At 47.2% G+C, this 66,972-nt stretch overlaps 2 protein-coding genes and 1 long non-coding RNA gene across 3 annotated transcripts; 1 reads left to right on the top strand and 2 right to left on the bottom strand.

The window, feature by feature from the left end:
• Positions 1-13,793: 13,793 nt before the first annotated feature.
• LOC109024094 (putative killer cell immunoglobulin-like receptor-like protein KIR3DX1) lies at positions 13,794-24,726 on the bottom strand. Its single transcript, XM_031003968.2, has 9 exons — positions 24,693-24,726; positions 24,445-24,480; positions 23,518-23,796; positions 21,676-21,981; positions 20,402-20,701; positions 19,548-19,598; positions 14,881-15,003; positions 14,094-14,146; positions 13,794-13,985 (listed from the first exon to the last, which is right to left on the bottom strand). The coding sequence occupies exons 1-9, from the start codon at positions 24,724-24,726 to the stop codon at positions 13,794-13,796; spliced, it is 1,374 nt and encodes a 457-aa protein (XP_030859828.2).
• A 5,718-nt stretch (positions 24,727-30,444) lies between these two features.
• On the top strand, positions 30,445-34,870 carry LOC129528695 (uncharacterized). Its single transcript, XR_008673972.2, has 3 exons — positions 30,445-30,620; positions 30,770-30,974; positions 34,459-34,870. It is a non-coding gene; the product is annotated as an uncharacterized lncRNA (long non-coding RNA).
• Positions 34,871-47,133: 12,263 nt separating this feature from the next.
• LAIR2 (leukocyte associated immunoglobulin like receptor 2) lies at positions 47,134-54,982 on the bottom strand. The gene is made up of 5 exons (XM_004061423.5): positions 54,861-54,982; positions 54,104-54,139; positions 49,638-49,931; positions 48,736-48,786; positions 47,134-47,295 (listed from the first exon to the last, which is right to left on the bottom strand). Exons 1-5 carry the CDS (start codon positions 54,892-54,894, stop codon positions 47,252-47,254), a joined length of 459 nt encoding a protein of 152 aa, XP_004061471.3. The 5' UTR covers positions 54,895-54,982; the 3' UTR covers positions 47,134-47,251.
• Positions 54,983-66,972: the final 11,990 nt, after the last annotated feature.

Genomic DNA, 66,972 nt, shown 5'->3' with positions numbered 1-66,972 from the left:
TTTATATCTGCACCACACACTTCAGTTCACCTTTCAAGTGTCTTCATAAAATCAATTAACTAAAATTAATCCACTAAATATAAGTTAGAACAAAACACACTTAAGCTTTTAATTAAGACAACCAAATGTATTCAACTTCATTGGAAACAAAAAGAATATGAAGCGCCAGTTAAAAGCACTGTGTTGTATTCAATGTAGGATTCTTGATTGTGATTCATTTGAAAGACTATTCCCAGATTCATTTGTACTAAATCATGCTATTTGTTTAATGTGTTGTGTAGCCTTTTTCTGAGTGGTATTCTGTTTACAATATACAAAGTTACTCTACCAAATTAATTTATAAGTGCATTAATATCACATATTATTTGTAGCATAATAAATTCAAAATATTTTTGCACCCACGTCTTTTTGCCAGCAGCAAGATAACTTGAGTTATAGCACAAAATAGTTGAATATTTCTATGTCAAAATAAGTTTCTTGGGAGGTATGTAAAACCTTGTCGCATAGGATGAAATGTGTGGATGGAAGAATCTGAGAATCAGAAATGCCCAAATAGTTCTGACCTTTCCAGGACAAAAGAAGCAACTAGTCCACTTGTACTTGCTAAAGTCAAGCAAATTTCTTGCAAAGTGTTCTTCTGCAGCTGCACCAAAAAGTTACCTACACCATTGGAATTCGACAGGATTAGTAAAGACCAATATATGAAAATTCTGGCTATAAAAATAGTTTACAAAATTATCTTATAGATCAAAAAAGAATCTCTCTATATACATCTGTTTTCAACAATAGACTACTTCTTAGCTTATATATAAATTACTAGAGTATAATTAAATTTAAAATACCAAGAAGCAATAGGCCAAGGAATAATTAGGAGGCGGTTTTTTTAATACATACTTTAAGTTTTAGGGTACATGTGCACAACGTGCAGGTTTGTTACATATGTATACATGTGCCATGTTGGTGTGCTGCACCCAGTAACTCGTCATTTATCATTAGGTATATCTCCTAATGCCATGTTCTTTTGTCAAACTAATACATAAATATTGTTACCATCATGATCCTCTTTGCAGAACAAAAAGGAAATGTGTCCTCCACCTAATGTTAGTAGGCTGAATATTTGCAATTCCCTTACTTCTCCTGACAAATAAAACCAGTTAACTAGAAACTTCGGCATTTCTAGAAGAGAATAGGGCATGCAAATACCAGCTGGTGGTGTTTTATCTGAAACTGCACTTTAGCTATGACTCAAAACTCAGTTCCTTCTGTCTCTCAAACAAACAAAAAAAAATTCATGGCACATGTGTATATGGAAACACACATACACTACATAAGTATGAATTCAGAGAGAGAGGGGATGGGGGTTGGGGGAAATGAGCAATTAGTTTTCCAGGCTGTCATAACAAATTATTATTGGGTGGCTTAAGACAACATAAATTTATTCTCTCAGAGTTGCGAAGCTAAAAATCAAGGTGATGGCAGGGCCAGGGCCAGCACTCTCTCTGGAGGCTCTTGGGGAGAACCCTCCCTTGCCCTTTCCAGCTCTGGGTGGCTGTTGGCATTCCCTGTGGCTCCTTCAGATAGAGAGATTAACTGATGAACAGATCCATAGGAATACAGGTAAATAGGTAGGCAGATAGATAAGTCAATGGGTCAATTCACAAACTCTGCCATATTTGACATTGTCAGATTCCATGATTTTTCCTGTTTTCCAGCTAAGTTCCATGAGACCTGTAGATGGATTTATTGGTACAATTTAGTTGAGCTAAATTATCTGCCAGGAGGGGATGGATGGATCTACAATATAATTATGTATTTGACTAAGCGACTCTTTAACTTGTGATTAAACCTTTTCAAAAATTAAAAAAAAAAAATGCATGTTAGACATTAAAGTGACCACTCTGATTCCTAAGCTGAGTTACAAGGTTATTGAAAGAGAAGTGGATACAGGAGTCCCAGGACATCATAAGGAGAGGCTGCTGGAAAGACACCCCCCAGAGAAACACAGGACCAAGGACCTGCCGGAAATGAAGAAGGTTATAGTGCCTAAACACGTGAAGAGCGTGTAATTGCAGATTTTGCTTACGTGTCTGGAAAGATGTTTGTGGGTGTGTTTGCTTGTTTGTTTTTGCCAGAAAAATTGGGTCATGGTGTTTATATATTTAGAGAATTTTTTTTTAACTGTGTGAAGTAGAAACTTCCAGAACGACAGAGTTGGGGCATGGGGCAAACCATTCCCCAGGAACAAGGGAGAAGCTGGATGAAATGCTCCAAAACAACCACCTCAGGAAGCCCAGGGCTCACACAAGCTGAGAAGCGTCTGCCCACGAACACGACTGGACTTCAGCAATGAGAGTGCATCCATGGTGCTGCTGTTGGTGAACTCCGATGGAGCGACAGTGCCTCTGCCCCGATAGGGGTTCTGCCCTGGCTGTAGGTGCTCTTCACCTGGAGTGCTGTCTATAAACATGGCCAGGGCAGGGGAATGTTGCAGCTGTGGCCGTGCAGGCTTTGGAGCCAGGTGCATGGCAGCGCTGGAATCGTAACCACAACCCTTCACAGAACGCTGAGTCTGGGAGTCCAACCTCGGTGGGTGGAGGCTCAATGATCTCAACTTTAAAAGCTGGGTTGCTCCCCACCTCTAAGGTGTGCCGTGAGGATCCGCTAAGAAGATTCGGGATAATGGGTGCGCATAACGTTTTGGGTTTTTTTGTTTTGTTTTGTTTTTTGTTTTGTTTTGTTTTGTTTTTTATCTGAGACAGACTCTTGTTCTGCTACCCAGGCTGGAGTGCATTGGCACAATCTCGGCTCACTGTAACCCCCGCCTCTCAGGTTCAAGCGATTCTCCTGCCTCAGCCTCCCGAGTAGCTGGGATTACAGGTGCCTGCCAACAGGCCAGCTAATTTTTGTATTTTTAGTAGGGACAGGGTTTCACTATGTTGGCCAGGCTGGTCTTGAACTCCTGACCTCAGGTGATCCGCCCGCCTCACCTCCCGAAGTGCTAGGATTACAGGCATGAGCCACCGCACCTAACTAATTTTTGTATTTTTAGTAGGGATGGGGTTTTGCCATGTTGGCCAGGCTGGTCTTGAACTCCTGATCTCAGGTGATCCACCCGCCTTGACCTCCCAAAGTGCTGAGATTACAGGCGTGAGCCACTGCATCTGGCCAAACATTTTGTAAAGGAAAAATAGAACAAAACCTCAGGACTCCCAAATTCCTAATGTAAAAGGGGAGGTCAGCCTGGAGGCTGAGTCAGCAGCACCCTCTTCCAGTTGGACAGCGGTTGCTGGCATTTGGCATCAGCCAGATCCCCCACGGGAAGAGGCTCCGGGCATCCACCGAGGCCCTCACACATCATTCATAAGGAAATTCCTTGCTGGCCTCCAGGTCTGCAATCTAAGTCTAGCTAAAACTCAGGTCTGTTTTATTCCACACTGATAATGTCCGTTACAAGCTTATCTTCCCAGGCACAGAGCAAAGACAAGATGAGATCAGCCATTCTTCCACCTACCCAGAGACGTCTGCGTAATTGATTTTTCCTTTACTCCCCTTTTCTCTTCAAACATGCACCTTATCTTAGGTAAAAGGTAGATTTACTGGGCAGTAACTGGAACCATTCACCTCACCACCTACCTGCCCCTCGGCCTCTGTGCCTGTCTTTCTTTAAGGAAATGAGTAAAGAATAAATCTTCGGAAAGCCTCTTTGGAAAAAGGAGACACAGATGTGTCTGTGGCTTGCGTTTTTCCCGGCTGTGCCTTAAAGCTGGCTTAATAAAGCCTCCATTGAGGCCGGGCGCGGTGGCTCACGTCTGTAATCCCAGCACTTTGGGAGGCCGAGGCAGGCGGATCACGTGAGGTTGGGAGTTCCAGACCAGCCTGATCAACATGGAGAAACCCCGTTTCTACTAAAATACAAAATTAGCCGGGCGTGGTGGTGCATGCCTGTAATCCCAGCTACCCGGGAGGCTGAGGCAGGAGAATCGCTTGAACCCGGGAGGCGGAGGTTGCAGTGAGCCGAGATCGCGCCGTTGCACTCCAGCCTGGGCAACAACAGCAAAACTCCGTCTCTAATAATAATAATAACAACAATAACAATAATAATCCTCCATTGATTGAGACTTTTGCCTCGGTCACTCATTCTGGTCGTCAGTTTGATGATGCTCCTGACTCTGCTGTGTCCAGGTCCGCAGCTCAGGCTCTACTGAGAGATGCCCGCCCACCCACGTCCTGACTCTGAGGGACAAGGTGCGGGTCTGAGGTGAGGGGACAGCAGAGGGTCCGTGGTCCTGCGTAGGGCCGTCCCGTCCTCCACAGGACCAGAATGTCCTTTAAAAGGCTAAAGCTGCAGGGCGCTGCGTCGCTAGCACCCAGGATGAGGCGGAGTCAGCCTTGTCTGTCTCTTCCCGCCAGTGGACATCATTTTTCCAGGCAGTCTGGGGGTGTATCCAAGAGTCTTGGCCCTGCCACAGCCCAGGCTGCCTGGCCCTGTGCAGAGAGCGGGTGGGCAGGGTTTTACAGAATCTCAGATGCTGCTCCTGGCTGTCGGAGAGCCCTCAACTCAGCGTTTCCCCAACAACACGGTGACATGGCGGAAGAACCAGGCACCTCTTGTGACCATCTGTGCTATGCCATCTACACACATGCACACGCGTGTGCACACACACACACGCACACTCATACAATCTCACACACACTCACATACACACACATACACATGCACATACAACATGCACACACACTCATACAATCTCACACACTCATACACACATGCGCACTCACACAAATCTCACACACACGCACACACAACATGCAAACACATACAATCTCACATGCACACACACACACGCACACTCATACAATCACACACACTCACATACACACACATGCACATACAACATGCACACACACTCATACAATCTCACACACTCATACACACATGTGCACTCACACACACTCACACACGCACACACAACATGCAAACACATACAATCTCACATGCACACACACGCACACACAATCTCAGACACGCACACACAACATGCACACACACTCATACAATCTCACACACTCACATACACACACGCACACACAACACTCACACACACACATATACTCACACACACTCATACACATACAAATAAACCCACAGAGAAACACACTCAAACTCACACTCACACACACCTACACACACACACCTCCCCACATACACACAGATGCATGCAAATGCAACTACAGAGAGAGAAACAAAAACACACACACAAACACGTACAGACAAAAACACACAAATATACACAGACACAAAAATACAAACATGCATACATATACACACCCAAACACATACAAACACACACACACAAGCACACACAGAAACACCCCTACAAACGCACACGCAGCTCTGCACAGAATTTGGGAACTTGTCTGAACCCACTGGGCTCGAACCTGCGATCAGGATGTCCAGGGGGTCCCTGGGGGCCGAGCACTCGGAGGACAGGTTGTGTGCACCATATGTAGCATCTGTATTGGCCCCCTTGGGAGCGGCTCACAGGGCCCAGGGGGAAGTTGGCCTGGGAGAGCCCAGCCTCGGGCTGCTGGCCAGGGCGCTGGAGGACGTCACGTGCCCCCTCCTAGTACACAGCGAATCTGTGGTAGCCGACATCAGAGCCACACTGGAGGGTCAGTCCACGCAGGGTCCTTGGGGGTCAGGAGGGAGGGCTTCCTAGACACACATGGAGGGAACAATGACCCGAAACTGGAGGAGGCGGCTCCTCACAGACACCTCAGACTCTCCTCCGGACCTCCCATCTCATTACCTCTCACGGCTTATGGGAAAATGAGCTATTTTTGAGACCCTTTATGGTATAATGTAGGTTTGCTGAGGATCTCCCCAACAGCTCTGAAAGAATGTATTATATCTTTTTTAGGTCTTCAGAGTCTAAGGTGCTTTTGGGAACATTTCTTGAAAATATTTTTGCTGACGATGTTAAGAACCTGTTGAAAGGTTATTCTTAGGAGAGATACTGGAGAAGTGGGTCTCCATATTCAAATGACCTGGAGAAACCCCAAGAGGATGATTATTCATTAGAGCAGCAAGTATTTAGCATAATGCCGTTGAACCTGACTGTATCTAGAAGACACACACACACACACACGCGTGCACACAAACCCAACCCTATGCACAACTAGTAAATAGCAAGCTCAGCTTTCATGTGGTTTTACACTTTCATGCAGATACGGAGGTGTTTGTGGAGGGGTCTCTGTGGGTTTCCTGTGAGTGCAGAGAAGGAACAGCTGTGTGTGTGTAATGGGCACTGTAATTTCTAAAAATATAACTCACTGTAAGCAAGGTATTTGAGGACACACTGCCATTACAAAATGTTCCCAAATCTGGTGGCTCACGCCTGTGATCCCAGCACTTTGAGAGGCCGAGGCGGGCGGATCATGAGGTCAGGAGATCGAGACCATCCTGGCTAACACGGTGAAACCCCATCTCTACTAAAAAAATACAAAAAATTAGCCGGGCATGGTGGCGGGCGCCTGTAGTCCCAGCTACTCGGGAGGCTGAGGCGGGAGAATGGTGTGAACCCGGGAGGCGGAGCTTGCAGTAAGCCCAGATCGCGCCACTGCACTCCAGCCTGGGCAACAGAGCGAGACTCCGTCTCAAAAAACAAACAAACAAATAAAAAGTTCCCAAATTTGCCTCTGATGATTAAACATTACTGAAGTCCTAGATCTGTGCACACTTCCCTGAAACTTAGCATCACTCAGAGTTGCCAAGAGGCACATCATGTAACCTGGGATGATTTCACAGTGCATGGTGGGCCTGAGACTAAGCTCAGGTATCTGAGCGGACTCAAATTAGGAACTTCGTCATTCTTGCACCGGAAATTATGGTTTGGATGCTCAAATATTCTAAGTCAGAGAATGGGAAAGGAAAAAAATGGAAAAATTGTGATTATATATATATATATATATATATATATATATATATATATACACACACATTTTTTTTTTTTTTTGAGACGGAGTCTTGCTCTGTCGCCCAGGCTGGAGTGCAGTGGCGCGATCTTGGCTCACTGCAAGCTCTGCCTTCCAGCTTCACGCCATTCTTCTGCCTTGGCCTCCTGGGTTGCTGGGGCTACAGGTGCCCGCCACCATGCCCGGCTAATTTTTTTGTATTTTTAGTAGAGATGGGGTTTCACTGTGTTAGCCAGGATGGTCTCGATCTCCTAATCTCATGATCTGCCCACCTTGGCCTCCCAAAGTGCTGAGATTACAGGCGTGAGCCACCACTCCCGGCCATCATCATGATATTTTTAAAAGTTAAAAATATCAACTCGTTTTCTTTTTTTTAAAAAATAGTGCAAGCTAGTAAACTACAAAAAGTTCAACATAAAATAAAAGCAACCATCGTGACTTATATTTACTGAGTTGGTGGATAAGCAAGAATTAGGACCTGGCTCTGGGTAGCTGGGAATGGAGGTGCTGTTCTCAGCATGCAAATCTACATTGACTGTTTTCAGGAGCTTTCATTGTAGAGACCTAGGGAACAGCTCCTCGTAACAGCCGCAGGGATGGTCATTCTGCCTTCCCGTTCCACTGCACATCTGTCCTGTGCAGCTGAGAGGCGAGGTTGTGGCTCATCCCATTCCCCTGCACGTCTGTCCTGTGCAGCTGAGAGGCGAGGCTGTGGCTCACTGCAGCATTATTGCACACGAGTGCTGTTCTGCCCCATAGAAGGCTCCAGACTACTCTCCACATTTAGGTCTTTTTCCTTCTATCTACCCTTTTCCAGTCAAAATGTTCATTTTGTGTTTAAGCTGTGGTGGACAGTGAACCCCCTACACACATTCCAGGGACTGGAAGCCTGCACACTGGTCATGTATCCCCTCACTTCGGGGCCTAGGTGCTGGCCGGGGATGTTAATGTTTCTGCCTGTCCAGGTAGCAGTGAGGGAGCCAAGGAGCAGTGCTGCGGGAATTCGCCAAAGCTCAGAATGTAATCATTTCCCAGGAAGCAGAGAGTCTAGCGGGAGTGAATCTTCCTGGGGCCCTGAGCGAAGACAGAGGCATCAAAGGGACCCACATCCATGATGACAGAACGCAGAACAGAAAGATTCCGTCAACAGCCACCCCGTGGGCAAGGCCCTCTTCCCTGGTGTGTTACCGGCTTCTGCTCAGTGAGACAAGTCCTGGGGGTGATAGGAGCTCGGCTGCATCACAGTCCTCCACCTGCGACCTGACGGTCTTGAGTGGCCGCTCCTCAGGGTGGGAAATGCTCTGCATGTCCCTGTGGCAGGGAAGTGCTCGGATGCACCTTGCCTATGGTCACCTCCGTGGTGCTCTGAATCCCTGACACTCCAGACTGGACCCAGCAGAAGAGAGGCTGACAGAGACTCCCTGGATCACAGAGCAGCGTGGTGACCAGAAGCAGAACAGGAGACTCATCTGTCCTCAGAAGTGACTCACCTGCAGCATGCGCCCTAGCCCACGTCCACAGTCCAGAAACAGAACCAGAGACTCCTCTGCCAGGTGAATGTCCAAGGGGCTGCTCGGGGAAAGGCGCTGAGGCTGTTCCGGGAAACACGTGAGATGCGTGTGCACCCAGATCTCCACGTGTGGCTCTTACGTGATGGGATGGAAGCTGATTGGTGCTGCTGCCCCAAGGTTGTCAGTGCCCTCGACTGGAGGACAAACACTAACCCCACCATCCCTGGATGGACAGACAGGTATAAAGACGCCGGCTATGCAAGGGTTCTGCAGGGAGCACCTGCAGTTCACCTGGTTCAACAACCCCAGTTGCCCCACAGTTGAGACCAGCCTGGTTGGTATCATGCAGGTGACTAAGCCTTAAAAAATGTTAAGACTGGGCCAGGCGCGGTGGCTCACGCCTGGAATCCCAGCACTTTGGGAGGCCGAGGTGGGTGGATCATAAGGTCAGGTGTTCAAGACCAGCCTGGCCAACATGGTGAAACCCCATCTCTACTAAAAAAAAATACAGAAATTAGCCAGGTGTGGTGGCAGGTGCCTGTAACCCCAGCTACTCAGGAGGCTGACACAGGAGAATTGCCTGAACCCAGGAGGCGGAGGTTGCAGTGAGCTGAGACTGGGCCACTGCACTCCAGCCTGGCAACAGAGTAAGACTCTGTCTCAAAAAAAAAAAAAAAAAAAAAAAAGTTAAAATTGAAGCTGGAAGCCATCATTCTCAGCAAACTAACACAGGGACAGAAAACCAAACACCACATGTTCTCACTCATCAGTGGGAGCTGAACAATGAGAACACATGGACACAGGGAAGGGAACAACACACACCAGGGCCTGTCTGGGGGTAGGAGAAGGGGAGGGAGAACATTAGGACAAATACCTAATGTGGGGCTTACACCTAGATAACAGGTTGATAGGTGCAGCAAACCACCATGGCACATGTATACCTATGTAACAAACCTGCACGTTCTGCACATATATCCCAGAACTTAAAGTAAAATAAATAAATAAGAGTACAATGTGAGAGTTTTGGGAGAACTATTAACTTTTTGGTTATCTCAAATTTAAACCTGTCAAATGATTGTCAAGTATATGAAGTATTCAAAAACTAAAAGTAAATACAGTAAAAATAAAATCAAAAGAAAGTATGAAGGAACATGGAAAAATGGACAAACCAGGAGAGTAAGTGCAAACAGGCCGGGCGCGGTGGCTCACGCCTGTAATCCCAGCACTTTGGGAGGCCGAGGCGGGCAAATCACGAGGTCAGGAGTTCGAGACCAGCCTGGCCAACAGTGTGAAACCCCATATCTACTAAAAATACAAAAATTAGCTGGGCATAGTGATACGCACCTGTAATCCCATAGACTCAGGAGACTGAGGCAGGAGAATCACTTGAACCCAGGAGGTGGAGGTTGCAGTGAGCTGAGATCGCACCGTTGCACTCCAGCCTGGGTGACAAGAGCGAAACTCCATCCCCCCGCCCCACAAAAAAAGTGCAAACAATTTTCGTCCCAAATAATTATGAAATTTGTAATTTCTCAGGGCACGTAATGTTTCTTGATAGAAAGGAAAATGAAGAGTAAAACACTCATGTGTGGAAAGTTGGTTGATTCATTTTTCCACCAGATAAATGTTGAAGCTACACTTAACTATGAAGTGTAGGAACATGGAATACTTGAATTATCTTATCAGGTCACAAGTATCATTGGTTGTAAATCACTTTTAAAAATGCTCTCTTTTGGCCAGGTGCAGTGGCTCATGCCTGTAATCTCAGCACTTTGGGAGGCCGAGGCAGGCAGATCACAAGGTCAGGAGTTTGAGACCAGCCTGACCAACATGGTGAAACCCCATCTCTACTAAAAATACAAAAAGTAGCCAGGTGTGCTGGTGGGTGCCTGTAATCTCAGTTACTCCAGAGGCTGAGGCAGGAGAATCGCTTGAACCTGGGAGGTGGAGGCTGCAGTGAGCTGAGATCGTGTCACTGTACTCCAGCCTGGGTGACAGAGAGAGACTCCAGGAAAAAAAAAAAAGCGCTCATTTTCTGTTATTTTTGAGAGGATGGTGTGGAAGCAAAATTAAAATCATTTCTGGCTTGCATAGTTTCCCTTTAGCATCAGTTGACTCTGTGTCGTAACCATCCTGTGTGCAGAGGCTCAGAGAGAAGACACGTTTTGGTCTTTCACTTTTACCCTGCTTATCAAAACGAGATTGCTGCAGGACCAACCTAGCTGTAGAATATGCAATAGTAAGGGTAGGGCCGTCATGCAAATAGCCAGGCTGGGAGTGTGCCTGCCATTCACCCTCACATCCACTAACCAGCATTTGTCTCTTAGCCCACATATCCCAGACAGTGGAGGAAGCATGATCCTCCCTTTGGCCCAGGGAGACAGAAAAACTATTTCTGGGTAACATCAGAGGATCTCTGATGTTTGCTCCACGCTCTGCTCCCTGGAAGGGTTGGGTGTCCTCATCACTTACCAGACCTGAGTTGCTGATACCTCCTCCTATGGACAGGATCCTTGGAGGGTTGCATTGAGTTCCAGAGGTTAATCAGACTCAGTCCTGCCTCAAAAATCTCATAGTCCCATCCTGGCCAACATGGTGGAACCCTGTCTCTCCTAAAAATGCAAAAATTAGCGGGTTTGGTGGCACGCACCTGTAGTCCCAGCTACTCGGGAGGCTGAGGCAAGAGAATCTCTTGAACCTGGGAGGCGGAGATTGCAGTGAGCCGAGGTCACACCACTGCACTCCAGCCTGGCAACGACAACAACAAAAAAAACTCACAGTCCACACATGAAAGACCAGTGGGGATCAGGCCATAAAAACTCAGCCTACTGGGCACAGACACTGTGAGTCAGTCAACCTCCTCACTTAGCCTATGAGATAAAGACGTGTGTATGAAGGTGGATGTCTGCATTGAGGTGCTCAAGAAATGGAGATAATTACCAGGTGAAGAAACAGCATGTGACAATTCCGTGAGCCAATGACAGCTCGTTGCAGGCAGCAGTTTGTGAATTGCTCTGGGTAGGTGCCAATTCAAGTAGAAAGAAACAGAATAAAGGCTCAGAGGAAGACGTCATCAGAAAGCAGCTTCCAGAGCATGTTCTGTGCGGAGAATGGATGTGTGCTTTCTCTCCATGTGAAACCAGGGGACGAGAAAAGGTGCAAATAGGAGGTTGTCATGAGCGTCCGTGTGAAGAGACCACCAAACAGGCTTTGTGTGAGCAACAAGGCTGTTTATTTCACCTGGGTGCAGGCGGGCTGAGTCTGAAAAGAGAGTCAGCAAAGGGTGGTGGGATTATCATTAGTTCTTATAGGTTTGAGATGGGCGTACATTCTCAAGGGCGGGGAGAATATTACAAAGTACCTTCTTAAGGGCATGGGGGGGGAGGATCTTACAAAGTACCTTCTTAAGGGTGGGGTGGGGTGGCAGGGGGGGGAAATATTACAAAGTATCTTCTTTTTTTTTTTGAGACGGAGTTTTGCTCTGTCGCCCAGGCTGGAGTGCAGTGGCGCGATCTCAGCTCCCTGCAAGCTTTGCCTTCCAGGTTCACGCCATTCTCCTGCCTCAGCCTCCCAAGTGGCTGGGACTATAGGCGCCCACCACCACGCCCAGCTAATTGTTTTGTATTTTTTTAGTAGAGACGGGGTTTCACTGTGTTAGCCAGGATGGTCACGATCTCCTGACCTCGTGATCCGCCTGCCTCGGCCCCCCAAAGTGCTGGGATTACAGGCGTGAGCCACCGCGCCTGTCCTCAAAGTACCTTCTTAAGGGGAGGGGAGAATATTACAAAGTACCTTCTTAAGGTGGGCGAGGGGGGCAGGGGGGCGGGGGGTAAGGGGGGCGAGGAATATTACAAAGTACCTTCTTGGGTGGGGGGAGAATATATCATATCTGTTAGCGTGGGGCGGGAACAAATCACAATGGTGGAATGTCATCAGTTAAGGCTATTTTCACTTCTTTTGTGAATCTTCAGTTGCTTCAGGCCATCTGGATGTGTACGTGCAGGTCACAGGGGATATGATGGCTTAGCTTGGGCTCAGAGGCCTGACAGAGGTGACCTCCTCAAAGTTTGGGAGAAAATCTCTATGGCAGAAATTTGCATGAGGATAAGAGGTGATAAGACACTCCACAAGAGAATTCTGCTTGTTCCCCGCATCTAGTAAGATAAAGACATCTCACCATTGATGTTAAATATTATCGTTTTGTTACATTAGGTCTCTTCCAGGAGCCTGCACTGCATGAGAAAATAGGCTCTGCGTCTTCAAATTTGCACCTTTAATCTAGAACAGCTAGAACTTCCTCTGACAAGGAAAACATTTTGTGTTCATGCTATTCTCTCCCATAGCCAGCAGCCATACGTGGCTCTGAGAACTCAGATTGTGGCCATGTGGCTGAGGAACTGAATTTTAAACTTCATGGAATTTGATCTATTCTAATTCTAAGTTAAAAAGCCATATTTGGCTAGTGCTACCATATTAGATGACTCAGATACAGAATACACTTCATCTCTGCAAAATTTTGTTGAGTAACAGCAAAGACATGGAATCAACCCAAATGCCCATCAATGATAGACTGGATAAAAATAAAGTTGTACATATACACCACGGAATACTACGCAGTCATAAAAAGGAATGAGATCATATCATTTGCAGAGACATGAATGAAGCTGGAAGACATTATCCTCAGCAAACTAATGCAGGAACAGAAAACCAGACACCGCATGTTTTCACTTATAAGTGGAAGCTGAACAATGAGAACACATGGACACAGGGAGGGGAACACATTCACTGGGGCCTGCCAGAGGAGGGCCGGGGGTATGGAGAGCATTAGGGAAGAGAGCTAATGCCTGCTGGACTTAATACCTAGGTGACAGGTTGATAGGTGCAGCAAACCACCATGGCACACGTTTACCTATGTAACAAACCTGCACACCCTGAGCATGTACCCCAGAACTTTAAAAAAAATTTTTTTTAAAAACCTTATTGAGTAATTTAGAGATTAAACTGGCTGAGCATATACATCGGCTTTCTAGAAGCATGTCTGTAGAGTTTCAGAATAACTCAGATGATATTAATGAGATGTCCAGGATGAGTGTGTGGGTAGAGTCAAATCACCTTAAATGGTTGGATGCTCAAAATAGAATTGTAGAATGGCTAGTTGTCTGTTCAGCAGTGCTGGAATTTTAAGATAATCCCACAAGCATTCAGACACTGCTGTTGCCAGCTTCGAGGTGTCAAGATGGTACCAGAAGGAGGAAGAATGTCCGTGGAAAAAAAATCTTCCTAGGAATAGATCCAGGTCCTTGCGTATTAATGCCTTTTGTGCCAAAGACTGGGGGCAGCTCTGGCCTCAGCCTGGGCTTGGTGGACAGTGATGTAGATACTAGGCTCCTCCGAGAGGTAGTGGGGACACTGGGAGGCAGGAGGGAATCCTGTCTGTGAGAGGGCCTGGTGGTTTAACTGGGCATATATGATCTCCTGTGTCTCTTCTACTGCAGGCTCCTGAGAGGATGAAGGTGAAAAGAGGAGCATATTTAGTGGCTGAAGGCAGGGGCACTGGGAATGGGAGGGGATGAAGCTGTGGTGATGGTTTCGGCTGGGAGAACTCACCTCTTCATCTGTCCGTTGGCCTTCCATGGGCTCTGTGTTTGCCATGGTGGTGTCTGTGGGGTGAAAAAGAAAGTCTTCCAGATCTCCACATCAGAGGTGGCAATACCAAGACCAAAACAAGGCAAGGGCGTGCCTGAGGCTGCAGCGTGATCCAGCCTCCCCCACTAAATTCAGAGAACCACCCATCAGCAACCCTGGGGCAATCTTGACTGCCCCAGGACCGCTCCGATAGATGGCCCCCATCCTTCTGCCTCTCTCATGGACCATCTCCTGCAGGTCAGTGGCCTCCCCAGAGGTGAGGTGGAGGTAGGGGAGGGGTTGGGGTGATTGGTCAGTGAAGGGAAGAAGCAGGGTTTCTCCATCAAGAACCTCAATGGAGGCCGGGCACACTGGCTCATGCCTGTAATCCCAGCACTTTGGGAGGCCGAGTCAGGCGGATCATGAGGTCAGGAGATAAAGACCATCCGGGCTAACATGGCAAAATTCCGTCTCTACTAAAAATACAAAAAATTAGCCGGGCGTGGTGGTGGGCGCCTGTAGTCCCAGCTAATCGGGAGGCTGAGGTGGAAGAATGGCGTGAGCCCAGGAGGCAGAGCTTGCAGTGAGCCGAGATTGCGCCACTGCACTCCAGCCTGGGTGACAGAGCGAGCCTCCGTCTCAAAAAAAAAAAAAAAAAGAACCTCAGCGGAAACACAGATCAACCCACAGGACGTGAATAGCCCCCCCGTGCCCCAGTCACATCCCCACGGGGCTCACATGATACTGTCCTCCCCTCCCTGACACTTACGATATTTTATGTAACACCAGAAACCAATAAAAGCAGAGAGGCAAATGCCAATGGAGATGATGGCTACTGAGAGTCCAGTGAGCATATGCAGGTTGCTGGACTGTCCTTGAGGGTGATGTGTGTCTGTCAAGAAGCAAATGATAAACCCTCTCATTGACTGGTTGCCTGTTTTGTGCCAATACATACTGAACACACAACATGCTTTATCTGAAGCTCTTCCAAGATCCCTACACCCGAACAGTTACTTTCTCCATTTTCCATCACTTACAAAAAATTCCAAGAGAAGTGAAGACATGTGTCCAAATCAAAGGGCCAGTAAGAGAGATGCAGAGGCCTGGTGCGGTGATTCACACCTGTAATCCCAGCACTTTGGGAGGCAGAGGTGGGCAGATCACCTGAGGTCAGGAGTTAGAGACCAGCCTGGCCAACATGGCAAAACTCCGTCTCCACTAAAAACACAAAAATTAGCCAGGCATGATGGTACACGCCTGTGATCCCAGCTACTCAGAAGGCTGAGGCAGGACAATCGCTTGAACCCAGGAGGCAGAGGTTGTAGTAAGACGAGATTGTACACAGGGTGGGTGACAGAGCAAGACTCCATCTCAAAAAAGAAAAAAAAGAAAAAAAAAAGGAGAGACATGGAGGTCTGAACCCAGGCCTACCAGGCTCCAGTGTTCCTCCCCTCCCACTTCCTCATGAGACAAGACAGTTTGTTTTTGCATGACAAAGGAAACCCTCTGCATGTACCATAGCTGAATACCATTTCCCTTGTCCCTTCTCAGCCCAGGACAAATGCACTTTCTGAGAATGGAGATAGAGGTGGCCAGAGGATGACTCTCATGCCGGTTTCTGAGAATTGAACTTGCTCCAAACAATGTTGGTGCTTTTCTGAGCAATGAGTAAGAGCAGGTGGGTGGAGGATTCGGGAGAGAAAAAGGGGAGGGGGCACAGGCTATGTCACATAGGAGCATACCCTCCGTACCAGGACCCATGCTGAGAGGTGGTGGGAGGACTTCCACATGTGTGGACACATCTCATCACTCTCTCATCCATGATATAGTCCTTGAAAGAGAAAAGACTGTAGCCAGCCGTACTCTTGGGCTCAATTCTAGACATGTCTGCTACTTCTAGACATTCAACTTGGGAAGCTTTTCTTTCTTCTCTTTCCTACTTTTTTTTTTTTTTTCCATAAGGAGGGAGGCATCATTAGCCCAATATTCTATCCAACAACTTGGATGCTTTGGCCAGGTGCCGTGGCTCATGCCTGTAATCCCAGCACTTTGGGAGGCAGAGACAGGCTGATCACTGGAGTTCAGGAGTTCGAAACCAGCCTGACCAACATAGGGAAACCTGTCTCTACTAAAAATACAAAAATTAGCCAGGCGTGGTGGCAGGCGCCTGTAATCCCAGCTACTTGGGAGGCTGAGGCAGGAGAATCACTTGAAACTGGGACATTGCAGTAAGCCAGTTTCATACCACTGCACTCCAGCCTGGGCAACACAGAGAGACTCTGGCTCAAACAAAAAGAAGAAAACAAAAGAAAAAAGAAAAGAAAAGAAAACGGATGCTTTCCAAGATGAGTGACCATAACTAGCAGAGCCATCCATTGAGCGCAAGTCTCTGATTATAATCTTTTCTCTTTCAGGGACTATGTCTCGTTCCCCCATAAGGCTCCCTGCTGAGTTGCTACTTCTCTGATAGCCCAAGTATGAGTTGCCATCAATGGAATCAGAGGCTCAGAGAGAAATGAGCGTGCCCCAGGTCATGCACTGAGAAATACTGGAACAAGTTTCCGAACTCTCCCTCTTAGTGACTCCAGCTCTGAGCCTCTCCTGAATCCACCTGCTCAACTCCTTCTCCAGCCCCAGCCCATCTAAGCTGCCATGAGTGTCCTCTAAAAGGATGTCACAGCCCCACCGGGCTCCTGGCTTCCACTCCTGCCTCCCTGCAATAAACACTATTCACATCGGCCGATTGCTATCTCTAAAATAGAATGTGGATCATGACATGTTTCTGACTAAAACCTTTGTCTTTGGCCAGGCACAGTGGCTCATGCGTGTAATCCCAGCACTTTGGGAGGTCAAGGTGGGTGGATTACCTGAAGTCAGGAGTTCAAGACCAGCCTGGCCAACATGGTGAAACCCTGTCTCTACTAAAAATACAAAAATTAGCCAGGCTTGGTGGCGGGCCCCTGTAATCCCAGCTACTCAGGAGGCGGAGGCAGGAGAATCGCTTGAACCCAGGAGGCGGAGGTTGCAGTGAGCCAAGATCACGCCATTGCACTCCAGCCTGGGCAACAGAGCAAGACTCTGTCTCAAAAAAAAAAAAAAAAAAAACGGCTGGGCACAGTGGCTCACACCTGTAATCCCAGCACTTTGGGAGGCCAAGGCAGGCGGATCACGAGGTCAGGAGATCGAGACCATCCTGGCTAACATGGTGAAACCTGGTCTCTACTAAAAATACAAAAATTAGTCGGGTATGGTGGTGGATGCCTATAATCTCAGCTACTCGGGAGGCTGAGACAGGAGAATCACTTGAACCCGGGAGGCAGAGGTTGCAGTGAGCTGAGATCACGCCACTGCACTCCAGCCTGGAGACAGAGTAAGACTCTGAAAAAAAAACAAAACAAAACCTATCTTCACCTCTTTATTGGAATAAAATCCAAACTCTTTACTGTTGCTTAGAAACCCTCACTTGGTAGCACCAACAGGCTGGCTCTAGTCAATAAGAACTTTACTGTACATTTTAAAATAAAAAGCATAATTGGGGCCAGGCACGGTGGCTCACACCTGTACTCCTAAGACTTTGGGAGACTGAGGCGGGCAGATCACCTGAGCTCAGGAGTTTGAGACCAGCCTGGACAAATGTTGAAACACTGTCTCTACTAAAATACAAAAAGTTAGCCAGGCATGGTGGCGTATACCTGTAATCCCAGCTACTTGGGAGGCTGAGGCAGGAGAACTGCTTGAACCCAGGAGACAGGGGTTGCAGTGAGCGGAAAGCGCACCAGTGCACTCCAGTCTGGGTGACAGAGCAAGACTCCATCTCAAAAAAAAAAAAAATCTTAATTAAATTGTTTGTAACTCAAAGAATAAATGCTTGAGGGGATGGATGCCTTAACCTCCATGATGTGCTTATTTCACATTTCATGCCTGTATCAAAACATCTCATGCGCCTGATAAATATACACACCTACTAGGTACCCACAAAAATTAAACATTTTAAAAATGAGAAACGTTCACACGAGTTGGTCCCTGTCCTCCTCTCTCAGCTCCACCCCTCTCCCCCGACATGTCAGCCTCACTGGTGCTGTGAACACACACAAGCCGTTGCCATGTTGAATTTTTTTTTTTTTTTTGAGACGGAGTCTCGTCCTGTCACCCAAGCTGGAGTGCAGTGGCATAATCTCGGCTCACTGCAACTTCCGCCTCCCGGGTTCAAACAATTCTCCTGCCTCAGCCTCCGGAGGAGCTGGGACCACAGGCATGCACCACTACGCCCAGCTAATTTTTGTATTTTTAGTAGAGACAGGGTTTTACCACGCTGACCAGGAACAGCTCGATCTCTTGACCTTGTGATCTGCCCGCCTCAGCCTCCCAAAGTGCTGGGATTACAGTTGTGAGCCCCGTGCCCAGCCCTGCCATGTTGAGTTTATGGCACCACTGTTTACCTGCTGGGAACGTCCTTCCATCAATCCTTCCAACACTGGCTGTCCTTGTCATCAGGATCACACCTTAAATGTCACTTCCTTGAGTGACATAGAGTCTTCCCTTCCACCTGCTCTAAAGGATCCACTTAAGCTTTCTCTGTCACATGACTCTATCTTAATGAATACAAAATTAATGGATCTGAATAAATCAGTTCACACGTTTATTCATTATAACTTTTCTCCTCCCTGCACACACCACTGGAACACAGGAACTGTTGAATATGTCATAGGACATTAGAAGATGGACAATAAGGCTGGGCGTGGAGATGGAGCGAGACTCTGTCTCAAAAAAGTAAAATAAAGCCAGATGCAGTGGCTCACACCTGTAATCCCAGCACTTTGGGAGGCCAAGGCGGACAGATCACTTGAGGTCAGGAGTTTGACACCAGCCTGGGCAACATGGCGAAACCCTGACTCTACTAAAAATACAAAAATTAGCTGGGTGTGGTGGTGGGCACCTGTAATCCCAGCTACTCGGGAGGCTGAGGCAGGAAAATCGCTGGAACCCAGGAGGCAGAGGTTGCAGTGAGCTGAGATTGTGCCACTGCACTCCAGCCCGGGTGACAGAGTGAGACTCTGTCTCAAAAAAAAAAAACAACAAAAAAAGATAGACAGTGAATATCGAATATGGTCTTTTAAATCCTTCCCATCTTCCAGCATTTTCATGTTCACAGACCTCCCTGGAGGAATGAGAAGCATTGCTTTTCAGCAAGGGTCAGGTGACTCTGACCTCTTCCTCCCCTGTGGATGAGGCCTCAGTCCCAAAGCGTCTGAGGCTGAAAGGCCTTACAGATCCCCGCACTGACCACAGTCTCAGATGTGGATGGGGAATGTGGGGACCTGGGAGGGGCTGCCTAGCCCAGGGTCACAGAGCTGGGAGGTGGCACAGCTTTCACTCACACAGGGGCCTTCCGTCTCCCCAGGGACTCAGACACTAGGATAAGAGTTATTTGCTTACCAGATTCAGGGGTGGATTCCGTGAATGACAGAGGAGTACTCTTAGTGTTTCCTAGGAAAAAAAAAGGCAGAGAAGGGGTGAGCAAGCGTCATTGATTGCCCCATTAAAGTAGGACCATTTTCTTTTCTTTCCTTTCCTTTCCTTCTTTCTTTTCTTTTCTTTTCTTTTTTGAGATGGAGTCTCGCTCTGTCGCCCAGGCTGGAGTGCAGTGGTGCCATCTTGTCTCACGGCAACCTCCGCCTCCCGGGTTCAAGCGATTCTCCTGCCTCAGCCTCCCGAGCATTAGCACCATTTTCTTTGGAGGGTTGGTCCCTGCACACCCCCTACTCTGTCATCCACCTAAAGACTAATGGGGGCCCTGGGGTCTCTTCCTTGGAATCTCTGGGGGACAATTCCTTCCCTGGGATGGGAAGGTGATAAGGAGAAGCATGGTGATGTCAACAGACATTGTCTCCCATCGGGATGATAAATCTCCACGTTCCCCAGCAGGGAGATCTCTCTGTGTTGAGGGGTCAGGAGGGGCTTTGGAGAAATGGAAAAGGGTGAGGGGCTGAGGCAACCTCTGATCTCGACAAACTACATCTGGCCTCACCTCCCCCTGTGTTTGTCCTGACCTCTTTCTTCATACAGAAGGTGGCAGAGGGTGTGGAGCTGCCCCGTCTTACCACCCTACACCCCACCATGTGTAGGGTGACAGCCCCACCATGCTCAGCTTCTTTTTTCCTGTGTGTATTTGTCACTGTTTCATTTTATCCAGAGTACCTAATACCCCTGTGTGCCCAGCGGGACGCCCCTCAGGTGTGGCTCTGTGATCCAGCGGGCACCAGAGCATGCAGCAGGCATGGGCTCCTCACCTGTGGCGTAAAGTTGCAGCGGGTCACTGGGGGCTGACCACTCATAGGGAGAGTCATTGAAGGAGCCGTAGCATCTATAGGTCCCGCCAGGGACTGGCATTGCGGGGCCCACAGAAAAGTTGGCCTGGAATGCTCCCCTATGTCTCTGCCCTCCACTGAGCCACTGTCCATGAGCAACCCCGTCTCTGAACAGATGGTACTGGTCAAATGAGATTTCAGAGCTGCAGAAGAGGGTCAACTTCTCTCCCAGCCTCATCATGGGGCCCACCTGGGTGGAGAGAGAAGGTTTTTTGTACTTTCCTAGGAGAAAAAGAGGCTGATTTTAGAACACACTCCCGAGTGTATGAACAAAGTAATCTCTCTCCCTCTTTTTTTTTTTTTTTTTCTCCTTTGAGACAGATTTTCACTCGTCTCCTAGGCTGGAGTGCAGTAGCGCGATCTCGGCTCACTGCAACCTCAGCATCCCGGGTTCAAGTGATTCTCCTGCCTTAGCCTCCTGAGTAGCTGGGATTAGAGGCACGAACAACCATGCCCAGCTAATTTTTGTATTTTTAGTACAGACAGGGTTTCACCATCTTGGTCAGGCTGGTCTTGAACTCCTGACCTTGTGATCCGCCCACCTCAGCCTCCCAAAGTGCTGGGATTACAGGCGTGAGCCACAGCGCCCGGCCTCGCTGTTCTTATCTTGGCAGCAGATTCTGAATGTTGGCTGGTGCCCCTGTCAATCTCATGTTCATCTCTAGGGTCCTGAGTCAGCCTATGTCTGTGTCTTTTTACTTCCTCTGCATTTCTTTGATTCTGCTTTTGACTGAGTCCCTGTGGTTTACCGCCCCTAGAAGCCATATGAGATGTGGGGTTCTCCTGGAAAATGGGAATTACTCTGTGCTTTGAGAACCTTCAGAAAACATAGTTCTGGCCTTGAGTTCTCTGACATGGGGCTACAGGGTTATGAGCCTTACTATTTTTCAATTGTGTGTGTTGAAAAATATAAGAATCTCAGGAGGATCAGAAGGAACCTCACAGGCTCCCACTGCAGGGAACAACTGGCTGTACCCCCAAGCCCAAGGAGTTAGATGTGACTACTTGTTGGGGAGGGTGGAAGTGACCCCTCCTGCCTCTTTAAGCAGTAAGACATGTTAAACCCCTTTGCTGAGCACTTTTTCTCAGTCCCTCTCTTCCTTTATTTCTCTTCCTCTACTGAGGTTTGATTAACAACCGCATTACATGAAGCTCCCATGGCACCAACAGACCACGGATGGTCCAGCCACACTCACCTGTGATTACAATGTCCAGGGAGTCACTGGGAGCCGACCACTCATAGCGGGAGTGACTGAAACAACCACAGCACCTGTAGGCTCCTGCATGGGCAGGCGTTATAGGACCCATGGAAAAGACAGCCTCGACGTAATGGATCCCAGCCTCCATCCCCTGGTCAAGCTGCTGGGAATGCTGTATGTGCCCCTCTTTGTATAAGATAAATTCATCAAAGGCCAGTTCTGAGTGACAGCGCAGGCTCACCCTGGCTCCTGCGTGCACCAGGGAGCTTGGGTGCGCTGAGATGGAGGGTTTTGTGAACAAGCCTGAGAGCAGAGACAGAGGAGTTCACATGAGTCTCCTTCCTCACCCCTCGCCTGAGACCGCAGGGTGAAGCTGTCCCTCATCACCCCCAAAGCCCGTCTGCGTTCTTCCTGTTTGTGTGCGTGCATGTTCTTTCTGCGTGGATCCCCATTGTCTGGCTTGAAACCATATGAGATGTGGGGTTCTCCTGGAAAATGGGAATTACTCTGTGCTTTGAGAACCTTCAGAAAACACACTGCTGGACTTAGGTTCCCTGGCATGGGACTGTGAGGTTATGAGCCTCACTGTTTTTCAACTCTGTGTGTTGAGAAATACAAGAATCTCTGGAGGATCAGAAGAAATCTCACAGGCTCACACTGAAGGAAACAACTGGTTTTGCCCCAAAACCCAAGAGGTTAGACGTGACTACTTGTTGGGGAGGGTGGAAGTGACTCCTTTTCCCTATTTAGGCAGAAGGACACGGTAAACTCCTTTCCTGGGCAGCCCCTCACAGTCCTAATCTCCATTCAGATCCTCCAGGAGCTTTCGTAGCCTGGATCTCCCTGCCTCACCCCAACCTGCTTTCCCCGCTCTCTTGGTGGAAAGACCCAATCTCTTCTCTGTTCCTTCTGAGCTCCTTGAATGCGAGACTGCCAAATTAAAATACATGCATTGTCAATGTTGTAAAATGGTTGTACAGCAAAACTGAAATGTTTATTCTGTCATTTTCAAAGTTACAAATTAATGACTTGCAAATTGAGAACTATTTTCTAGTTCTTAAATTTTTCTCCCATGCTTCAAGAAGTTAACAACAAAAACTGATTTTGCATTATTAACACAGAACCAACTGTGAAAATCCTGGTTCTTGATGTTTTCTCTGAAATCCTTCCTTGACTCATGGTTCAAGGCACAGATCTCTATCTTTCTCTTCCAGAAAACTCTACTCTCTCTCTCTCTATGTGTATATTTACATACGTATATAAAATATGAATAACTCCACACTCTCCCTTCCCTGCTTTATAGGATGGGCAGGGGCGACTCCACAGGATGAGTTTCTAACTCTCCGTGAGACACTCCACATCCATGAGAGAGAAGGGATGAGTGTCACGAGACTGGGAAGGAGGAGGAGAGGAATGGGTGCATTTCCCAATCCATGTCCCACTGAGCCACTGGACTCATCTCCCGAGGGAATTGTCACTTCCCCAAGCCTCTGGCTCCTTCGAGGCAGAGTAACGACTTCCCCGAGGGAAACACTGGTGCTGGGGTCAGGCAACATGGCTCCTCCCTGGATCCACCCTGCTGCAGTTGGTACCAGCACCCTGCGTCTGCTACTCCCCAGGCAGATTCTCCTGCTGCTCGGCTTCCTCCCTCCTCCTCCACCTGGGTGCCTGATTCCTCACAGGAAATGCCCTCTCTTTAAATTCCCAGGATGGCTTCTGTGTCCACGGTTAGTGCATGACTAGGAATCCCACAACAACTCTCTGGCTCCATTGGGTGTGGACTCTGGGCAGGTCCATCTGGACACCGGTTGGACGTGGGGTGGGCTGGACTTCTCCTACCTGTGACGATGATCTTCAGGGAGTTGCTCTCAGCTGACCACTTTGAGGTGTGCTTGTAAATTCCAGCACATCTGTAGGTCCCTGCGTGTCCTGGGGTCACAGGGCTGATGGTGATGTTGTTGGAAAGGCCAGTGTGCAACTCATGGCTTCGGGTCCCAGTTGTTTGGAATATTGTCCATATGACAAACCGAAGATGGGAATGACAGGAGAGAGTCACACGTCCTCCTAGGGGAACCACAGGGCTCGGCCAGGCTGACAGGGAGAACTTGTCCTGAGCACCTGGAAGAGAAGGAGGCACTGCCTAGAGAGGGAAATGTGGAGCCCCCCGTCTCCCGCTGTCCTTGGGGGCATTTCCTTCTTTACATTGTTCTGGTTTGCCCTGTAACGTGGGGTCCCCTGATGCCCTGGGATACCTGGTCGCAAGCCAGGGACACAGCCACCCCAGAGTGGACATGGAAGGTCTCCCCAGAACAGAATTCTACTAAGCATGATGATACAATATTGAGCCAAGTTGCTCTTAGTTCTTGTCTACAACAGAAATCTGTGCATGGAGGAGAAGGAGGAATCTACCAGATTCAAGCAATACAAAAAACATATCAACTCATTTAACAATTCCCAACACAAGTGCCCAGCATGGGTCCATGCCTCCTGACAGAGAGTACTCCTACCCACCCCCAGACACGCTGGATTCTGAGCATCACAGGCTCCTTCAGGAGATTGGATGAGCCTGAGGGGCTGCCTATGGAGGGTTTCTAGAACAAAATGGAGCCTGGGGTCCTCAGGGAACTCCCTTCCTGTGTTCCCAGTGCTCACTGCAAAGCCCGCCCCATGTCATCTGCATCAGCCTGACTTCGTGTCCACCCTCCCTGCCTGGAGAATCGTTTGTGTTTGGCCAACACAGCATCCTAGGACTGGGATAGGACTCACCCACATGTGTGCAGATCTTCTGGTTCAGGCAGAATCCTGGGCAAAAAAAAAAAAAAAGAGAGGAGAGAAAAATAGCTTGTCTTCATGTGAATCCTGCCCTCCCTGTAACTGGGTTTGTCAGCTCAGCCTGGACTCAGAGGGTGGATGAACCTGGCTTCCCACCACCAGACCTGGGTTGTGGAGAGGCCAGGTCTTCAAGAGAGCATTTTCCATCCCAACCGTGTCCTCCTTTCCCTTCCAGGACTTACCCAGACACAGGACGGTGATCAGTTTGGGGGCCATGGTGCCACTTCTATTGGGTAGGACACAGGGGTTGAGCTAAATTGGAAAATGAACAGGATGTGGTAACCATGGTTCCAGTTTCAGTTTGCAGAGTTTAGAGAGTGTCCACCACACAGGAAGGTGACCACCTCTCACCCTAAACATAGTGGGTGACACAGGAAACTTGCAGACGGTATTCTTGGTTCAACAGAGCCCCTAACAAAGGCCTGACTTGAACCCCAGCACCGACCAATCCATAATGTCTATATTTCAAATTTAATTTTTCTATGTGCAAAAGTGTAGAATTGTATCTTAATATCTTATTGCCTTTTTTGAGAACTATGCATGATTCGATTTCTGTGATGCAACGTTCTCCACCAAATTAAAATAGATGCATTGTCAGCGTTGTAAAATGGTTGTACAGTAAAACTGAAATGTTTATCCTGTTATTTTCAAAGTTGCAAATTAATTACTTGCAAATTAAGAACAATTTTCAAGTTCTTCAATTTTTCTCCTATGCTTCAAGAAGTTAACACCAAGAAAAATTGATTTTGCATTATTAACACAGAAGCGAGCGTGAAAATCCTGGTTCTTGATGTTTTCTCTGAAATCCTTCCTTGACACACAGTTCAAGACACAGATCTCTATTTTTCTCTTCCAGAAAACTCTACTCTCTCTCTTTATGTGTAAATTCTCTCTCTTTATGTGTGTATTTACATACATATATAAACTGTGAATAACACAAACATATGTGCATATAACACTGAAGGTTCTCCCCAAAAGCCAATTCATATTATTAAAAAATTAGTAAGATTATAGCAAGAAAAAAAGCCCTGTGAAATCCACACTGAAAAAAAACAGCATATTCACAAAAATAGTATCAACTCATGCTTTGTCTCTCATCTGTCCCAGAACTTCCCAATGTATGAAAACCACACACACACAATTTTGGATCTTTTCTGTGTTATTTTTGTAAATATGTGTCTCCGATATCATAGCTATCATCTGGTAATATTTGTGTGTGTGTATGTACGTATATTTTTACTTTTTACATATAGCACAAAAGGATAGTTTGTTTTGTGTTTTTGATTGTAAAATGATACCGCTATGCTCCTAATGCTCTGCATAGCTCTTGTTTATTTAACAACAGGCAGACTGCAGTAAATCGCTTGCATATTCCTCAATGTATTTGTCCTTTTGGGCAGATATGATGTATGTTTTCACCGGACATTTTGTTTTTTGGAGCAATGTTTGCCGGAGCATTCTTGCCTGAGTGTCCTGGGTTTTACGAGTGAGTTTCCCTGAGTACACACCCCAGGGTGGGACTGCAGGACATGGGGAATGTCAAGATAAAAATAAACTGACAAAAACACATTTTTTACAGAGTGATGACCCCAAAACTGCCAGCAACGGTTGTCAGATTCTGTTGTTTTTTCCACTTCTCAGAAAATACCTGATTACAGATGACAGAGGATGAACTTGATGTTAACATTTACTTAAATATATTCTACAATAGAAAAATATGTTGAATAAATGCTGTGATATAAATATTTGTACCTGTAAGCAAATGTATCACCTATGACAAATAATTTTTACAAATCAATGGTGCCATTTATTAAACATTGTGCTATGTTTCATAAAATGTGTTATAATTGATTGACTTGGAAGTGAGATTTGCAAAGTTCAAGACCTCAGTAGTGGACAGTCACCCTCCAAGCAAACACACGGGACAAATACCCACTTAAAAATATGATGCATGCATTGGTTAAAAATGAGGAGAACTCGTTAATTGACGTTGCTAAATGTACTTCATGGTGTTTATGGGTTTCTTGTCAGGAAGACAGCTTAGCAGTGTTTACACATTGGGATGAGGCCAACCGCTTTATGAAGTAAACTGTTTTAATCCAGCGCAACTTTTATTTAGTACAAATTAAAGTTCTAAGAAGTAAGCGTACACTGGACTGTGAGAACAAGACACAGCATAATTAATAGCAGAGGGGCCATGGCCTTTGAAGAAGGAAAATTTGAACACTGATAACTTCAAAAGTTTGGCTTTTGAAGGTGAGGGTTAAGTGCATATAAATTTCAAAGCGTTCCGTGAAATTGGAAATTTTTAATTTTATATTGAAGAACGTCATTCTGTGCTTTTTAAAGCAGTGTTGAGAAGTATAAATAATTACAGGAGCTAATTTGGGATATTGATGTGGGGCATATTTTGATTACTGAATTCAATACCTAAATTTGCAACTCTTCACTAAAACAAGCTCTACTAAATATTGAATGCATGTGATGCATTACATGTTAATTAGTATGTCTTTAAACTATTTTCCTTCATGAATTATTTCCAGAAGGACCCACATCATCTGTAGATCTTAAGTATATCACGCAAATTTTCCAGAAGTGCTGCCCAAACAATAAATACAAATAGTTGATGAATTAGGTAAAGAAACAAGGCTCTTGCAGGCAAGAGCCAGTGGTGAGTTTCGTGTCCATTCATGATGATTTAAAAGGTTCTATTCACTTGAGGTACATTTAAAGAAATTTCGTAGCCTAATCTCCTAACAGGCTTATGGATTCCTCTGGAAAAACACATAATAAAAGAGTAAATTCAGAAGGTCAGAAATAAGCCATACCTAAATTTTTCAAATATGGATCCTGGACAAATAAACTAGATCCTATCTATTCCTTACTTGCGTTCTCTTCTTCAAAAATTCCAATTTTAAAAACATTGGGTGTTCTTGATCTGTCTTCATATGACTGTACCCTGGCTGATTATTTTTTAAATATGTATATGTTTCCATCCCTTTTTATATACTTTCTGCAAGCATGCCTCTCTCTGTTTCCAGCTACAGTTACTTTATCTTTTCTGTATTTTAATATGTTTCACTTATTTAATACATTTCTTATAAATTCACGAATTTCTTTTTATTTTTACCTCACTTTTAGCATCATTAAAATGAGGGAAATAACTCTTCTAACTTATATAACATTTCTATGTTTTGGTGTTTTAATGCATTTTATTTATTTATTTACTCATTTATTTATTTTAAGACGAAGTTTCACTCTTGTCGCCCAGGCTGGGGTGCAGTGGCATGATCTCGGCTCACTGCAACCTCTGCCTCCCAGGTTTAAGAGATTCTCCTGACTCAGCCTACCGAATAGCTGGGATTACAGACCCCCACCACCACGCCGGCTAATATTTTGTAATTTTAGTACAGATGGGGTTTCGCCATGTTGGGCAGGCTGGTCTCGAACTCCTGACCTCAGGTGATCCGCCTGCCTTGGCTTCCCAATTGCATTTTATTTTTGAAAGAAACTCGAGGTGCCTCAAATTTCTCTGGGGCTATCTCATATTTGTATCACTTTCACTTTCTGAATAATTTCCCTTCTTATACACGAAAATTTTATTAGGGTATACTTACGCTTTACTTTTTCTTTACAGCAGCCATGACAGTTTAAAATCTGATTAATCCTCATTGTTAAGAGGAATGAGCTCCTTCCTCAATACTAACATGAAGTAGGGATCACCTTGAATTCTGGTCATCTCTTATCTTCAATTGGTGGAGGGAAGTCAACACATCCCAATAAACCTCCAGTTTCTTCTGCCCATTGGACAATTTCTTCTGCAGTTTTGCCGTCTTGGAGCAAGGCAAAATCTGCACACAAAATAGCCTCTTCCATCGGAAGCTCTGTGAGCTATCGTCACCATGCTTACATTAGATCTCTAGAACATTTTCATCCTGCATAACCAAACTTTGTAGCCTTTGACCAACGTGTCCTCATTTCCCACACTCAAAACCCGCCTGACTATAGTGTAAAAAGACTGTATTACACACCTGAAATTTGCCAACAGGATACGTCTTACATATTCTCACCACATTAAAAAAATGAAGACAAAAATGATAACCCTGTGAGGGAAGAGACACTTTGTTAGCTCGATTGTGGTAATTATTTCACATACATCAAAACATCATATTCCACCCACCAAATATGTACAATTTGTATATGTCCATAAAGCTTGAAAGTATTTGTTACGATCATTGTCATTCTCTCCTTTTGTTTTAATAATAAAGACATTTAATGTTTCACTTCACAATAAGTTTTGAGGCAGGCAGTGCCAGTGTTGTCCCAGCAACCTAGCGACACTGGGGTTGTGGGTTGTGGGGTTCGGCGGTGGTATTCCTGGGATTCTCTAGGCCTCATATCTTTTTATAATCAATGTTATTTTGTTTTATTTTAAGTTCCAGGGTACATGTCCAGGACATGCAGGTTTGCCACATAAGTAAATTTGTGCCCTGGTGGTTTGCTGCACCTACAAACCCATCACCACATGGCCTGTGGCCCCTTGGCTTTGGATAATTTCTCCCATTTGGAATGGAAACATTCACCCAGTGCCTATACCCCCATTGTATCTTGGAAGTAGCTAACTTGTTTTTAATTTTACAGGCTCATACGGGGAAGAGACTTGCCTTGTCTTGGATGAGACTTTGGACTTGGACTTGTGAATTCATGCTGGAATGAGCTAAGACTTTGGGAACTGTTGGGAAGGCATGATTGGTTTTGAAAGGTGAGAAGTCACGAGATTTGGGAGGGGCCAGGGGCAAAACGATATGATTTGGCTATGTCCCCTCCCAAATCTCATCTCGAATTGCAGTTTCCATGTACTGGAGGGCGGCGCAGTGAGAGATGATTGGATCATGGGGGCAGATTTCTCACTTGCTGTTCTCATGATCATGAGTTCTCACAAGAGCTGGTGGTTTGAAAGTGTGACACGTCTCCCCTGGTTCTCTCTTTATCCTGCAGCCATGAGAAGAAGGTCCCCGCTTCCCCTTCAACATCTGCCATGATTGTAAGTTTCCTGAGGCTTCCCAGTCATGCTTTCTGTTAAGTCTGTGGAACTGTGAGTCAATTAAACCTCTCTTCTTCATAAATTACAAAGTCTCAGGTAGTTCTTTATGGCAGTGTAAAAATTATCTTATACACCAAGTTCTTTTTTTTTTTTTTTTGAAAGGTGTCTCGTGGCTGGATCTGGAAGCCTCCCGAGTAGCTGGGATTACAGGTTTGCACCACCATGCCCAGCTAATTTTTTGTATCATTAGTAGACACGGCGTTTCGCCATGTTGTGCAGGTTGGTGTCGAACTCCTGACCTCAGGCAATCCACCTGCCTCGGCCTCCCGAAGTGCTGTGTTTACAGGCCAATGTTCTACTACCTAGATACAAGTACCACAGGTCTTTGTGGTTTTCACTGTTAATCTGTGTCATTGAAGGTGATCACACATATCAGCTCTACTTTCTACTGTTTTGTCCATTTCAATCACTGTCAAAAGGATGGAGTTTAAAAATATATCATTACTCAGCTCTTCGTTTTGGAAGATAAGCAATTACTGCCGTTCACTTAACAATAATATAAACATGCAGAAATATCATAGTATTTTCTTTGGTATGAATAATAGAGAATAAATTTGTTTGTGTTCTCTAGGAACAAATTTCTAGGATGATGGCAGTGGAGTCAGCAGAGACCTGGCTGAGGAGGCAGGAGCCATCACATGGAAGATCTTGCGAGAGGACGGGTCTTCCGCGTGCCTTGAAGATCTCGGGAGAGGACGGGTCTCTTGAGTTGGGTGAAGATCTCGCGATAGAAGGGAATCTCATGCTAGGGGTGAAGATCTCGCGAGAGGACGGGTCTCCTGCATGGGGAGATGATCTCGCCAGAGGACCTGTCTCCTACGTTGGGTGAAGATCTTGCGAGAGGACGAGTCTCCTTCCTGGGGTGAAGATCTCGGGAGAGGACGGGTCTCCTGCTCAGGGTGAAGATCTCACGAGAGGATGGGTCTCCTGTGTGGGGGGAAGAGCCACACACAGAGAAGCCCAGGACCCTGTGCATAGAGCAACAGCTTTCAGATGATGAGCTTTGGTTAGAATAGTTTCCTAAAATTTGAGTCTATGGGATATTTTGCAAGTTGTGGTTGACATCGATATCATCAGACAAGTGTCCTTCGGTGACAGTACCAAAAGCCCTCTAAGTAATGTGTGAAAAGCAATTTCCTTACTCTTCACTTGCAGATTAACGGAGGCATTCATCAATGCACAGAGGCAAACCCAGTGTCCTCAGTATCCAGACCCTGAAAGCTGAAAGAAGGAATGAAAAACCTGCCTCTGGAAGTGGCATTGGCAAGGTATGACCACAAGGAAAGCAGCATGAGATGCTCCACTTCCCTGCTTCAACCATGCTGAGACCTGACTCATTGCTGGACTAGAGAAAATCAAGGTGAGTGTTGGAAGATGGGAACACTCTAGCGATTGCGAGTGAGTAGCTGCTTCCTTGGTCCTAGAAAGCTTAGGACTGTTTTTTTGTTTTTGTTTTTGTTTTTGTTTTGAGACGGAGTCTCACTCTGTCGCCCAGGCTGGAGTGCAGTGGCGCGATCTCGGCTCACTGCAAGCTCCGCCTCCAGGGTTCACGCCATTCTCCTGCCTCAGCCTTCTGAGTAGCTGGGACTACAGGCGCCCGCAACCACGCCCGGCTAATTTGTGTGTGTGAGTGTGTGTGTGTGTATTTTTAGTAGAGACGGGGTTTCACCGTGTAGGACTCTTTGACACTCATGTTTCTCAGTGTTACTCACCCAAATAACCCACGCTAAGGAGCAAGATCCAATATTCTCCATAACAGAATAATTATTTTATCATAGGAATATTTACATTTGTTTTATGCCCTTATTTACATTCTCTGGATGAATACGAGAGATGTTAACAAAGAATCACTCCAGATCAAAACATCCATAATTGTATTGACCAGTATTAAACAGTGAAGAGAGAAAACACAATTCCTTGCCAAGATCAATTGATTGAGAGTTTTGTCTTCAGCTTTGGTTTCTCCAAGAATTTTCAGCACCTACCCTCCCAGAGTATCTTGTTTTCTCAACTGGACTGCTCATTTCTATCATTACTTTTGAAACAAGGTCCAAAAGGTGAACAAGAGAAGAGCTACTTTCACGTAGGTCAGAGGGTGAACAGCATCAAAGGCTTCAAAAAATCTGAGGCCGAGGGATGATAAAAGACCAACTAAATATTTGCAATGACCTAACTAACTTAGTATCTGCCTCACGCACTTCCGTTTCTCGATTAAACCAATTACTTAAACATGAAAAATTAATGCAAAATAATGTCAAGGTTTTATTTGAAATGATTAATTAAAAACACACATCTTTAATGGGAATCTGAATGTTAGCAAGCACGGGTGAAAAGGCCTTTGTGTTGAAGCCAGCGTGGAATTCCTGAGCTGATCCATAGGAGGGCATATCCTCAGGTTACCCATCTGGGTGAATCAAGCTTCCTGTTGCTTTACGTTATTCCAGACACCCCATTCTCCCAATCCTCCAATACTTGTGAGCTCTTCATGCTGAAAACAGTGTGAAGGTCCTATTAGTTTGGACACAGGCTTCACCCTGTGTGTCTAGAATTCTTGGTCCACATCCACCCATAGAATAAAGGGACCGTTTATATCTCTGCCATGAATAGATTTCCCTACCACCCATAGAATAAAGGGACCGTTTATATCTCTGCCATGAATAGATTTCCCTACCTGCTTCAAAGCTGTCGACACAACCCAAGGGCAAGCTTTGCATTTGCAGTGATTCAATTCTCACCTGAGAAGATCTGTGAAATTGAGGCTTTGCCCAGGAGAGGTGGCTGCTTCCAGCCCTGGCCCATTGAACCCAATGCATTATATTCATCCTTCATTTTTCCTTCTGACTGCCTGGAATAAGGACAATGACAGTGACCATGACAGGGGATGTGGGTGATGACCTCCAAAGTCTATCTCCTATCATCAAAATTCTGGCCTCACTTCTGGAGCCTCTGGAGAGGTTGACAGGCTGGCACTTCCACATGCAAACCTTTCTGTGTGTCTCCTATCTGAGCTGAAGATTCCTCATCTCTGATTCCACCTTTCCTTCATGGCGGAGCTGGAATATGTGGTATTCTCACCTGTACATAAATAGACACAGTGGTTTATAACCCTTACTTGAAGCATACGTTCATTCAGATACTTCACTCCAAGTTTTAGATAAATATTATTACTTTATAAATACCCACATACACTCAGGGCAGTATGTTGTCTTATTTACAGCAAAAGAAATGGATCCTTCACATTTCCCTTACCCCAGGACTTTTGCACGTGCTCTTCTCTCTATCTCAACTTCCATCCCTCTCCCCACACCTCATATCACTGTTGAGTGCAAATATCACCAGCTCCAAGATTTCTTTCCTTACCACCGTAGGCAAGTAGGCTTCTGTATTCGTTTTCATGGTTTAATTTTAACATTTTCTTTCATAAAATTTATCATTGACATCATTTATTTCCATTTCTCCACTTTTTCATTGTTTCTCCTCCAGTTCCCACCGTGAAGACACTCTTTGCGTCTACAATATACCGTAATTGTACAAAGTGTGGAGCCCCGTACTTGGCACACATTTAATGATTAGTAACTATGCGGGGAATTACCGAATGACTCAATGAAGAATGAATAAATGAATGAATGAATGATTTGGGGCCAGGCAGTGTCTCACACCTGTAATGCCAGCACTTTGGGAGGCCAAGGTGGGCAGATCACTTGACATCACGTGTTTGAAACCAGCCTGGCCAAAACCAGCTGGTGAAACCCCGTCTCTACTAAAAATACAAAAATTAGCCGGGCATGATGGCGCATGCCTGTAGTCCCAGCTGCTTGGGAGGCTGAGGCAGGAGAATCACTTGAACCCAGGAGGCAGAGGTTGCAGTGAGCCAAGATCTCACCATTGCATTCCAGCCTGGATGCCAAGAGTGAAACTCTCTCTCAAAAAAAAATTAAATTAAAAAAATACAAAAATTAGCCAGGTGTGGTGGTGCACACCTGTAGTCCCAGCTACTCGGGAGGCTGAGGCATGAGAATCACTTGAACCCAGGATGTGCAGGTTGCAGTGAGACAAGATCGTTCCACAGATCTGGGTGACAGAGCAAGACTCTGTCTCAAAAAAAAAAAGATAGGGGGGATGTGGAAGGATTCTTTCCTAGAACCTACAGAGTGAGCATGGCCTCCTTGACACCTTACTTGCAAACTTCTACTTCCCAGGATTATAAGTGAATTGATTTTGTGGTGTTAAGCCACGCAGATTGCAGGACTTTGTTAGTACAGCCCCAGGAAGCTAACACAGGTGGCAAAGCATTGTGGTCACAAGACTGGGTTCTGACCTCTGTCAGCCTGGGCTCATTCCAGGATCTTCGGCCTGTTTGCTCCGTGACTCTCAGCCTGCTGCACAAGCTGTGAAGCTCAACCTCCTCATCCTGTAAGCGTGGGTGATATTAGTCACTTCCTAAGGAGGCTTATGTGAAGACTTCACTATTTATTCCATTTAAAACTTCATAAAACTGCGTGCCACTTTGTTAAGTAAAGATAATCCAACACAATCAACATGCTATTTTCATTCATACACATTCATACACTCAGTTACCAAGTCTGAGTCCCTGCAGTGCAGTGAACGGACTGGGTATACACAGGGTCTGTGCAGGGACACAGTCCATGTCCAGTATGACGACTGAAGCAGAGAGTGGTGAAGTGGGCTTTGGAGGCCCCCAGATCTGCAACCATCACCTCCAGGGGCACTTTCTGTCTGATGCATCTGCAATACCTGGCGTGTGTTGGGTGCATGCAGCTCTGGGATCTCGAGGTGCCTGGTATATGCTGTGTGCAATCCCCCAATTGCTTATGTCTCTCCAGGGCTGGCTTCACTGTCCAGGAGCTGTGCCATCAGAGTTCCAAGCTGAATTTAATGCCCTCGTGTTGACATCTTGATGTTTGAACATGGGGCCCTCTATTTTCATTTTGCACGGGGTCCAGTGGATTATATAGTCAATGCTGCAGGTATGATTTTGCTTTAGGATTTGTCAGGCTGATTTGAGTTTGTGATCTCTGTGTGTGTCTCACCTGGGCAAAATGGACAAGGAGGAAATCCCTGAGCCAGGAAACTGAGAGCAGAGCCGAATATCCCAGAATTCAAGGGGGAAAGCAGCAGGAGAGGTTGCTGGCTTGATATACGACAGATTTTAAGTGTGCATTTGAATACTGAATACATCATCAACTCTTCCTCTGTGTCTGTCCATTTACAGTCCATCCATGCTTCCATCCATTCTGCCAGCATATGTCTATAAATGTCAACCTTATTTCATACAATTAACCAAGAATGAAAAATAAAGCATATGCTTCACTGACACGGATCCTGTCCTGTGAGCCCTGCTAGTCTAGGGGATGTGATAGATGTCTAGAAATAACTACAAAATAGGTAACTACGCACTATGACATTCGTATGTGGAATCATTCCTTGGCTATAGGTGATTAGAAAATAGACTGGCATAGCTCTTCTATTGCGGAAAGGGAGTCATGAGGAAGTGATGTTTGAGGACACAGGTGAGTGGTCAGGAGGAGGCACTGAGGACACAGGTGGGAGGTCAGGAGGAGGCACTGAGGACACAGGTGAGAGGTCAGGAGGATGCACTGAGGACACAGGTGAGAGGTCAGGAGGAGGCACTGAAGACACAGGTGAGAGGTCAGGAGGATGCACTGAGGACACAGGTGAGAGGTCAGGAGGAGGCATTGAGGACACAGGTGAGAGGTCAGGAGGAGGCACTGAAGACACAGGTGAGAGGTCAGGAGGATGCACTGAGGACACAGGTGAGAGGTCAGGAGGAGGCATTGAGGACACAGGTGAGTGGTCAGGAGGAGGCATTGTCTTTGCGAATCTCTCTCAATATCTGTTTCACATTCTCTGTCACTGTCTAACTTGTTTTCTCTTTAACTATCACAAGTTCTCTGTTTCTCCCCCTTTCCTTCATCCCCTCCTCTGGCCCTCTAATAAGTTACTTGGTGTTTCTATGTTCTGGTATTTTTCTTCCTCTACTGGCGGTTTGATCAACAACCACATCACCCTGGGGAGTTTCCTGGGCACCAACAGACCACGAATGGTCCAGCCACACTCACCTGTGATCACAATGTCCAGGGGATCACTGGGAGCCGACCACACATAGCGGGAGTGACTGAAACAACCACAGCACCTATAGGCTTCTGCACGGGCAGGCGTTATAGGACCCATGGAAAAGACAGCCTTGAAGGAGTGATGCCCAGCCTGGATTATCTTACCATACTGCTGGGAATGTTGTGTGTGCCCCTCTTTGTATAAGATAAATTCATCAAAGCCCAGCTCTGAGTGACAGTGCAGGCTCACGCTGGCTCCTGCGTGCACCAGGGAGCTTGGGTGCGCTGAGATGGAGGGTTTTGTGAAACAAGCCTGAGAGCAGAGACAGAGGAGTTCACATGAGTCTCCTTCCTCGCCCCTCGCCTGAGACCGCAGGGTGAAGCTGTCCCTCGTCACCCCCAAAGCCCATCCGCGTCCTTCCTGTTTGTGTGCGTGCATGTTCTCTCTGCGTGGATTCCCATTGTCTGGCTTGAAGCCATATGAAATGTGTGGTTCTCCTGGAAAATGGGAATTAGTCTGTGCTTTGAGAACTTTCAGAAAACACACTGTAGTGAGGAGGTAGAAATGAATCAGAGGTTTTGAAAGAGAAGAATGAAGAGAAGGTGCTGCTAATTATAGAACAAAGGAAGTCCGATGAAGGAAGTGTTTGGGAGGAACAAAACCACACACTCGGGCTTGGAGGGAGGCTCTGCTTTCTCTGAGGCCAGTTATCCATCTTATAAACACCTCCCCTGCCTGCTGCTTTTCCTGGGGTCATCCATCCCGAGACAGCCCCATCGGCTCCTCCAGTGAACCAAGGCAGAGACTGGAGCAACCCTCAGTTCTTCACGCTCTTCTGCTCCCCACACCGTGAACAAATCCAAACAGCTCTTTCCCCCAGTCCCTCCTCACCCACGTCCCCTGGCCCATCCCCACAGTCCAAGCTCAGCTGGAGACTGAAGACATCGTGTCTCTGTCATCACATCAGCCTCCTCCCAGCCCCCTACTCCAGACCCTCACTGCTGCTGACGTCTATTAATTCTCATAGCCCCAAACTTTTCTGTTTCTGGCCCTGATCAAAATCCTTCCACAGGTCTGCATCTTCATCCAAATAAGACACAAGCCTTCCTGTTTGACGTTCGTATTGCTGATGATCAGGACTGAGCTAAACTCTACAGCCCCAGAAAACACAGCCCTTCCCTACAGAGCAAACTCAGCACAGAAAACCACCTGGCCCTCCCCAGACACACACACACACCCTGAGATATTAACACATTTGTAGGCCAGGCGCAGTGGCTCACGCCTGTAATCCCAGCACTTTGGGAGGCCAAGGTGGGTGGATCACAAGGTCAGGAGTTCGAGACCAGCCTGGCCGATATGGTGAAACCCTGTCTCTACTAAAAAAATAAATAAACAAATACAAAAATTAGCAGGGTGTGGTGGTGGGTGACTGTAATCCCAGCTACTCAGGAGGCTGAGGCAGGAGAATCACTTGAACCCGGGAGTTGGAGGCTGCAGTGAGCCGAGATTGCGCCATTACACTCCAACCTGGGCAACAGGGCAAGACTCTGTCTCAAATATATATATAATGACCAAAGTATTGGCAAGGAGTGGCAGGTGTACACCATAGATGTTTGGGTAGGAGAAATTCTGACTTGTTGAGAATCATCCTTTTCTACCCTATCCCCATCCGTTGTACTCTTTTCCTTTTTCTCTTCTCCGTTGATGCTTTTGGTAGTGTTTCCATTTCTGTCCAACAGCTTTGTGACTCTTCCCTTAGGCAAGAACCTATAGAGTTCCCTACAGGACTTTTCTACTCGCCGTGTCCACAATGAAAGTCAATATTGCTGCTACCCTCTCCCCAAGTCTGCAGTGCCTTTTGGGTATCCCATCCTGGAAATCAGTTTACCATTCCCACAGTCATCTTCTTATTTTATTTTATTTTTTTGAGATGGAGTCTCTCTCTATTGCCCAGGCTGGAGTGCAGTGGTGTGATCTCGGCTCACTGCAACCTCTGCCTCCCGGGTTCAAGCGATTCGTCTGCCTCAACCTCCTGAGTAGCTAGGGTTACAGGCACCTGCCACTATGCTTGGCTAATTATTGTATTTTTAGTAGAGATGGAGTTTAGCCATGTTGGCCAGGCTGTTCTCGAACTCCTGACCTCAGGTGATCCACCCGCCTCAGTCTCTCAAAGTGCTGGGATTACAGACGTGAGCCACTATGCCCAGCCAAATCTCCCTCTCTTTTAAAAATTTATCTGGCCAGGCACCATGGCTCACACCTGTAACCCCAGCACTTTGGGAGGCCAAGGCAGGCAGATCACGAGGTCAGGAGATCGAGACCCTCCTGGCCAACATGGTGAAACCCCATCTCTACTAAAAATACAAAAATTAGCTGGGCCTTGTGGTGCATGACTGTAATCCCAGCTACTCCAGAAGCTGAGGCAGGAGAATCACTTGAACCCAGGAGGTGGAGGTTGCAGTGAGCCAAGATCACACCATGGCACTCCAGCCTGGGCGACAAAGCGAGACTTCATCTCAGAAAAAAAAAACAAAAAAACAAAAAAAAAAACAGCAACAAAAAACATGATCCACATTTAATTGCTTTCTTTCCCTCAACACTCCTGGAGGTTTCTCCTATTGCCCCAGTGTGCAGCCCTTCCATGGTCAACAATGAAAATTTTAATTTAACCTATTCGGCTCAACCCCTCACTCCAGCAATTGAGAATAATTCTCCTCCTAAATCTTTCCCCTTGTTTGAGCCTGTAGCTCCTCATAGCTACTGATGCTTCTGAATACACTGCTCTCTCATTTGAGGATGCTCTCTACTCTTTCCTTCCCCTCTTTTCCTCTCTGGATCAATTGTCTATATTTCTGGTACCATCTGAGGGGTTTTCATGGCCAAGGGGCTTTCCTTTCCTCCTTAGGAAAAGATAAATTGGTATCTCTTTTGCGTTTCAGCAGCGCCTAAGCTTCTGGTAGCAGAGTCTTATCAGTGCATTGCAGATTTCTCTGTCAGAGTCTGTCAGGGGCAGGAGCCGAGTCTGACTCATTTCCACATCACCTGTTTCCTATACAGGATGTGGCACATCAGAGTCCCGAGTCCCAGGAGATGTTGCTGAGTAAATATTTGAAAAAAACAAATGCCGGCATCCGTCCAGGCTAAGTCTCTAAGCTTGAGATGGGGAGCCCAGAACTTTGGAAAGTAAATCAGGGAATATGTCAGATGTCCAAGGACCTTCAAGAAAATGTTAACAATGATTCATAAAAACAGGTATTATTACTGAGCAAAGTTTATCAGGCTCTGTCTAGCCACATAACTATGATAATATTATTATCGTTTTTAGAGTAATATTATAGTAGTGATCACAATAGCCCACATTATTGAGTGAGTCTAACAACATGTTCAGAGTTTACTTTGCACGTCACATGTAGTAACTATGTGTTCTCCACCAAAACTCTATATAAGGTAGGTACTGGCATTGTCCTCATTTTATAAATGACAAAATTGAGTCAAGTGGGTAATTCTTCCTAAATCTCATAGTTTTCAGAGACAAAGCAATGATCATATCCCAGCCTTCCTGGCTCCGGAGCCTTCCCTCCTAGCTAAACAGAGAGGTAGAATATAATAATCCCTGATCATCCGTCTTCCAAACATGCTTACAAAGCAGACAGCATTATTAGTGCCATTTTATGGAAAAGCAAAGTGAGTCTTAGACAGGTAATGTGACTCTCCCAAGCACATAAAGATAGCAAGGTCAGATTCAGGTTTTGAAAGCAGTTTGGTGTGATTTAAAGCCTGTTGTCGTTTGGCCATTACCCAATAGCTGGTATCTTGAAAGTCCGGGAGGAGATATTCTCAGCTAGATTGGAGAGAACCAACTCTTTCTGACACCCTGGATTATTCTAGTTGTCCTGATAAGTGTGGGAGCTCACATTCTGAGCTTTTTTTTAATATATATATACTTTAAGTTCTAGTGTACATGTGCACAACGTGCAGGTTTGTTACGTATGTATACATGTGCCATGTTGGTGTGCTGCACCCATTAACTCGTCATTTACACTAGGTATATCTCCTAATGCTATCCCTCCTCCTCCCCCCCCTCCCCCCCCCCACCGCACAACAGGCCATTCTACTTGCTTGCAGAATCCGTGGAATGTAAGGGTTATTTTTTTCCAAAAACATTGCCTTAACAACTGGCATCCTCTTTTTCCAATTTACCCTAATGCCTGAATATTGCCCTGAAAAAAAATTACTGATTAGATTTTTCTAGGAAGACTCTATTTCAGAGTTCCAAGATGGGGACTCAGCATATGCAAATAATCAACTAAGAGACGACAATGGAGAAAGCTGTGTGGCTTCCTGGACGCTGGCCATGGTGCTGAAACTACAGAAAGGCGCCAGCATCCCAGTCAGTACTGTAAACAGTAACCGCAAGAACCACTCTCCTTGGACTGCATCCAGGCAGGGGAAATAGGAAGGGTGTGTAGATATAGGGCCAGATATATTGGGAACATTCGGAATAGGAGTCAGAATTTAGCAAGAGGTAGAGAAGCTCAAGGTGTAGATGATGTTCATATGAACTGTGGAATCTTGACATCTGGATAAGGCCATTTTTTTTTTCTACTGTACACCATAGTGGGCAGAGAGGAAGCAAAAAGGGAATCACTCTGGCCTTGCCTTGGTAATAGAAAATAGTGTTTTGTTTTGTTTTTTTTTTTTTTGAGATGGAGTCTCACTCTGTCACCCAGGCTGGAGTGCAATGGCATGATCTCAGCTCACTGCAACCTCCGCCTCCCTGGTTCAAGTGATTTTCCTGCCTCAGCCTCCTGAGTAGATGGGATTACAGGCTCATGCCACCATGCCCGGCTAATTTTTGTATTTTTAGTGAAGACAGAGTTTCACCATGTTAGTCAGGTTTGTCTCAAACTCCTAACCTTGTGATCCTCCCGCTTCAGCCTCCTAAAGTGCTGGGATTACAGGCATGAGCCACCGCGCCTGTCCGAAAATAGTGTCTTATTTCAATGCACTGTGTGTATAAATTATGAGCATGATTATATTCTACTCATATTGGGACTTTGCTACTTGCTCTACAAATACTATATCATTACTTTTTATTGTAATAAAGTATACAAACATAAAACTAACCATTAACTGTGTAAAAGTGTACAAATCAGTGGAATTTAGTGCACTCGTAATCTTATTCAACCATCACCTCTATTTAGTTCCAAGTAATCTACAACACCTTAAAAAAAAAGGCCACACACTTCAGAGAAAACAGAGCCAATACAGTGTGTGTGTGTGTGTGTGTGTGTGTGTGTGTGTGTGTCCCTCTCTCACTGAGAGAAGATATTCTCAGCTAGATTGGAAAAGACCAACTCTTTCTGAAACCCTGGATTACTCTAGTGGTTGTTTTGCTGAGAGTGGTTTGTGCAGACGTCGGTCGGCAGAACTTCTTGGACTTCAGAGTCTACACACACCCATTAAGTCTTGGATGGTGGTGAATTCTCATCTAGGACCCTGATTCATCTCTCTTGTCAAGACACAGCACAAAACACGTAACTAAGGAAGGGTGGTCTCCTAGCCCTCATCCGTAATGAGTCTTCCCATCATCTCCTGTATAGTCAGGAAGTCTGTGCCTCCCTCCCAAGCCACTGAGGAACTGGGGGCTTTCTGCATTTCCTTGTCTTTTTAGAGCTTCTCTTGTAGCTCTAAAGACCTTTACATTTCAGTGGATTCTCATGCTTCTCATATCTTCTGTCTCTTAGGGCACAGTCCTTCCAGGTAGTTAAAAGCATGTGTCAGATTCCAAAATCTCCAGTCACTGCCAACCTCATCCGAAATCCCAAGTCACCTGCTCACAGGATGGAGGAAGCTGAGGACTGTGCTCTGTCCTGGGGTTCCTGAGGCCTGCAGTGATGTTCCATGCAAAGGGCCATCCCCAAGAGGACAGGATGGACCAAGAATTAGGAACATGCAGAGAAGGGCTTGAGACATTTTAGGGTCACAGGTGAGAGTGACTGGCAGAGGCCATGGGTACAGAAGGTCTCCCAGCAGAGCTGGGGTCCTAGGGGAAGGCACTCCCTTCTGGTTCTTGGGGTCAGCAAGCTGTGGTCTGATAGAGATGGAGGACAGGTTCTCACTGTTGGCTGTGGTGTCCTCCTGGGAACAGGTGGGCTAAGCCTCTCCAAGGGCACAGACCTGTGGGTTTCCCCAGACCTCACTCTCAAGCCCAGGAGAGACCCAGCCCCAGTGGTCACATTTCTTCAAGAAGAAGAGAATGAAGCTCTTGGGTCTGTGATCCCTCCATGAAGCAAAGCCCATGAGCTTTGTGATTCTTGGTCTAAACCCTCCTCCCCAACACCTGCCCAGGCTCTACGTTCTCCCTTCAGATAGACGATCTCCTTGACCACGCTCGACTCAGGCTCCTCTGAGCTCTTTTCCAACGAGCCCTGACCTCTGGGCTTCCATGTTTATCTCTGCTTTGCCCAATTTTAGTAAGAATTGCAACTCTTTTCCAATTCTTACTTAAGCAAGAATCCTGCAGAGTCAGTTTAACTCTAGATATCTGATCACCCTTAATCAGATGGTTCACAGGTAAGAACCTTCATTCTCCATCAGCCTTAGGTGATGTCTGGCCGCCTTGGCCTGCCTTCAGCAAGAATCCTGCTGGGTCGGTTTAGCCAGAGTCTTCTTAACCCCTGAGGACTTCTCTTAGCAATTTTCCACTGACTGACCCCGCTCACCCTGCTCCAAGGCTACAAATTCCCACTTTTCCTGTTCTACTCAGAGTTGAGCCCAGTCTCTTTCCCACACTGCGCAATTCCATCACCATGGTCCCTGTACCTACAGCAATAGTCCTGAATAATGTCCTCCTTACTGTGCCTCAAAAAGTGACACTGGACTTTTTTTCTTCAACACCCTGCCCAGCTGGTCCAACGGTCTGAGAAAGGGAAGTCCAGACACCTGGCCTCTGCTCTGGACAGAAGCCGAGAAGCGGTCTGCAGATCAGGATGCCATGACTGCCACTCTGGGCATCTCTCACACGCTCAGCGTGTCTCAGTTCCATGGTGGGAACCACTGTCCTCAGGAAAAGCTGTTTTCTTTCTGTGTGAAAGTAACCACCCGAATCCCCAAGGAAACAGGAAGAAAAGGTCGGCAACAAAATACCTATCAAATTCTCCACATTTTGGCCAGGCACAGTGACTCTCGCCTGTAATCCCAGCACTTTGGGAGGCCAAGGTGGGGCAGATCACTTGAGGTCAGGAGTTCGAGACCAGCCTGGCCAACAGGATGAAACCCCGTCTCTACTAAAAATACAAAAATTAGCCAGGCGTGGTGACACATGCCTGTAATCCCAGCTACTCTACTCAGGAGGCTGAGGCAGGAGAATCGCTTGAACCTGGGAGGTGGAGGCTGCAATGAGCCAAGATCATGTCACTGCACTCCAGCCTGGGTGACAGAGCAAGACTCCGTCTCAAAAAAAAAAAAAAAATCCACATGCAAAGAAACTGAAACACAGTCCATACATAGCGCCACTGACTCCCTATCAAATGTGAAACATTTTAAGTAACATTTCTCCACATGGAAAAGGCTGGTGGGGAGAGAAAGGGACAGGGCATGTTATCACACAAACCAAGCATTTTTCAGGAGGGTGTGCAGTGTGGGATGTGCGACAAACTATGAGGGCTCATTGCGGACATGCAACAGAGGGAGAGATGCTTTCTGGTGAATTTTTAACAGAACAAGCAGTTTATAAAAGGGCCCGTAAAATATTGATCCTGTTGGGGGGGAAAAGCCTGTTATATATGCATGATAAAACAGAGAAAAATAAAAAGAGTCAACGTTTACCTGGCATTTTCGATGGAACAGACTCTGGTTTATTTCACTGAGGCATCATCAAAAATCCAATGAATTATATTTCTTTCCTTAGGTAGTTAATACCTGAGGAGTTAAATAGCATTGCACGCCAGTGAGGATTCCATCCTTGTATGTGTTGGTGTGGCTTCGTGTGTGTTTGTGCAACAGATCAGCCTGCACTCAGTTCAACAGAAGAAATACGTCTTCTATGGAGCTGGGTGCAGGGGCTCACGCCTGTAATCCCAGCACTTTGGGAGGCTGAGGTGGGTGGATCACGAGGTCAGGAGGTTGAGACCATCTTGGCTAACACGGTGAAACCCCATCTCTACTAAAAATACAAAAAATTAGCCGGGCTTGGTGGCGGGTGCCTGTAGTCCCAGCTACTCGGGAGGCTGAGGCAGGAGAATGGCGTGAACCTGGGAGCAGAGCTTGCAGTGAGCCGAGATTGTGCCACTGCACTCCAGCCTGGGTGACAGAGCGAGACTCCATCTCAAAAAAAAAAAAAAAAAAAAAAAAAAAAACAAAGAAAAGAAAAAAAGAAATACGTCTTCTATCATTGATGTCACTCTTCCTCATAAGCTGCCCTGGTGAACACACACACACTCACACACTCCCTGGAGTTTAAACTCAGCCCTTCACAATCAGTTTTCACTTTCTTTAGTATGATTTCATCTTCCCACTTTCCCTCTCTCCTGAGCTCCTTCCCAGGGTAGTGCCCAATATGGAGGAAGCAGGGGTCAAAGGTGATGCTTGGGACAGTGGTTCTGTGCCCTCCTGCTGGCCTTTGGGCTTTGGGCCTGAGCTGACTGGGGTCTGTGGGGTTTGCTCACTAATTGCGGGGGGGATCCCACTGATGTCTGTACTGATAGCCATTTGTCCTTCCTTCCTCTCTCTGCTCCCTCAAGGCCTGGGGACCCTTCTTGTTGACTCAATGTCCACTTAGTCCCAGGGATTCAGGGACATTTGTGAGTATCTGCTGCTGCCCCATCTGGCCCAAGTGAGGCCTCCCCTCCCCTCCATGTTGGGTCCCACTGCAGCCCCCTGATGTTCACCCCCAGGACACTCCTCAGGGGAATTACGGTGCGGTCATGATCACAGGGTGGGCCTTCCCTCTCTGCCTGGCCACACTGCACCACTGGGTGTGTTAAACGTGGCTCCTTCTCCAGGTGGGCTTGGGGGCGGTGGAGCAGGAGGGACATCCTCTCCATACAGCAGTGTCCCCAGACCCATCGTGCTGAGTCCCAGCCCCTGCATTGGGCAGGTTGGAGGATCCAGGAGAAAAGATGAGTCGCTGCCTCTGCTTTTCTGTCCTCTCCCTGGACCCATCCTCTTTCCACCAATCCCCACAAAAGAACAGTTGGGTGCTTTTGTTTAATTTCCCCTAAACCATGTCTGTCCTGCTTTTCACTGCGGCCTGGATGCCTGCACATCCTGGACTTCCTTACACTGGAGCAGGTACTGGGGCCTGCTCAGCCCTCCTGTGCTCTGCAAGGGGTAGAAAAATTCACACATCCTCCTCTGCTAGGGTCAAGCTGTCCACCCTTTGCTGAAGGCCTCATTTACCCACCTGTCCACCTCAGGGTCCAAGCCAAACAAACAAGAGGTGATGGGAGAAAACACTGCGCTAATAGTTGAAAAACAACCAGGGAGAAGAAAGACAGAGGTACAGAGATGCAGAGACACGCACACCACACGCACACACAGAGAGAGAGAGAGAGCAGGAAGAATGTGTCCCACATAAAGAACAGAGAGAATCAGTCATCATGTAACAGAGGAAAGCAAAAATAAAGAGCACAGGTCTAGGAAACAGATCCTGGAAGGAAATTAAACTTCAGCACAAATAGAAAATTAAAGCTCGGCCGGGCGCGGTGGCTCACGCCTGTAATCCCAGCACTTTGGGAGGCCGAGGCGGGCGGATCACGAGGTCAGGAGATTGAGAACACGTTGAAACCCCGTCTCTACTAAAAATACAAAAATTAGCCGGGCGTGGGGGCGGGCGCCTGTAGTCCCAGCTACTCGGGAGGCTGAGGCAGGAGAATGGCGTGAACCCGGGAGGCGGAGCTTGCAGTGAGCAGAGATCGCGCCACTGCACTCCAGCCTGGGTGACAGAGCGAGACTCCGTCTCAAAAAAAAAAAAAAAGAAAAAAGAAAAGAAAAGAAAAGAAAAGAAAATTAAAGCCCAGTACAAATTAAAAGTTGAGAGTATGGCAGGGCAGAAACCTCCCAGCGTGGTGAGCTGCAGCCTGTCCTGGAGTTCAGACAGCCCCTGCCCCTGAGACCTGGCTGACCTTGGAGAGGTTGCTCCATGTTTCAGTCGATAGTTTCTCCAAGAAAAGGGGGAAAAATAATAAGGCATGCTGAGGACAGTGTGTACAAGGACTTAATGTGTCAATATTTGCATAGAACTAAATTAGCAATTGCCCCATAGAAAGAGCTGGCTGAGCTCTTGTTGAAGTTTTAAAAATTATATATATCGGCCAGGCGCGGCGGCTCACGCCTGTAATCCCAGCACTCTGGGAGGCTGACGCGGGCGGATCACCTGAGGTCAGGAGTTCCAGACCAGCCTGGCCTGAATGGAACCCCGTCTCTACTAAAAATACAAAAATTAGCCCGACGTGGTGGCGCGTGCCTGTAGTCCCAGCTGCTCGGCAGGCTGAGGCAGGAGAATCGCTTGAACCCGGGAGGTGGAGGTTGCAGTGAGCCGAGATCCCAGGCATCTGGCGCATTACAGGCCGCCTGTCATCTCCTCCAACCTTCACCCTCCTCTGCACAGTGCACGCCACTACCCAATTCCCAGGTGGCTAAATGGGGTCACGCCACTACCCAATTCCCAGGTGGCTAAATGGGGTCCTGAGGGGCTCCCCCAAACCCAGGCTCCGAGCCAAGCGTCCCTCTTCCAGGAACAGCGCCCCTCCCCTCCCCCACTGCCGAGGCAGCATCTTCAATATCCTTCAAGAAAGGCAGACATTCTCTCTTGGAATGTCCTTCCCTCCTGCCTCCTCCACGGTCCAAGGTCCAGGACACCACCCGTTATTCTATACCATGACTTCCTGGGCTTGGTCTTCATAACATTTGCCACCATTTAAAATTACATATGTATTATATATGTGCAATATTACAGTTTTTATATTATTTATAGTTATATGTATCATGTATTATGTAAACGTATAATATATAACAAATATATATTGAATTATGTAATCTTGACATGTACATTATAATTTAATGTATATAATGTTAATTGTATATGATTTATACTTATAATATATGTTGCATATATTCACTATAATATATAATGTATAATGTATATTACATATAAACATAATTAAATATAAAATTTTTCAGTTATAATTATAATCTATAAATAATAGATAATATATATTTATGTTTGTACTTGTTTATTAATTATAACACCTGAAATTTATTGTACTATATGTTGTAAATATATCTTTCATATAATACAATTATAGTGATATGTGGTGATATGTTAACATATTTTTATTATATAATTATGTTCCTTATATATGTAATACATTACGTGAACATATTTAATATAATTGAAATGATAGGTCTGAAATTCTCCATTGCGAATCGTATCTTTTTATTTGTATATGTATATATAGGCATCTGTGCATTTCTATTGCTCATTCTAACTATTTCTCCCCATTGAAGTTCACAAGACGGGAGGCCATTTCTCCTCATTCATGGTGCATCAAATCCGGAGGCTTCAGTGCCTGGCACGGTCCCTGTGAGGACAAAATACTTCCTCAGTATTAATAGGAGCATCCCTCCTTTGGGGTTTTCTAATCAGCACTGATGTCAGCGCCGTGTGTACCTGAACTCAAGTCTGCCCTAAAGGATTCTACCAGGACAGCTCTTCTATTGCCTCTGTTTCACATCAGGAATTTGGGACACAGGAGGTTTGGGTGAGTCACCGTCAGGCATAGAGCCAGGGGGTGGCAGAACCACCGGGATTTGAACCATGAACCCAGCAATCTGGCTGCAGGAGGGTCTGTCCTCGTGATCTTTATATGTCACTGCATGAAGGTGAGAGAGGAGAGAGGGAAGGAGAAGAAGAGAGGGAGAGAAACAGAGGCAAGATATTCCCGCAGACAGAAGCCTAATAAAAACCAGACACTGGACTTGAACCAGGTCTGCGGGACTCAGGAGCATGTCCCGCTGTGCCCTGGCAGCCCAGGAGCCACTGAGGGGGTCCGGATGGAGCACGGCATCGCTCCTCCCACCTCCCCATGTGGCTTCAGCCCCTGGTCCCACCTGCCTGAGCTCACAGCCCGAGCCTCACAGGCAGGCACTGGGTCTAGGTCCAAGGACATACTCTGGTGATAGAAACCCAGGTGGGGAAGGGTCCGCAGATGGCTTATGACCCCGTGTCCTCCCCTGGGAGGTTCTGGTCACAGATCACATGGGGAGATGGACAACTTGAGACCCAGGGACTCGGGGCAGCTTCACTTCCATCACACAGAGTCCAGGGGCAGAGCCAGAGGCAGCTTCTCTCCCATCACAGAGTCCAGAGCAGAGCCAGGTGGAAGGGAAGCCTCATGGCTTCATCCTGGTCACCGTTCACAGCTACGTCCCCTCCCTGTGGAGCCCTCCTCCTCTTAAGGGACCTTACTCCACTGTTCAGGCCTCCCCCGGAGACCACAGAGCCAACAGGAGCAGCCCCGTCCCTCTCCGGGTGTCCCAGGTTGGAAGGTGAGTTCTAAGTCCCTCCATCAGGTGCAGAGCGGGGTGAATGGTGAGGTCACGCCCACAAGGGGGCAGCGTGGAGCTCGGGCGAGCCCGGAAGTCTGGGATGGGGCTGCCCGGGTGGGTGGCCCCTGCCCCTTCATAGCCTTGTGCCGTTAAGCAAGAAACTTTAATTTATGTTTTGCACATTAGAGAGGAGGAGGAGTTAGAGGATCAGACTAGTACCTCCCCCATTAAGTGGTGCTTGCATTAAGTGCTTTCCACAGTTCCTGGCATGGAACAAGGTTGCAATCACGGTACCATTGCTGCTATGGTCTCTGTGAGCATTAGCGACCTCCCAGAGCTTGGTGGGTGTCGGTGCCTTCCCGTGGCCTCCCTAGACCTTGACTCCAAGCCCAGGGCAGAGGGCTGGACCCGGAACAGCATCCCCAGCACAGATCCCCCTGTAATCCCCTCCAGCTGAGGACCCTGCTACTGACCAGCTGAGGAGCCGAGCTCTGTGTCGGGGGAGTCCGGGCCTCCAGAGGTTTCTGTAAACAGGGGCAGGAGAAGGATTTAGAACCCGTCCCAACCAACCTGCCCTCCTCCACCCTGAGCCCCCATCCAAAGGCCGCCTGGCCATCACGCAATTCCAGACAATGTCTCGAGACTCCTGAGAAAACGGGGCAGGGGACAGGAGGCTGGGGAGAGCCCCGCTGCTTGCCCCATTCTCCCTGGGGCTGGTCACTCCCTCTGCTCCTCCCACCACAAGCTCTTCTTGACCTCAGGGGACTGCTGAGGTCCTGGGGGGACATGAAGATGGGTTGGATCCTCTCCAGTGGACTTTGACTCCAGGACATCTCGGGCTGAGCACACACAGGGGTGCATGTGGTCACATACCAAAGGTTTTCCCAAAGCACTGTCCCGCCCTGGTCAGGGGCCATCCCTGGACCCTGTGTTCTGCCCAGTGGGAGATGAACCACACCAGGAGGAGCACATTGCCTGGGGTAGGTTCTGGCTCAGTGGAAAGGAATAACAAATGGGACCATCAATCCTGTGTGAAAAGACACTCATCCCCTTGTAGGGGGGTTACCCCCTAATCTCTGGGAACCCACTCCCCACCCAGCCAAGCAGAGCCAGCTCTGAGCCAACCCAATGCTGGGACTGAGTGTCCAGGCAATCTGTGGCATCCAGAGGAGACCAGGGCTCCAGGGACCTAAGCAGGTGTGAGGGCAGAGGGGAGGTGTGTGCAGAGGAAGAGGGGGAGGGGATGGCTTGGGGGTCAGGAGGAGGGCAAGGGTGGCCACAGAGAGAGGACAGCAGCCGGGACAGGGTCCAGGGACCTCGGGACAAGCTCGAGGGTCGAGCTGAGACTGGGGCAGGGCCCAGGTGATGTCCTCACCTTTCACCAGCAGCTCCAGGAAGTCACTGTGCTCAGACCATCCAGGGGGCTTATAATAGAGGCAGCGATAAAGCCCGGCATTTCCTTCACTTACTGAGTCAATGTGGAATCTGGCCTCTGACTCAGATGGACCAAGTCGAAACACATTATAACTATCTTTGTACTTGGCTCTATCCTCCCTCTCCAGGCGGAATGTTTGAACCCCAACCGGGCCCCGGCACATGAAAGTCACATGGCTTCCCGGGGGGATCACAGTGCCTGGCTCAGCCGAGATGGAGGGTCTGGGCAGGGCCCCTAGGAGGGAAGCAGAGAAGGATCTCAGCGTCCACTGTAGGAAGTCACCATGCCACACACATCATTTTAGCATCACAATTCAGGGATTTTAGCAATTTTATGGAGTTATGCAGCCATGACCACAGCCCAACCTTAGAACATTCCCACGCCTCCTGCACCTTCTACGTGCATGTGATTCTCATCACTGCAGAGTTTTTCCCAGTTGGCAGTGAGGACCCTGAGACTTGCTCGCAACTTGGGCCTTGCTCAGGGTCACGTGGGAAGTGTCGGAGCAGCCTGGGGCCCTTCATGCCTGCTGCAGAGCCCAGGGCCACTTTCCAGAGGGACAGAGGGTGGGAGGGAGGCACAGGATGGGGATGACAGGGTCATTCGTGAAGGACAAGGGACAGGGAAGCAAGGGCTCTGGAGATGGCTTGTGCTGGGGCCTGAAGGGCACTGGCCGGTCCCTGGGTGGGACTGAGTGTGGGACGGGGGTTGCCAGGCTCCTTTGAGGGTCTGGTGGGGTGAGGGTGAAGCCCCCAGCCCTGATCTGCTCACAGCAGATGCCCAGCCCGTGACAGGTCCCCATTGCTAATGCAGATCTCTGTGGAGACACCACCTCTGGGTTTTCCTCATAGTTTCTACTTTCTCCTCAGCTTAATTTGCATTTCCTTGTTATTAAGGCTCTTGAAAAACCCCATTTATCTCAACTGGGCTTGGGGTGGAGGAGGAAGGGCGGGTTTGAAGCCCTGAAACAGGAAAGTTGTGTCAAAATTAGCAAAATCCCTGAGCGGGGCAGAGAGCTGGCAGGGCTTCAATTCACTCATCGCATCTTCATTCATTCTTTATTATTGACAAATTAAAACTGCATGTATTTAAGGTGTACATGATGTTTTGATACAGGTATACACTGTGGAATCGCTGAGTCAAGCTAATTAATATAACCTTACTTTGCGTAGTTAATTGTTGTGGTGAGAACATTTAAAATCTGCCCTCTTAGCGATTTTCAAGCATATGATACATTATGATTAACTCTAGTCATTATGTTACACAATCCTGAACTTACTCTCCCTGTCTAGACGAAATTTTCTATCCTTTGACCAGCATCTCCCCAAACCCACCCATTTGTTCATTTTCCTTTCTTTTAACCATATCTCAGTTACTTATCAATCTGTTTAAAGACGCTTTTCATGAGCTGCTAATTCCGCAAATGTGAGAAACACACACAGGATGCCTGCCCTTTGGAGGTGGACTTCCAGAAGGGAGGACAGATATTGATCAAAGAATTGTCCAAATCTGCAGCTGTGAACTGCAGTAAGTTTCCTGTGGGTAAGTGTGCAGGGATCTAGGGGACAGGTGGGCAGTGGAGCTGACCTCCTCTGCAAAGTCAGGGGACGCTCTATCTGAGCTGAGAGCTGAGGGAGGAGTAGAAACTACCTGAGCTGAGCAGACAGGCGACACCAGGGCACTCAAAGTGGGAAAATCAGCCAGTGAATGTTCCTCAAAGGAAACAAGGTTTTAGTTAGAGAGGAGAAATCAATTCAAGAATCATCATGTACAACACGGTGACTACAGTTAATAACAATGTATTACATTATTGGACATTGCTAATCCAGGTGATTCTAAGCGCTCTCACCACAAAAAATGATTCACACAGGAGGAATGCCTACGTTGCCTAGCTCGATGTAGCCATTCCTCGCTGTGTGCAGAGTCCACAATGTCATATTGGACATGACAAATACATGCAATTTTCATCAGTCAATTTTAAACTGAATTAATTAACTTTTAAAAATCAGACCAGGCACGGTGTCTCACACCTGTAATCCCAGTACTTTGGGAGGCCGAGGTGGGCGGCTCACCTGAGGTCAGGAGTTCGAGACCAGCCTGATCAACATGGTGAATTCCCGTCTCTACTAAAAATACAAAAACATTAGCCAGGCATGGTGGCAGGCACCTGTAATCCTAGCTACCTGGGAGGTTGAGGCAGGGAGAATTGCTTCAGCCAGGGAGGCAGAGGTTGCAGTAAGCCAAGACCGAGCCATTGCACTCCAGCCTGGGCAACAAGAATGAAACACCATCTCAAAAAAAAAAAAAAAAAAAAATCAGCATGTGAGAAGAACCACCATGTTGAGCGGCATATGGAGTGTTTGAGAAAGCGAAAGAACCTGGAGGAATGTAGAGATGAGTGAGCCCCAAGTCACAGGGACAGGATGTGGCTGGGAAAATGGGCATGTCCAGAACAAAGAGAGGTGCCTGGATCTGATTCTATCTGAAGATAAACAGGGGAAGGGCTCTAAGAAAAAAAATTCATCTTACGATGAGATATTAAATGAAAAATTTTGAATACAATTTAAAAACTGTGGAAAGTACAATGGTCATGGTTGTGCTTTTGCAAATCGCCAGTCCCTGGGGTCAGGAAGGGAGCAGGCAGCAGTGGCATGAACAGGCTGAGGCCGGCCTCGGGGAGCCACGGAGGGGAGAGGGGCTGTCACCTGGGGGTGATGCAGGAGAAGTCGATGAAGAGAGAGGGAAAGATGAGAAAAATTTAGAGTGAAATCACCAGGACTGGGTGACGTGGTGCATCCAGGAGGATGGAGAAGAGGATGAGTGTTCAGAGTCTGCCCTTTGTGACCGTCATGTTCCCCGCCAAGAAGCTGTCGAGTGAAGTGTGGGCTCATCTGGGGAAAAGTGCCAGGTTCAGCCTTGGTCGTGTTGGGTTTGAATTCTCATTATGGAAATCGGTGTGTGGAGGTGACACCTGCACTCCCAGGGTGACCGCAGCACTACTCACAGCTGCCAAGACCTGGAAATAACCTGAGTTATATAACCACCATCAAATGAATGGATGAGGAGAATGTGCTGTGTATATGCAATGGAATATTATTCAGCCCTAAAAAAGGAAGGACATTCTGTCATTCGCAACAGCATGGATGAACCAGAGGACATTAGGCTAAGTGAAATAAGCCGGGCACAGAAAGACAAATACCGCATGTGGAATCTAAAAAAGTTCATCTCGGCCGGGTGCAGTGGCTCATACCCGTAATCCCAGCACTTTGTGTGGCCAAGGTGGGTGGATCACCTGAGGTCAGGAGTTCAAGACCAGCCTGGCCAACATGGTGAAACCCCGTCTCTACTAAAAACACAAAAATTAGCTGGGCGTGGTGGCATGCACCTGTAATCCCAGCTACTCGGGAGGCTGAGGCAGGAGAATCGCTTGAGCTCGAGAAGGAGTTTGCAGTGAACCGAGATTGTGCCATTGCACTCCAGCCTGGGTGACAGAGTGAGACTCCATCCCAAAACAAACAAACAAACAAAAAAGGTCATCTCACAGAGTTAGAGATTAGAATGATGCTATTAAAGTCTGGAAATGGGGGGCTTGGGAGAGACACTGATCAAATGGTACAAAGTTTCGGTTAAACAGGAGGAGTAAGTTTTTGAGATCTATTGCATAGCAGGCTGACTATAGTTAATAATAACTTATTACATATTTCAAAATTGCTAAAAGTAGGTTTTAAATGTTCTCATCACAATAAGTATGTGATGTGATTGATATGTTATTTAGCCTTATTTAATCTTTCCACAATGTTTACATACGTTGTAACATCACGTTGTACCCCACAAGCATATACAATTATTTGTCGATTAAAAATAAGATTTTTGGCTGGGTGTAGTGGCTCATGCCTGTAATCCCAGCACTGTGGGAGGCTGAGGCAGGTGGGTCATAAAGTCAGGAGTTCGAGACCAGCCTGGCCAATATGGTGAAACCCTGTCTCTTCTAAAAATACAAAAAAAAAAAAAAAAAAATTAGCCTGGGGTGGTGGTGGGCGCCTGTAATCCCAGCTACTCAGGAGGCCGAGGCAGGAGAATCGCTTGAAACTGGGAGGCAGAGGTTGCAGTGAGCCGAGATTATGCCACTGCATTCTAGCCTGGGTGATGGAGTGAGACTCCATCTCAAAAATAAAAATAAAATAAAATATAAGATTTTTGAAAATAAGAAAAGCAAAATATGACAGGTGGGGAATGAAGGAGAGAAAGGGGTGAGGGTTATGCATTTTACATTTGGAATAGTTTGCAATCTAGGATATATTTAAAGGGATCCCTCCAGGCCCTCTAAGAATCCACATCACTCCCACCCAGCACTGCCCTTGGGGTGACAGAGGGGACTGGGAAGACAGGACGAAGTCATGACTTACCCTCCTGCGTGTGGATGGTCTGGGCCAGGCAGAGCACTGGAAGAGAAGCCCCAGTGAGAAAAATGCCCACTGCCCAGTGGGCATTCAGCTGGGGGGCATTCAGCATTTCATAATGACCAAGCCAACCCTCCTCGACATCACTATCTCCATGTAATCCTTCTTGCTGCAAAATGGTTTCAAGATAAATCCCAAAGTCTCCTCTTCCAGAAAGGCTCCTGCTCCCCCAGCCCTTCTTTTTGTTGTTGTTGTTGGAGACGGAGTTTTGTTCTTGTTGCCCACGCTAGAGTGCAGTGGCGCGATCTTGGCTCACTGCAACCTCCACCTCCCGGGTTCAAGCAATTCTCCTGCCTCAGCCTCCCGAGTAGCTGGGATTACAGGTGCCCGCCACCATGCACGGCTAATTTTTGTATTAGTAGAGATGGAGTTTCACCACGTTGGCCAGGCTGGTCTCGAACTCCTGACCTCAGGTGATCCACCTGCCTCAGCCTCCCAAAGTGCTAGGATTACAGGTGTGAGCACCGCGACTGGCCCTCCAGCCCTTCTTAAAGCTGACCTCATCCCCACACCCGGGCCCCTGTTTTTAGGACAAGGTTGTCTCTGATCAGACTTAGGGCCCGGGGAGAGCAGTATGGCAGTCTTGTGGGGAGGAGGACGCTTTCCTCCCCAGAATCTTCTGGACTAGAGTCAGGCTTGAGCAGGGAACTTTCCAGACCTCCCGACCCCCTTTCCAGTCCTTCCCGCTCCCGCCAGGACTCACCTAGGCCCAGGAGAGCAGTGAGGTGTGGAGACATGGCTCCAGTCCCAGAACTCTGCAGCAGACACAAGCAGACAGGATGTGCTGGCCGGGGGCCTCCTGCCTACGGGGTTTCCACAGCAACTGCCTCACACTAGAGGGAGAGCTTTCTGTTCTGTTCTTCCCACCCTTCCCACTAGTGAGATGAGAGGGAGGGCCTTGGTTTCTGAAAAATGTCGCTTACCCGCATGATCAGACGACCTTAAACTAGTTACCCGATGTGTCAGCCTCTTTCTAAATCTGTGGGACAAGGCAGAATAAAGGTCGTGCAACCAACTGACTTGGACGTCATCCCAACTCCACAAGTTAACGACCACCGCTCTTGGGCAAGATGTTACAAAACTAGAAGTCGACATGTCTTCGTATTTAAAATGAGAGTCATAGAAATCCTTCCTCAAGTTTTTAATATTGTGATCTCTGCTAAAATCCCAACAAGGTGTATGATGCGTTAAAAAAGATCCTACAGTGCGCCGGGCGGGGTGGCTCACGCGTGTGATCCCAGCACTTTGGGAGGCTGAAAAATTGTGCACTCACTATAGAGAACAGTGGGGAGGTTCCTCAAAAAACTAAACATAGAGCTACCATATGGTCCAGCAATCCCACTTCTGGGTCTATATTTAAAAGAAACAAATTCAGTATGCAAAGAGCCGTCTGAACTCCCCTGATCACTGCAGCACTATTCACAATAGCTAAGACGTGAAAATCATCTAAGTGTCCACTGACAGAAGAATGGATATAGAAAATGTGGTGCACACACAGGGGAATACTATTCAGCCTTAAACAAGGAAGAAAATTCTGCCATGGGCGACAACACAGACGAAACCTGAGGACATCACGCCAAGCGATGCAGATGCAGAGACCAAGTACTGCATGATGTCACTTACAGGAGATCTGCAAAGTCGCCAGAGTCACAACATTACAGCAGGGAATGGTGGTTACGGGGGCTGGGAGGAGGGGGAAATGGGGAGTTATTAACAAACAGGCCCTAGAGATCTGCTGCACCACATACGACCCACCGTCAGCAATAATGTCTTGTTCACTTGAAATTTGTTAAGAGGACAGAGCTCACGTTAAGTGTTCTAACGATACATAATAATAAATATTATATATAAATAATTATTACATCTAATCATAATATAATTAATATAATATTATTAGTTAAAATTGTTTATCTATTTTATACAGTCATTACATATATAATTGTTTATATATAATACAGCAAATACTATATATATACAAGTTTATATATAATTATTTATATATAAACTATTATAATTATATATATACAATTAACAATTGGTGTGTGTGTGTGTGTGTGTGTGTGTGTGTGTGTGTGTGTGGAGATGGAGTCTCGCTCTGTTGCCCAGGCTGGAGTGCAGGGGTGCGATCTTGGCTCACTGCAACCTCTGCCTCCCAGGCTCAAGCAAGTCTCTTGCCTCAGCCTGCTGAGTAGCCGGGACTACAAGCACCCGCCACCACGCCTGGCTAATTTTTGTATTTTAGTAGAGACGGGGTTTCACCATGTTGGCCAGGCTGGTCTTGAACTCCTGACCTCATGTGATCTGCCCGTCTCAGCCTCCCAAAGTGCTGGGATTACAGGTGTGAGCCACCAAGCCCGGCCCCATTAACAATTTTGTTATTCTATATATTATGTATAATACACACACGTAGACACACACACACACACACACACATACTCTCTACTAGCATAAGTTCTCTTCCCCTCCTCCCACAGTGTCATTTGGCTCCAGGTGGGAGTGAGGTGGTCCAACAGCACATGCAAAATCCTGAAGGGGTTGAATGGTCAGGAGACGGTGCTTAGAACCTGGCATTGAGGTCTGGGGCCAGATGGGCGCTCAGCCAGGTGTGGAATGAGGAGCAGGACCAGGACCAGCAGTGCATTTCGGCATCACGGAGCTGAGGGGGACAGAGCCCACCCTATCACGGATTCTCATCTCCGCTGCTTCTGAGGACACTGGAGAGCTTGTCTCCAGGTGTAACTGTCGCAGGCATTGATGAGGGTCTACACCGCAGCCGTTGCTCACTTCTTCCTTACTAACCAAAAACCAGTTCTGTTTGAGTGTCTGTGCCCCAACCCCAGGGAGCAAGTGGGAGGGAAATGGAGTTTAGATTAAGGCGATTTTAGCAATCCCATTTTCAGGGTTTGATTCAGAGCAGGGCGTGTGACCAGATATGACCAATAATACTTAAAGCAGAACACAGCAATGTTCCTGGGAATCATATTTATCTCTTAATAACAGAGGGTTTCAAAAAAGAAAAAAATAATAATAAAAAACCACCCTAGGCGACAGAGTGAGACTCTGTCTCAAAAATAAAAAGGAAGTTTTTTTGCATCAGAATAGTCCAAACATTTCAAAAACATTGAAACATTCCATCATAATCACTGCATTGCAGACTAGTCCTCCTCCCAAGACGTGGTGGCTGTAATGATCTCAAGCTGGGATCTCATGGACGGACAGGGGAACTCAAGCTAAACCCTGGCCCTCAAAGAGTTCTGCACAATGCAGTCTCAGGTATGTTCTTCCAATCTAATCCAACCTTCTGTGAATATGTTAGACTAAGTCCATAAGACAGCAATCCATCTAAAAAATAACAATAAACCAACTAAAACTGCTTAATACAATATATTAAAGACTTTTTTAGGCCAGGCGCAGTGGCTCATGCCTGTAATCCCAGCACTTTGGGAGGCTGAGGTGGGCGGATCACGAGGTCAGGAGATCGAGACCATCCTGGCTAACACGGTGAAACCCCGTCCCTACTAAAAATACAAAAAAAATTAGCCGGGCCTGGTGGCAGGCATCTGTAGTCCCAGCTACTCAGGAGGCTGAGGCGAGAGAATGGTGGGAACCCGGGAGGCGGAGGTTGCAGTGAGCCGAGATCGTGCCACTGCACTCCAGCCTGAGAGACAGAGCCAGACTCCGTCTCAAAAAATATATATTTTTTTAAATTTTTTTTAATGCCTAAGAGATATAAAAACTAAGTGAAGGCTATGCAGTCAAAAGTTAAAGAAAGACGGAGTCCCCAGACTCAAGCTGAATACTGAACCTGGTGCTCAGCTTGATGATGATGAATTAACTGAGCTTTATTTTCATGGTTTTGTAAATCATGAGGACAAGGATAAAGTGCAGGGGTACAGATTCCAAAAGCTTCCACCTCATCATAAGAATGATTTCAAATCACTCACCAACTTCTCATGGTTGCAAGGGCTACTACATTTGTTTTGAAACTTAGCATTGAACACGAGGCCAAAACACAGCGGCTCCTGAGAATGACCTTCCTGCTTCTGACTCTTCTTTTACTGGCATAATGGTTTCTATGTATTAGATTCTCCCTCCTGCCTCTTTTCACTTTAGGTCTTCATTAGCGATTTTTAATCAGCTTTATCAAGGAATCCTTGGCAGACAAACTGCCTTCATTGAATCTGTGCAATTCAGTGAATTCTGACAGTTGTGAAACCACCAACATATCCAAGATTTTCCTCACTACTCAGAAGATTCCTCCTGCTGACAGAATCAACATCAAAGGTCACAGAACACATGCGCAGTTATTCTGGGTTTTTCCATAAAAGGGGTGATACAGAGCTGTCGTCGTTCCATATTCTCAGAGGGCCCCTCCACCTTTGCATTCCTCTAAGACTTCGATCCCATCTGGAGAAGGTCTATGTCCAAGGCATGCTACAGATTCAGCACAGCACAGCTTACTCATTCAAAAACGTTACTTGGACGACAGTTACTTGGACCACAGTGGCTCATGCCTGTAATCCCAGCACTTTGGGAGGCCAAGGTGGGCGGATCACGAGGTCAGGAGTTCAAGACCAGCCTGGCCAACATGGTGAAACCCCCATCTACTAAAAATACAAAAATTAGCCGGGCGTGGTGGCAGGCACCTATAATCTCAGCTACTCAGGAGGCTGAGGCAGGAGAATGGCTTGAACCCGGGAGACGGAGCTTGCAGTGAGCCGAGATCATGCCACTGCACTCCAGCCTGGACAACAGAGCGAGACTCCATCTTAAAAAAAAAAAAAAGATAAAAGAAAAAAAAAGTTACTTGGTGTGGGATGCACAGGTATAGAGTAATGATTCTCACACTAGACTCAGATACATACACAATATTTGCAACTTAAACACCAATTAAATGTCAAGTGGAAAGACAACATCTACATAAATAAAATGACATAAGACGCAACGTGAAATGTCATTAAAAGAAGAGTTTGCATTAGAATAGTTCAAATATTTCAAAACTATTCCAGCACGTCACTGCGTTGCTGACCTATCTTCCTCCTGAGATGTGGTCGCCGTAATGATCTCAAGCTTGGACCTCGTGGACAGACTGGGGAACTCAAGCTAAACCCGGGTCCTCACAGTTCTGCACGTTGCAATCCTGTGTCGTTCCATCCAATCTAATCCAATCTCAAGGACCCCAGTTCCTGAGCAACCCTGGCTTGGCTCGGCCAAAGGGAAGCGTCTACAGAATCTGAGTCTAGAATGCCCAGAGGTCTGTACTTCTTGCTCTTTTCAGGAGATTCAGCTGCAAAGCCCTCCCCAAGTCATCCACATTGGCTCACGTTTCTGTGCCCCACCCTGCCTGCCTGGGAGGACCCTTCTTGTTCAGCCAAAAAAGCAACCTGAGGGTGGGGTGGTAGCAGGGACTCACCCATTTCTCTTTCCATCTTCTGGCCCAGATGCAACCCTGGAAGGACGACATCAAGACGATGATCATCTTCACAGGATTCCCGACCTGTGCCTGGCTTTGTCCTGAATATTAGCCTTGGCCTGGGCTCTGATGGTGGATGAACTTGGCTTTCCACGGGCTGCCACCTCCAGCCTGCGCTGTGGAGAGGCCAGGTCCTCGGAACAGTATTTTAACCTTGTCCTCCCTTCCCCTCCAGGGTTTACCGAGACATAGCAGGTGTCATAGATGTGAAAAAGCTTCTGCTATACCAGGGTCAGGAACGGAGCAAAACTGAAAAACGCACAGGATGTGGTCTGCCAGGTGCCAGCATCACAGCTCAAATCCTTAACAAGCTCCAACCTCAGGCACGGAAATAAACAGCTTCTCCCTGCCCTGTATACATCTCTGATTTTACCCAGGATGGGGCTGAGGAAGCAACACAAATTCCCGAATTTTCCTTTTTTTTTTTTTTTCGCATGAGAGCCAAGGCAATATTAGACAAGCCTTACTCCCTAATTAGTGCCTGACAAGAACCATATCTCTGTCCCAATCATTCTATTCAAAGTAGGCACAATTTGCTTTCACCAAATGTAAAACTCATGTCAAAGCCATGCTGTGAGTATTTACACCAGAGAAATCGGCAAATGCTACACGTCAGGGTTGTTTTTTGTTTTTCTTTTTGCTTTTTTTTTTCAGAGAGCTGATTGTCAAGCCTTTACCAGCACACTGCTGGTAAATTTCCAAAGGCCAATTTAAGGAAAAAAAATTTTTTACAGAACATGTAAAAAAAAAATCAACGTGAAGTCAACATGCTCCAGGGAAATCCGAGGCTTGATGAAGCATGACTATCTCTGTAGTGTATACTCCATCCTGTTTCCCCCTCCTACCTCAGCTACTGTAACCAGCATCTGAAGTCTTACGTTCAAATTTCCCTTGCACGGCCGGGCGCGGTGGCTCACGCCTGTAATCCCAGCACTTTGGGAGGCCAAAGTGGGCGGATCACGAGGTCAGGAGATCAAGACCACCCTGGCTAACATAGTGAAACCCCATCTCTACTAAAAATACAGAAAATTAGCCGGGCATGGTGGCAGGCGCCTGTAGTCACAGCTACTCGGGAGGCTGAGGCAGAAGAATGGCATGAACCCGGGAGGCGGAGGTTGCAGTGAGCGGAGATCGCGCCATTGCACTCCAGTCTGGGCGACAGAGCAAGACTCCATCTCAAAAAAAAAAAAAAAAAAAAAATTCCCTTGCACTTTTGTATATACAGTGTTATCTCATCGATGTATCTGTTTGGCATGTGTGTGTATATATATGTAGGCTGTCATCTTTAAGATTTATTTATTTATTCATTCATTTATTTATTTGAGACAGGGTCTCGCTCCGTCACCCAGGCTGGAGTGCATTAGCACAATCTCAGCTCCCTGCAGCCTCCACTTCCTGGGGTCCAGAGATCCTCCCACCTCAGCCTCCTGAGTAGCTGGGACCACAAGCACACACCACCACACTCCGCAAATTGTTGTTTTGTTTTGTTTTGTTTTGTTTGATAGAGATGGGGTTTTGTCTTGTTGCCCAGGCTGGTCTCAAACTCCTGAGCTCAAGCTCACCCACCTTGTCCTCCCAAAGTGCCAGGATTACAGGCGTGAGCCAACACACTTGAGCCATGCTGTCATTTTGTTGTTGTTGTTGCTGTTGTTGAGACAGACTTTCACTCTGTCGCCCAGGCTAGAGGGCAGTGGCACCATCTCGGCTCACTGCAACCTCTGCCTCCACAGTTCAAGTGATTCTCCTGCTTCAGCCTCCTGAGTAGCTGGGATAACAGGCACCCACAACCACACCCAGCCAATTTATGTATTTCTAGCAGAGACGGGGTTTCGCCATGTTGACCAGGCTGGTCTCGAACTCCTGACCTCAGGTGATTCACCTGCCTTGGCCTCCCAAAGTGCTGGGATTACAGGCGCTCAATTTTAATTTTAGTGCAAAGTATAGTTTTCAAAACACTGTTTGCAATGTCATCAAATACAGAATGAGCATGCATCAATGTTTCCTTAATTCATTAATGATGAAATCATCATTCAAAATCCCTATCTTTACCCAAATATTTAGCTTCTTCTGTTGCTCTTCATTTGTTCCTGCTTTTCTCCATTTCCACTGGGATGATTTCCTCTTGTCCAAGCCTTTTATTCTGGCAACCAATAAACTTCACACTCTTTCTATAGTTTTGCATCTTCCAGAATGTCACATAGTTGGAATCAGACAGTGGATACGCCATTTGGGCGGGCTTATTTCATGTAGTGATATACGTTGAACTCTCCTCCACGTCTTTTCATGACTTGAGAGCTCGTGTCTTCTTAGCATGGAATAATATTCCATTGTCTGGACACATAGTTAATCCACTCACTTACTGAAGGGCATCTTGGTTGCTTCCAAGTTTGGGCGATTATGAATAAAGCTACTGTAAAGATCCATATGACCGTATGTTTTCAGCTCCCTTCGGTAAATACCAAGGAATGCAATTGCTGGATTACATGGCAAAGCTACATTTAGTTTTAGAAGAAATTGCCGCACTGTCTCCCAAAGTGGCTGTACCATTTGGCAATCCCACCAACAATGAACGAGAGTTCCTGTTGCTCCACATCCTCGCCAGTAGGCCAGTATGTGGTATTGTCTGCGTTTTAGAATTTGGCCACTCTAATAGGTGTGTCGTGGTAACTTGGTTCCTAAGATACTGAGAGGTGCAGAACACCAGCTGGGAAATCAGCCAGAATGAGCTTCTCCTGTGGCTTCCTGTCCCACAGCCTCCGTGACCTTGGACAAGACACTTCACCTATAAACTTCTCTTTTCTTTTGTTTTGAGACAGAGTCTCGCTCTTGTCACCCAGGCTAGTGCAATGGCACCATCTCAGCTCACTGCAACCTCTGCCTCCCAGGTTCAAGTGATTCTTCTGCCTCAGCCTCCCCAGTAGCTGGGAATACAGGCGTGCACCACCAAGCCCGGCTAATTTTTGTATTTTTAGTAGAGATGGGGTTTCCCCACGTCAGCCAGGCTAGTCTTGAATTCCTGACCTCAGGTGATCCGCCCACCTCGACCTCCCAAAATGCTGGGATGACAGGCGTGAGCCACCACACTCGGCTACTTCCCTTATAAGCTTTTCTAAATATAAATGTGTGAATATTCTTTCTTCAGAAGCCGATCAACCAATATTTATCAATTGCTTATTATCTGCTTGGTGTTTGAGATTCAGGAGTGAACAAAACAGATCCAGCCCCTGCCCTCAACAGAGCTCTGAGTCTAATGGTGATAGGGACAGGATCAAAGAGCAAATCACAAATTATTTAGCTACTATTGGGAGATAAGAGTTAGGGTGACACTAACCACCATTATAAGTAAGTCTTAAAATACCGGCCGGGCGCAGTGGCTCACGCCTGTAATCCCAGCACTTTGGGAGGCCGAGGCAGGCGGATCACAAGGTCAGGAGATCGAGACCATCTTGGCTAACACGGTGAAACCCCATCTCTACTAAAAATGCAAAAAATTAGCTGGGCGTGGTAGTGGGCGCCTGTAGTCCCAGCTACTCAGGAGGCTGAGGCAGGAGAATGGCTTGAACCCGGGAGGCAGAGCTTGCAGTGAGCCGAGATCACGCCACTGCACTCCAGCCTGGGCGACAGAGCGAGATTCCATCTCAACAACAACAACAAAAAAATACCGATGGCTTCACACAGCGAGGTTTGGCATCTCACTCATGTAAATGACCAATGAGGGTTTCTCTGGGGCAGAATTTGAATTTTCTCCCCAGGATGACTCAGGGACACCCGCTTCTTCCATTGTGCTCCCATCATCCCCTTGGGCAATGGCGTCCCATACTTCAAACAGAAAGAGGAGACACAGAAAATATTTGTAAACTTGCAAAATTGATTGACGCACATCATTTCTGTCCAGATTTTTGGCTATACGTAGTCATTATGGTCAGTCACACATGGATGCAAAGGAGACTAGGAAAAAAGTCCCTTGGTGAGGGTAGCCACCTCCCAGAGATTCAAATGCTTGCACTGTAAGAGGAAGTACAGAATTCTTTTTTTCTGGTGAGCAGCCACACATCTCTGCCTCACGTGAAAAATAATCTCAAGAAGAAATGTACCTGAGACTGTATAGCCAAGGAGCATGACGTTGTGATACCCTGACTGATGGACCATGTGGGGTGATTGAATCTCCTGATCTTAGAAGGAAATTGCCAAACAAAAGTTTCAAGTAACATCAAACAGAAACATCTCCATGTTCCTTCTGGAACCCATGCACACCTTAGCTAACCTGCATGGAGTTGTAGAAACCACTAGAACTGAGGGAGGCAGCTCCATGCAAGGGTGACAGCCTTCTCCCCTCCCAGTTCCCTTAGTTCTGGAGTTCGATGAAGGACGGGGTCCACACGGCCCACTCCGTTTCCTCTTTCTCTGAACCGGGGGTGCAGAACCTGAACCCAGACAACCTCTGGGTATGAGTCCGGCCCCAGATCACAGCTGTGGTTTTGGCTGCCGCGGTGACCGTGGCAAAGTCCTGAGTCGTTTGCTGTTGTGGGTATGATGGACAGCTGCGACGTTTTCCTGGACTCCCACTGAAATCTTTAACTTCAAGATCATCTTCTCCATCCCAACAGAACTCATCAGGCCCAGAAGGCTCCCAGCCCCAGAGGTTCCCAGAGCATTTCAGGTGGAATGTTGAGTCTGCACAAGCCAGGATGGTGACTCTGGAGAAGTTCTCCAGAAAAGAATCAGCATCTAGAGTCTCATGAGTTCCAGGCCCTTAGAAATTTAGACTCCAGAACCACTGCCAAAGTGACCCCCTCAGCCCAGCCCTTCCGTACCCAGCATCCACTGTCCTGAGCCCAGCCCTTCTGTATCCAGCATCCACTGTCCTGAGCCCAGCCCTTCAGTACCCAGCATCCACTGTCCTCATCCCAGCCCTTCCGTACCCAGCATCCACTGTCCTGAGCCTAGCCCTTCCGTACCCAGCATCCACTGTCCTGGTGGGAGTCCGCTGTGCTGCTCCAAGAAGACAGACCCTCACCATTACCGGAGAGACTGACCCTCCTGTGTCCAGGTCCTGTGGCCCAGACTCAGCTCTGGAAGAGAAATCTGGATTTACAATGCTCAGTACATCGCTCAAAATCTGCACTCTGTGATATCTGTAAGCTCTTGGTCCCAGCCTGGGCTGCGAAGCCTGAGGCTTGGGCAGATAATGCCGTCCTGCCGTCATCTCTGCTCCCTCTTCCATCGCTAAGCTCCCACAGCATTGATCTAACCAGACATGGGCCCAGGGAGAGAGCTGTCTTCCCCACCTCCCAGCCCCAGTCCCTCAATCCCTCGCCTGCCATGCCAAGACTGGTCAAGGGAAAGTCCAGGAAGAAAGCATGGTAAGGGGCACCGTGCTGCCTGCGCCGGCCCCGCTGTGCAGACAGCAGAGGCTCAGGATGCGGTGCGCAGAGACTCAGTCCCGACCGTCTTGTGGCTTCTTACCACGTATCTCCCAGGAAGGCACCATGAAGCTTAGTTCTTCCTTCCCGTGACTGGGGTAAAGGAGAGAACTGTCTCCTTGGACATCATCATCCATATGCCCGGCCCGAATGTCATCTCTGACCCAAACACCAAATCCAGACGGGCAACCACGGCTGTGGGGTGTGGAGGGGGAATCTGAACACCAACCTGGAGGTCAGACTTGAAGGAGACGGCGACGCTGCCTTCGCCCCATTCACAATATACGACCTTCGATGGGCCACCTCCCCAGTGAGGCTTCATCAAGGGGGCTTGGTCAACTTCCTTTTTGTGTGAACCAAAACGTACATTTCCAGGCGACTATTAAGGGCTTGAGTCTGTGTCAGAGACGAGCCACACAAGTCAACGGACCTCACAGTCTAATGTGGAGGGCACACCTCTGACTATTCAAATGTCATATAAAGCATATTAACCGTAGATTTTAACAAATTAGCCTCGAAATACCTGCAGTTTGTCACAATGGAAGGCTCCCTTCTCACTGAGTGACACGTCCATATGGGGGCCCCCGGTTGGCAGTTGGAGCTCCTCCATCAGGTGACTCAGGTGCCCAGATTCTTCCAACTTTGGGGTCCAACCTCCCCTAGAACCTTGGAGTGCTCTGTTACCAGTGAGGGGAAAGAGGAAGAGAGAATGGAAAGGGCTCATCCGTGCCTTTTAAATAAAAAATCTGAATGTCGCTTATCACTGCTGCTCACATTCCAAGGGTGGGAATTAGTCAGGAGTCCACAGCTGGGTACAAGAAGGATGAAGATAGGGTCCCTCATGGGGCAGCTGCCTCCAGGGACAACTCTACACCACGTAAGAGAGCTGTGAGTTTTGTTGCACTGAGAGCCATATCTGCTGATGTAGTAAGTGCTCCAGAGGAAAAAAAAAAAATCCTACGACCTTGTGTGAAAAGGGGACTTGGGCCGGTCATGGTGGCTCACTCCTGTAATCCCAGCACTTTGGGAGGCCGAGGCGGGTGGATCACCTGAGGTCAGACGTTTCAGACCATCCTGGGCAACATGGGGAAACCCCGTCTCTACTAAAAATACAAAAATTAGCCGGGCGTGGTGGCGGGCGCCTGTAACCCCAGCTACTCAGGAGACTGAGGCAGGAGAATCATTTGAACCCAGAAGACGGAGGTTGCAGTGAGCCGAGATGGCACCACTGCACTCCATCCTGGGTGACAGAGCGAGACTCTGTCAAGAAAGAAAGAAAGAAAAAGAAAGAAAGAGAGAAAGAGAGAGAAAGAAAGAGAGAAAGAGAGAAGGAGAGAGAAAGAAAGAAAGAAAAAGAAAGAAAAAAGAGAAAGAAAGAAAGAAAGAAAAAGAAAGAAGGAAGAGAGAGAGAAAGGGAGGAAGTAGGAAGGAAGGAAAGGGAGAGAGAGAGAAAGAGAGAAGGAAAGAAAGGAAAGGAAGGAAGAAAGAGAAGAGAGAGAGAAAGAAAGAAAGAAGGGAGCGGGGGAAGGAAGGAAGAGAGAAAGGAAGGAAGGAAGGGAGAAAGGAAGGAAGGAAGGGAGGGAGGGAGAAAGAGAAAGAGAGAAAGAGAGAAAGAGAAAGAAGGAAAGGAAGGAAGGGAAATAAAGGAAGGGAGGAAGAGACGAAGAGAGAGAAAGAGAGAGAGAGAGGGAGGGAGGAAAGGAAAGAGGGAGGGAGGGAAGGAAGGAAAGAAGGAAGAAAGAGAAAGAGAGAGAGAAAGAAGGAAAGGAAGGGAGGGAGAGAGAGAGAAAAAAGAAAGGAAAGGAAGGAAGGAAGGAAAGAAGGAAGGAAGGAAGGAGGGAAACAAAAAGAAAAGAAAAGAAAGAGACCCTCAGAGCTGACCCCAGGGAAGCCACCTGCAGTGTGGAGTGGAATCGGGG

Source organism: Gorilla gorilla, chromosome 20, assembly GCF_029281585.2.
Source record: "Gorilla gorilla gorilla isolate KB3781 chromosome 20, NHGRI_mGorGor1-v2.1_pri, whole genome shotgun sequence".
NCBI classification, from domain to species: domain Eukaryota; kingdom Metazoa; phylum Chordata; class Mammalia; order Primates; family Hominidae; genus Gorilla; species Gorilla gorilla.
The sequence above is the reverse complement of the archived record's forward strand: the minus strand, read 5'-3'. Positions and strand labels throughout refer to the sequence as shown.

Excerpts from the sequence above, each read along its gene's own strand:
- LOC109024094 (XM_031003968.2), bottom strand. The coding sequence starts at position 24,726 with ATGGCCCCCAAACTGATCACCGTCCTGTGTCTGG. Across the intron at positions 24,481-24,692 it reads GATCACCGTCCTGTGTCTGG|GATTCTGCCTGAACCAGAAG; the intron begins GTAAGTCCTGGA and ends TTTTTTGCCCAG. Across the intron at positions 19,599-20,401 it reads GCTGCAACTTTACGCCACAG|GAAACACTAAGAGTACTCCT; the intron begins GTGAGGAGCCCA and ends TTTTTTTCCTAG.
- LAIR2 (XM_004061423.5), bottom strand. The coding sequence starts at position 54,894 with ATGTCTCCACACCTCACTGCTCTCCTGGGCCTAG. Across the intron at positions 49,932-54,103 it reads GACCATCCACACGCAGGAGG|GGGCCCTGCCCAGACCCTCC; the intron begins GTAAGTCATGAC and ends CTTCCCTCCTAG. Across the intron at positions 47,296-48,735 it reads AGAGCTCGGCTCCTCAGCTG|GGACCGTGCCAGGCACTGAA; the intron begins GTCAGTAGCAGG and ends TTGTCCTCACAG.